Genomic DNA, 72089 nt, shown 5'->3' with positions numbered 1-72089 from the left:
CTGCTCCATGATTTTGCTGGGGACCGAAGTGAGGCTGACCGGTCTGTAGTTCCCCGGGTTCTCTTTCTTCCCTTTTTTCACAACATACATGCATTTAAGTGCCTTGTTGAAATGGATCCTCTATGGGGAGCACATAGCTGTTGATAAAAGGTCTAGACATTAGGAGGTTCCTGAGAGGAGGTGGGGACATGTAATGCTTTGTCTACACATCTTGGACAAAGATGCTTTGCCCCTATGGGAACATGGAGAACTACTGTGTACTCTAGCTGTCTTCCCCTGGACTCAGCTATAAGAGCCTAAGTAGAACAGAAAATTATACTGTCATGTTGCTGCCTGATTCCTTCACATGTGTGGTGGGTATGGAAACAGCATCCCCGTATATGCTCCCAGGGAAACCCAGCATTTCCCTAGCAGCTACATTCAGTCAAGAGGTAATCACCAAAGTTTTAATTGCCCCTCTATAATAAGTGACATTATATTATACATAACATGCAGCTGACATAAAGAATATTATACATGTTTTGTAAATTTACATCTAAACTCTGCTAATGCCAGTGTGATAGACCAACATGAGATAATTCTCACCCTCTTTTGTGAAAGTTTATTTCCTGATGTCTTTTGGTTATTTTCAAGAAGGTCAAAATCATTTGCAAGGGCACGGTCCAAAATAACATGCACACAAAAACAGCTAGATATTTTTAGGTCAGATCAAAAAGCCAATGTAACCTTAAATGTCTTTAATTATCGTTTTACATCCAGTGCCCCTGATTAACATCCTACCATGCAAGCCGTACTCATGAATATATTTTAAAAGAATTTTCACAGTCTCAAGTTTTCTCAAATAAGCCTTACAACAGTTGATAGTTGCAAGGAACTTGATAGGGGTTGCAAAGAGAAAGAGGTGTTAATTACTGTATAAGGTATAGCCATTAATCTAAAAAGTGAATTTCTTTGCTGTAACTCCTATAGCATCTGAAATGTGTGTTTGATTTACATTTAATAGGAGGTTGAAGAAGTTTGGGTAAATTAGTATGTGGGTTTAATATTCTATAGAGATATTGTATGGAATAATTTATTGGTTATGTCTAGGACCCTACCAAATTCATGGCCATGATAAACGTGTCACGGACAGTGAAATCTGGTCTTTTGTGTGCTTTTACTTTATACTATACAGATTTCATGGGGAAGACCAGCGTTTCTCAAATTTGGGGTCCTGATCCAAAAAGGAGTTGCAGAGAGTCACAAGGTTATTTTAGGTGGATCGTGGTATTGCCACTCTCACTTCTGCATGCCTTCAGAGCTGGGTGGCCGGAGAGCGGCGTCTCTTGGCTGGACACCCAGCTCTGAAGGCAGCACCCTGCCAGCAGCAGCGCAGAAGTGAGGGTGCCAACACCATACCATGCCTCCTTACTTCTACGCTGCTGCCTTCAGAGCTGGGTGGCTAGAGGGTGGCGGCTGCTGACTGAGGGCCCAGTTCTGCAGGCAGTAGCGCAGAAGTAAGGGTGACAAATACCATATCATGCCATCCTTACTTCTGTGCTGTTGCTGGTGGTGGCTCTGCCTTCAGAGCTGGGCTCCAGGCCAGCAGTTGCCACTCTCCAGCTGCCCAGCTCTGAAGGCAACACCACCACCACCAGCAGCGCAGAAGTAAGGGTAGCAGTACCATAAGCCACCCTAGAATAACCTTGTGACCCCCACACAGCTCCTTTTTGGGTCAGGACCCCTACAATTACAACACTTTGAAATTTCAGATTTAAAGAGCTGAAATCATGAAATTTATGATTTTTAAAATCCTATGACCATGAAATTTACCAAAATGGACAATGAATTTGGTAGGACCTTGGTTACATCAAATATGGCCTTTGCAATTTTGCCATCGGGGACCTTTATAGAAATAGTCAGTTACCATGGGCAAAATTTTCAGAAGCTTGAGTGGCCACTGATACCCTTATGTGCAAATATTCCACGCACACAGGCTAAATGTGCACATAATATTTTCAAAAGGGAAGACTGAGCTTGAGCAGACCATATGAGTGCTGAAGGGCTTGCAAATGGGCTGGGTAGCAGGCATGAACTCTGTGAGCAGGCATGGACTCTGGACAAATGCAAGCTAGGAGGCACTTTGGGTGGAATAAGTTTGTATCTCGACATCCATTGGCTGCCAGGCCGGCTTTGCTCATGAACAAAAAAGAAAATGGGGTGAGGGCTGGTGGAAGAGGCAGCTAGTAGGGAGCTCAGGAAAGGAACAGGCAGCAGCATTGTATCTGTTTGTTTTGCGGCGGCTGAGGGAAAAGAGTGTTTTAATAATTGGGACCTAGTAGGCCTAGACTTAATTGTTAGCTCAACTGGTAAAAAGCAGGTAGAGGTTCATGAATTATTACAATGATCCATTGTATAAAATTCTTTAAGAAAAGATGTAAGAAGGAGACAGAAAGACTGGATTAATTTAAATGGAAAGGGTTTATTGATATCTCTCAAGGACTGTATATGATCATGACTGGAAACAAGAGGAGTAGAAGACTTGAATTTAGTGGACTACAATTGGTGCTTTGGAAATTAGGCGTAATTGATGGACAAAATAATGAGAGGATGGACCATTCCATCAATAGCTTTTTCTGGTGCCCTTAAAAGAGACTTGTGGGAAGGAAAGGGGAACTGTTTTGCCATCTCAGTGGCTGCTGCAGAAGGATCATTGCCATGACACCAGACATTGATGCACCAGTGTGGCACCTGACCATCATCACTGCCCCAGTGAGGATCACAGCCTGATTACATGTGTTCACCTCCCTTTTTGGCTCCTTTCCATCTCCCATTATTTTTCTCTTGTCCTATCTCTCTCTTTTGGCTTTACACCTGATTCTGAAGTCAACTGCACTGCACAGCACCAGCACAGTGAGATGAGATGGCTCATCCAGCTCTGCTTGGCCTGAGAAGGACCAGTGAAGAGAGGGATGTGACCAGGCAAACCAGATGATGTCCCTGACTGGGTAGGTGAGATGGGAGTTACAGCTGTCATGGGCAACCTGCGAGCCAATAGCATTCCTCGGTCTAAAGCAGTAAAGTGACTATCATTCCTGACGCAGAATTGAACAACAGAATTAAATTGTACTTCCCCACCAAAAGACCTGTTGACTGAATAAGAAACATCAACCAATATCCTCTGTTTCTCAACTTGGATAGGTTTTGGGTTTTTTGCATAATCACTCAATTTCACTTTCAATGCTCTTTGCCTCATTTTGATTCTTTCCCTTTTGTGTGTTTCAATCAAGAAAGAAAGAAATAACTTCCTAATCTTAGGTCTCAATGTCCTAATATGTTTGCCATGATACTGAGGTATCTGCATACCAAACCCTAAATCTTGTTTAACACTGTTTATGTTGGACAGTTTCAGGGGCCCACTCTGGGCCCATGTAAGTTAACACAACTGGTCCCAGGAAAGATAGGAGGAGGAAGAATCTCTGGAGACATATTGTACGCTCATGTGCTAGCAACATATAATAATGACCTATTAGCACATGGTACTATGACAGGCAGGGCCATGACCTTGCAGGTTTCTGTGTACAGCTTAAGTAGGGTGCAGTTTTAGAAAATAGACCATAGTTAAGCTCTGCAGGTCACAGCACAAGAGAAACACCAGCGGAAAGCAGGTGCTTGTTCATAGAATCATAGAATATCAGGATTGGAAGGGACCTCAGGAGGTCATCTAGTCCAACCACCTGCTCAAAGCAGGACCAACACCAACTAAATCATCCCAGCCAGGGCTTTGTCAAGCCTGACCTTAAAAACTTCTAAGGAAGGAGATTCCACCACCTTCCTAGGTAACACATTCCAGTGCTTCACCACCCTCCTAATGAAAAAGTTTTTTCCTAATATCCAACCTAAACCTCCCACACTGCAACTTGAGACCATTACTCCTTGTTCTGTCATCTGGTACCACTGAGAACAGTACAGTCTAGATCCATCCTCTTTGGAAACCCCTTTCAGGTAGTTGAAAGCAGCTATCAAATCCCCCCTCATTCTTCTCTTTGGCAGACTAAATAATCCCAGTTCCCTCAGCCTCTCCTCATAAATCATGTGCTCCAGCCCCCTAATCATTTTTGTTGCCCTTCACTGGACTCTTTCCAATTTTTCCTCATCCTTCTTGTAGTGTGGGGCCCAAAAATGGACACAGTACTCCAGGTGAGGCCTCATCAATGCCGAATAGAGGGGAATGATCACGTCCCTCGATCTGCTGGCAATGCTCCTGCTTATACAGCCCAAAATGCTGTTAACCTTCTTGACAACAAGGGCACACTGTTGACTCAGATCCAGGTTCCCGGCCACTGTAACCTCTAGGTCCTTTTCTGCAGAACTGCTGCCTAGCCGCTCGGTCCCTAGTCTTTAGCAGTGCATGTGCAGGACTCTGCACTTGTCCTTGTTGAACCTCATCAGATTTCTTTTGGCCCAATCCTCTAATTTGTCTAGGGCCCTCCGCCCTCTGTATCCTATCCCTACCTTCCAGCATATCTACCACTCCTCCCAGTTTAGTGTCATCTGCAAACTTGCTGAGGGTGCAATCCACGCCACCCTCCAGATTGTTGATGAAGATGTTGAACAAAACTGGCCCCAGGCCCCGCTTGATACTGCCTGCCAACTAGACATGGAGCCGTTGATCACTACGTATTGAGACCAATGATCTAGCTAACTTTCTATCCACCTTATAGTCCATTCATCCAGCCCACACTTCTTTAACTTGCTGGCAAGAATACTGTGGGAGACCGTATCAAAAGCTTTGCTAAAGTCAAGGAATAACATGTCCACTGCTTTCCCCTCATTGACAGAGCCAGTTATCTCATCATAGAAGGCATTTAAGTTAGTCAGGCATGACCATGCTGACTGTTCCTGATCACTTTCCTCTCCTCTAAGTGCTTCAGAATTGATTCCTTGAGGATCTGCTCCATGATTTTTCCAGGGACCGTCTGGTACATGTAAAACCATGTTATGCTAGGACATGTTATTCTAAGATTTCCTCCAGTGATTGGTTCTTCCCTGCCTTTGGAACTTGGTCTGAGGTGCACACCGCTCAGAATGTCAGACCACCATGATGGCAGAAATTGGATGGCCAGATAATCTACTCCACACCCCGACAACCTATGGGCCTGGCTGCCAGATTTATGGCATGATGCTCCAGTGGTAAAGAAATTGTTTTTTAATAGAAAATGCTTTATTCTTAGATACTGTTGGCCAGAGCTTATGGGACACATTCAAGCTCCTCATGGCTCAGTGAGAGCTGTAAAATCAGCCACCAGTTTATAAGATTATATCCTTTCTCCTTCCTGAAATTACTTCTCTTCTTCTATGTTATCATGACAGTGAAGATTACCTGAGGAACTTGAGTTGAAAGTTTCTTCTGCGTTGTGGACAGGGTGTCCTTTAAGAGGCACCTTCACCTCCTTCCTCATTTCACTGAAGATATGATTTTGTGAGTTTAAAGACATGCTGTGAGGCCCATCTGTTTGCTAAGACTTTCCCTGGACAGGGAGAGGTTTGACTGGCAGGACAGTGTCAAGAGTTCATTAAAGGAATCTGGGAGCCTGAGTTAGGACTTGTTGTTATAGCTAGGAAGATATTTCACAAGATATATAGGAAGGAGGGTATATAATTTATAGGCCTTGAATACCCTGTGTTCATTTTTTAAAATTGTTGTATATAATTTTTGCAATGTTCCGACAGCCTTGGATATGATCAATGAACAAATCTGAATAAATAAATAAATACTTAAAAAAATTTTAATAACTCTGCCAACATCAGATGGCACCAACTTATGGTCAATGTCCCAGTACTTTCTTTTATCCAATAGTTTTTATTATTTTGGAAATTCCAAATTGACATCCCTCAACTCTGGAAATGTGTGATCTGACCCAGCAGGCCATCAGTTTTCTGATACAAACCCCAGGAGCGTGTAGATACTAGCCCTGTAGCAAGCTAACCGACTCAGATGGCCTGCTCCAGAAGGGCCAGCTCTAGAGTTTCATATTGAAAAGTAACAGGGAGAGGAGATTATAATTGTCTGGGAGGAGATATCATGCAGATAAGTTCCCCTTCTGTTTACAACTTCCTACGATATATCAATTCCTTTTTCTCTCCTAGGACCATGTAGCCCTTGTGAAGTTTTACACCCCTAAGTGGGGAGAAGACTATCACACTGCATGTTCTTCATACAATGCAAGTGGCTGTGAGTGAAGCAAATGTGACCTTCATCCCCTTTCCTTCAGTGATCTGTTGCACTCATGGGACTCCTCAACCAGTAGTTAGCTTCATCACAAGTTTGGTGGGGACTTTAATCCCCCTCCATCTATTATTGTTTTTTGGTGATAGTTACAGTTTTGGTGCAGAGTGCACTTCCAGACCACATGACCCTTCTTCTCTGCCCAGATGACAGTTCCAATTTAACACTCAGCCAAGGAAAGCCTGCCTTAGACAGACATAATTAATTTTTTTCTTTTTTTTTTTACTACGTCTAGGGAAGAACCCATCCTATATGTTAGGTTGCCGGAGGGGGAGGGGGAAAACATTGAGCCATCTTGCCTTTATTATTAAACAAGTAAGAACAACATCTTAAATATTTATAGCCATGGTGAATTTTTCCAATAAGTTGGTAACATTATATCAGTACTTTGCAGATTTATTTTTCAAAGCTAAAATCAATGTCAGTCATTCCCAACTGTCTATCCATTGTTCCTCTAAAAATTTGTGTTTAGATGAAGCCCCTTGATCGCATCTGTTCATCTGAGAAATTCTATTCACTGTAATTATTTTTTTCACGATTTTTTATTGAATTCAGAGCACTGAATAAAACATAGAGCACTAGGATTACATAGATAATGTGCAGCAACTATTAAGTGTCACAAGTTACACACGTCTCATTTATATGGAATAAACAGAGTTGAAGTTCAGCGATCCATCCGTCTAAAATGGGTTTCTATTTCCTTCTCAGTCTTTAATTTTTCCACAATATTCTCCTACAAATAAAGTGGACATGAAAGAAAAGGTCTTCAGACAGGCAGATAACATTGGCCTATGGATCAAACCTCTTCTGTATGCAGATAGTTATAAGATTCCCATTGACATTGGTAGGAGCAAGATCAAGCATTACATGTAGTCCAGTGCTGTGCAAGCTTCCCCTCAAAGCTTTATCAAGCAACATCATTTCTCACTTTCCAGTTCCGGGGCAGATGTAATTTGTCTTGAGCAGATCCTGCAAATCATGTCAAATTATGCCAAAAATGTGTAGCGCTTTCATAATGTAAGCACTTGTATCAGACCACAAAGGAAGATAATGGCATCTAGCAGTTAGAGAGGGGAACAGATGATTGGGACTCTTGGGGTCATGTCCTCAGCTGCAGTTAGTTGGTGTAACTGCACTGGAAGTCAATGGAGTCATGGCAATCTATATCAGCTGAGGATCTTGTCTCTGAGTGCTATTTCTAGCTCTGTCACAATCTGTGATCTTTGGGATGTAATTTACCTTCTCTCTGCCTTTGAAAGAGGGTATGTAGTATTTGTTTCATAGAAGTATTGGGAAGCTTAATTAAATAATGTTAGTAAAGCACTCTGAGATCTTACAGTGAAATGTGCTACGGGTGTGTATGTTAGGATATAGATATTCAGGCCTGTCTGTAAAGGCCTATACTCTAAGAATTTAGGTGTATTCTTATCACTTGGCTAGTTATAGAGGTACAAAAGAAAGAATCAAAATCACTGTCTGCTGGTGTAAGGGCCTTCTCTTACTGTGACAATTTGTGGCCCTGTGCTTAGGCTAAGGCCTTTGGCTAAGCAGCAGAGGCAGCCATAAGCTGGGAAACGAACGGTCACATCCTCACATTCCAAACTAGTCACACTGAAATAAGGTGCTATTCGGCTGTTAGGAATGCAATCCTGTCCTGATAGTGCCTATCACCTCCAGAGAAAGGGAAGTGCCTAGAAAATGTAAAAGAAAACTTAGTTTGATAGCATCCTGTCTGGCAAGAACTCACTTTTCAATAGCTGGGATGTGAAATCCTCACTTCTGTATTGTTTTGTCATTATAGTTCCCACTTTGCTATTGTTTATTGGCATGGTCTCTGTCTGGTTCTGTGATTGTTTCTGTCTGCTGTATAATTAATTTTGCTGGGTCTAAACTAATTAAGGTGGTGGGATATAATTGGTTAGCTAATCATGTTACAATATGTTAGGATTGGTTAGTTAAATTTCAGTAGAATGATTGGTTAAGGTATAGCTAAGAATATTACTATATAAATTAGGGGCAAACAGGAAGTAAGTTGGGATTCGAAAATAAGGAAAAAGGAACTTGTATTCAAGCTTGCTGGAAGTTCACCCCAATAAACATCAAATTGTTTGCATCTTCGGACTTTGGGTATTGTTGCTCTCTGTTCATGCGAGAAGGACCAGGGAAGTGGGAGAGTGAAGGAATAAGCTCTCTAACAGTGTAAGCCATTCTTCTTCATATTATCCAATAATCTTTATCCATGGATGAGAGGCCAGTTCTATGGTATGTTGCATGAGTGCCTTAAAGACAATAATTCTTTGCTTCTTTTATATTTCGTAGAGGGGGTGGTTCTATGCAGATTCAATATAATGGACACTCTCTCGAAAATCACAGCAGTATAATACATTTGTCCATTTCCAATGGACAACATTATAAAGCCATATACTCAAGAGTATTCATCAGTATTAGGGAAAAAAAGATTAAATGGGTCTCACTGCCTATTTTGCGAGTAGAATGGGTCTGCACCCAGAAAATGTAAAGTTGCTGATGTCTGAGTATAAGGACAGTCTGTTGTAAGAGATAACTTGATGTCAAAAGGCAATAAGTAGAATGCATCTAACAATCTATTTTGTTGTTAGCACTGGCTTTTTTTTTTATCCTAACATTCCCATGGCAACAAGATTTCTAATGTCTCCCGGAGGTCTCAAATAGTTCTGGTTTTATGCAATACTGCAGTGATTACCTCATTATTTAAATAAAAATAATAACCCATAAAAGAATTTTCCAATTAACATTTTATAGCAAACCTTCCTTTTCTGGCAAAGATTCTAAAAAGGATCATTAGTGGACAGCTGTTGTCCTGCCACTGCCATATCTAGTTATTTGAAAAATTCCAGAGCTTGATCATTGCACCAACACTGCTAAATAAGGCTTGTAATGAGTTATTGCTCCTTGCTGACTTTGGTCCTCTGATGGTTTAGAATTTCTTGATCTATATGTAGCACTTGTCCCTACTGATCATAAGTACAATTTTACTGTCTTCAGCAGTTATTGCTAGTTATTTTTTAGGTATTGTGCATAGCTGGTTTATTTCTCCCCCACCCTCAAGTCTTTTCCTTTTGTTGTGATCAACAGTATTATTTCCTATCCTATCCCCATCATTGTGAAATCGCATAGGGTGGCTTGTATCTGGGACCTTCAGTTCCTAAGGTGATAGTGTATACAACAGCCACCACTATCGTTAGTTGCTTTTGAATTGACTAACTTAGGAACCTTTTAAAAACATATAAAGCCCGCTCCAAAGCTCGCGGAAGTCAACACAGGCTGCACTGTGATCGGGCCTGACTGAGCATGCAGAGCAGGCTTTTTCTCTAAATGCTTACATGCATAATAAAGGAAGGATGTTATGCAGGTGCACAGCTAACTTACCTACACTGTGCTGTCCAGTCAAAGGCACTACAGTAAATCAGGGGAGACAGCTGAGTGAAGGCAAATGCTGACTATTTAAGTATGAAGGAGCCAAGGAAGGGTCACTGGAAACCTGTACAGTATGCAGCAGGGAGTGCCAGTCTCATGCATTTAGGAACTCCATAGCCAGGGCACGTGCAAAGAAAAGTGCTTTCCTTCCTTATTGCCGAGCAGCTCAGGTTTCCAGGAGAAACTAGACAATATATAGAAAAATCAAGGTCACACAAAGCCAGAACCAAGGTTGCCCTTTTTCCACCCCCCATCATATGCATTATGATATATTTTTAATTATATGGTCAAATGCTATTCATTTTACAATATATCATTTACCCTCTAGATCTTTAAGTGCATAGTTATAGTATCCTGCAGTTTTCTATATGTCACACAGGCCTGGTAAAGCTCCCTCTGCTGGACAATCATCAGGCTGATGTGTTTGCATCTCACACACTGGGCCCCTGTGCTCTTAACCTTCCCTTAGTCTCAGTAGGTTGCAGTACTGTCTCTTTCCTTGGCATCTCTGGTACACTTCCTGGGCACAGGCTCTCTCTCTGTCCCTAAGGTTCACAGAAATGGACCCCATGCCTCAGCTGCCCAGCCCCGAGGACCAAAGCTGAGGCCCCAGACCCCACATTAACTTAAACACACACTTTCCCAGAGCTCTAAGTTCCTGGGCATTCTGGGTTTATCGTTCATATCTTCAGGGACACATGGTAGCAGAAACAAACCAGCACACAGGCTTTTAAAGAGTTGCCAAAAATAATCACTCTTTACTTTAGCTAGCACAAGAAATATACAGACTGAGATAAAAAAAAAAATAACACAGTTCCTTGCTTCAGTTTCCTTACCATTCTAGAGCACTCTCTGGAATTAGGGCATAGTCCTTTAGGGAGTTCAGGTCGCCTTCTTGCCCATGGCCTCTTCAAATTATGGAATCAAAGTCTGAGTTTCAGTGTCTTTCTCTTTTTCTCTTTCCTTCTTTCCTTGCAGCCAGTTTCCTTCTTCCTTAACTGGTCCTTCAGTTAACAACACTCCTCCAACTTTGATATTTACTGACTTTAGAGTACTTAATTGTGCAAACTTGACATTCTATAGTTTTTCTAAAGATTATATACAATCCATCAAATACTACTAATATTATTATGTGCTGAAGAATAATTATTATTACTACTATTTATTTATTTATTCATTTATTTAATACCTCTTTGTAATGTTGTAGCCATGTTGGTCCCAGGATATGAGAGAGAAAGTAACACTCTGGTTACTTTTTCCAGACCTCAGCCATGCCGACTACATACACACTGGTTTCAAGCAGGTTTGTTCTTGGCATGGCCCAGCCATGCTCTGCTGCCACTGTCACGCCCCAAGGCCCCCTCCCTCAGGGAGTTCCCTGGGAAGGCAGATCAGCAATGTATATTGCTAACGCTGTTGCTTGCATTGCAAAGCATTTTGGGGAGGGTCAGAGGTGTATGAATGGAGAGTGGAAGTTTCCTTTGCAGGTACAGGAGGCTGGGTGGCGGGGAGAGAAAGAAGAAAGCAGAGAATGGGTTAATTCAACACTGCAGCTAGCAAGCTCAGTCTGAAGATAAGAAGCTGATTCTAGCCCAAGGCCAGCTGCTACCTGCCAAGACAGAAAAGGGGGAAGTCCAACCCCCCGACCAGCCATGAGAAGGGAGAGTTGTTGAACAAAATGCAGGGGTCGGGAAAAGGAGCAAGATGGCGAAGGCCAGCCAGGAACAAACAGAACTGTCTCATAGCCCTGAAACCAGGTGCTTTGGGAAAGGGAAAGAGACCACATAAAGCTGGTTTGGACTGGCACAAAGAGCACCAGGAACAGAGGTTGCGGAATGGAACACCCCCAAAGGAGCCCAGGACTTAAAACCCTCCTGAGAGCTGGAACAACCCGGAGAGCACAGCAGATCCTTGGACGGCCTGGGCCCAGGACAGCACTCCCGTCCACCTTCCCTCCTCTCCTCTTCTTCTGAAGTTACACTCAGACTTGGCCAGTCTGGGTCGTGCATGTGTGAGTATGAAAGTGGGTTAGGGCTTGGGACATTAACGCTTTCTTTCTTCCCCTGAGTGATGTGGGAGCATTCCCAACACTCTGCTGTTATTTTATCAATAAAGCTTTAAAATTTAGACACTTGGTGGGCCTCGTCATCTCCTCCCAAAAAAGATCCTGTGGCCCCAGTCTGATCAACTGTGGCCCCAGGCAGATTGGTAACAAAAATCTGTCACACCATTACCTGTGTTACTTCAGCTACTCTGCTATTCATACTCACATTAGTTAGACAAGAAATAGCACGAGTATGTGTACACAAGCAGGGGAATCATACACCTATCTCACAGTGTAGACGTAGCTGTAGTGTTGTATTAACTCTGGGCCCAATCCTCAGCTGATACAAATCTGCATAATACCATTGAAATCAAAATTTATTTCAATTTCAACCAGTTGAGAATCTGGCTTTCTCATTTTTTTCATTGAATATAAACAGCATGATACTCCCTAACTAACATTTGCAATATTATTGGCTGAGTTAGCAATATCATGAAGATTATATACAGATATCCATAAACTCTTGATATACAAGCTTTTTCTACTTTCATCCTCCTTGCTATAGATCCACGAATGAAACTCTGAAGAGTTTCTCAAGCTTATTTATAGTTTTCCACCCTAACCAAAACTATTTTTTTGTATTTCCTATTTTAAATCACATTTTTACCTTAGCAGTAAAGCTCTGGGAAGCTAGTTTAGATGCCTTCATTTTCTGATCTCTTCAGAAACATCTAAGCTTCTGGGTATGTTATCATCCTACTACTTAAAAAACTTTTGCTATGTTGCAGCAATGGCTTTCACAGTCAGACCTTGAAATGGTCATTCACGCTTTTGTTATTTCAAGATTAGATTATTGCAATTCCCTACTGGCTGCTTGCCCAGTAGGATGCTACATAAACTCCAGCTGGTGCAGAAGTCTGCTGCCAGGATTCTCTTGAAAAGGGGACAATCCAAACATATTTCACCCCTTGTGCAATCTTTGCCCAGATTGCTGGCTAAACAACATATTGATTATAAAATGACCCTTCTTATTTGTACGACAATAAAATGACTTTGGTCTAATGAACCTTATCAATATTTTATTTTAAGTCCCTGTCCATGCAACAAGATATGATAAGGAAAACATTTAGGTTGTCCCAAGATTAACTCGCAAACTGCAGTGTGACTATATGCTGTATCATTTGTACGGTTCTTTCCACTAGAAGTCAGTAGCACTGAATCTCAGTACCTGTTTTTATCATAAAGTTACATCAATGGAAGTTTGCTGATTTTCACAATCTGAGAATCTGTCCCTTGTTTTTTATACCTTTTTCTATACCTTTTATACCTTTTTCTACCTTATACCTTTTCTGTTTGATGGAAGTGGTTGCAAGGTCATTGTTGTTTTCTCATGTTTATGTTCTAAAAGATTCCTGTGGACTGGTATGTTACTGTCAAAATGGAATAGTGTGAGACGTATGTTTGGGTTCAGTGTGTTACAAATGCTAACAGGTAAAAATGAATTAGAAAGAAAAAAGTTGACCTTTTTCTCTTCCTGACTATTCTGTTTGACAAAACTGACATGCTTCTCAGCCTTTTCAAATGGGGAGAAAAACTCATTTCAGATAGTAAGAGACATATGGAAAAATTAAATTCACTACATAAATTATATTTGAAAATATACAAAAACTGGAGATAGGGACAATCAGTAAATAGGAAACAAATTCTTCTAATAATGTGTGGTGTTTTTTAAATGGATGGGATATTATTAAACTACTGGTCAATATCTACTAAAATTAATAAATTGTTGTTTTCTTAAACTATCAGTCTTACAAATAAAATAATTAAATACTAACTGATCATTATTATGGCTTTTTCATTTTCTTTCATGGATCCATGGACGAATTTCTGGGCTCCTGAAGAGTTAAAGACAAGCAATAATTAAATGTAAGGCTGCAGTGCAAAGTCTGGGGCTGGTATACACTACAGGTTTAGGTCGAATTTAGCAGCATTATCTCGATTTAACCCTGCACCCGTCCACATGATGAAGCCTTTTTTTCGACTTAGAGGGCTCTTAAAATTGGTTTCTTTACTCCCCCCCGATGAGGGAATTAGCACTGAAATCGATCTTGCCAGGTCGAATTTGGGGTGCTGTTCATTCAATTCGATGGTATTGGCCTCCGGGAGCTATCCCAGAGTGCTCAATTGTGACTGCTCTGGACGGCGCTCTCAAAAAGGCCCGCAAGGCGAGCTCACCTGCACAGGTCACCATGCAGAGCTCATCATCACAGGAGACCATGCAGTCCCAGAATTGCCGAAGAGCTCCAGCATGGACCGAACGAGAGGTACAGGATCTGATTGCTGTATGGGAAGACGAATCCGTGCTGGCAGAACTCCGTTCAAAAAGGTGAAATGCCAAAGTATTTGAAAAAATCTCCAATGTCATGAAGGACAGAGGCTATAACAGGGATCTGCAGCAGTGCCGCTTGAAAATTAAGGAGCTCAGGCAAGCCTACCAAAAAACCAGAGAGGCAAACAGCCACTCTGGTTCAGAGCCCCAGACATGCCGCTTCTATGAGGAGGTGCATGCCATTCTAGGGGGTGCAGCCACCACTACCCCAACCCTGTGCTTCGACTCCATCCAAGGAATGGGAGGCAACATGGAAGTGGGTTTTGGAGGCAAAGAAGATGAGGAGGACGAGGAGGTTGTAGATAGCTCACAGCAAGGAAGCGGAGAAACTCGTTTCCCCAACAGCCAGGATCTGTTTATCACCCTAGACCTGGACCCAGTACCCGCCGAACCCACCAAGGCAGGCTCCCAGACCCTGAAGGCAGAGAAGGGACCTCTGGTGTGTGTATCTTTGTAAATATTATACATGGTTTAAAAGCAAGCATGTTTAATGATGAATTTGCCCTGGCTTTTGCGGCCAGTACTGGAAAAGTCTGTTAACGTGTCTGGAGATAGAACGGAAATCCTCCAGGGACATCTCCATAAAGCTCTTCTGGATGTACTGCCAAAGCCTTTGCAAAAGGTTTCACCCTCCAGGGTAGGAAACTTTACCACACCAGGCCAGTAGCACGTAGTCGGGAATCATTGCAGAACAAATCATTGCAGCATATGGTCCCGGTGTTTGCTGGCATTCAAATAACATCCATTCTTTATCTCTCTGTGTTACCCTCAGGAGAGTGATATCATTCATGGTCACCTGGTTGAAATAGGGTGGTTTTAGTAAACGGACATTCAGAGGTACCCGTTCCTGCTGGGCTGTTTGCGTGTGGCTGAACAGAAATCTTCCCCGCTGTTAGCCACACGGTGGGGGGAGGGGTGAAACCATCATCCCAGAGAATTGTGTATGTGTGTGGGGGGTGTTAGTTGGGTTTCTGCTGCACGTGAACCCGGAAACCACAGCCCCTCCTTTTAAATTGCCACCCATTTTTAATGGCCAACCCAACGGCTACTTCGTATGGGAAATGAGGGCACTGCTGTTTGAAACCATTCCCACATGTTATGACAGTTAAAGAAGCCAAAAGACTGTGGCTTACCATGGCTGCCTGCAAGCCGAATTCTGTTGCCCGGCCCTGCGTGAGTTATCTCTCACACCAAACAGGCATACCCTCAATAAGAGGCAAAATGCGAGCTTATAATGAAATCACATGTGCTACGTAATGTTAACAGAAAGGTTTACAATGAGTGTACCCATTGTTCTATAAAATATGTCTTTTTAACTACCAATCTCCCTTTTTTTTCTCCACCAGCTGCATATGTTTCTCCTTCCCAGAGACTAGCGAAGATTAGAAGGCAAAAAAACCGCACTCGTGATGAAATGTTCTCTGAACTTATGCTGTCCTCCCACACTGACAGAGCACAGCAAAATAGGTGGAGGCAGACAATCTCAGAGTTCAGGAAAACACAATATGACCGTGAAGAGAGGTGGCAGGCTGAAGGTGGCAGATGGCGTCAGCTTGCTGAAAGAAGCTCAGGCTGCTGGAGGATCAAACTCATATGCTTCAGCATATGGTTGAGCTGCAGGAAAGGCAAAAGGAGCACAGACCACCGCTACAGCCCCTGTGTAACCAACCGACTTCCTCCCCAAGTTCCATAGCCTCCTCACCCAGACGCCCAAGAACACAATGCGGGTGCCTCCGGCCACCCAGCCACTCCACCCCAGAGGATTGCCCAAGCAACAGAAGGGTGGCATTCAAAAAGTTTTAAAGCGTGGTGTGGCCTTGACCTTCCCTCCTCCACCACCTCACTCGGTGCTTCCCTCCTCCACCCCCCCTCCCATGCTACCTTGGCAGTTATCCCCCTATTTGTGTGATGAAAAAATAAAGAATGCATGAATGTGAAGCAACAATGACTTTATTGCCTATGCAGGCAGTGATCAAAGGGGGGATGGGAGGGTGGTTAGCTTACAGCAAAGTAGAGTGAACCCGGGAGGGTGGAGTTTCCATCAAAGAGAAACAAACAGAACTTTCACACCATAGCCTGGCCATTCCTGAAGCTGGTTTTCAAAGCTTCTCTGATGCACACCACACCCTCCTGTACTCTTCTAACCGCCCTGGTGTCTGGCTGCACATAATCAGCAGCCAGGTGATTTGCCTCAACTTTCCACCCCGCCATAAATGTCTCCCCCTTACTCTCACAGATATTGTGGAGCGCACAGCAAGAGGTAATAACAATGGGAATATTGGTTTCACGGAAGTCTAACTGAGTCAGTAAACTGCACCAGCACGCTTTTGAACAACTTCTGACTACTGTCCAGGGTGCTTGTGTATGGCTTCATGAGCCATGGCATTAAGGGGTAGGCTGGGTCCCCAAGGATAAATATAGGCATTTCAACATCCCCAACAGTTATTTTATGGTCTGGAAAATAAGTCCCTTGCTGCAGCTGTTGAAACAGACCAGAATTCCTGAAGATGCAAACGTCATGTACCTTTCCTGGCCATCCCACGTTGATGTTGGTGAAATGTCCCTGGTGATCCACCAGTGCTCGCAGCACCATTGAAAAGTACCCCTTTCGGTTTATGTACTCGCTGCCTTGGTTCTCCGGTGCCAAGATCGGGATATGGGTTCTGTCTATCGCCGCATCACAGTTAGAGAATCCCATTGCAGCAAAGCCATCCACTATGACCTGCACATTTCCCAGAGTCACTACCCTTGATAGCATCAGCTCAGTGATTGTGTTGTCTACTTGCATCACAGCAGCCCCCACAGTAGATTTGCCCACTCCAAATTGATTCCTGACTGACCAGTAGCTGTCTGGCATTGCAAGCTTTCACAGGGCTATCACCACTTGCTTCTCAACTGTGAGGGCTGCTCTCATCTTGGTATACTTGCGCTTCAGGGCATGGGAAAGCAAGTCACAAAGTTCCATGAAAGTGCCCTTACGCATGCGAAAGTTTCGCAGCCACTGGGAATTGTCCCAGACCTGCAACACTATGCGGTCCCACCAGTCTGTGCTTGTTTCCATGAACCTGCCCAACTGACACCATGATGTGCACATTGCAGGGGCCCGTACTTTGTGAGAAGTCTATGTCCATGTCTTCATCACTCTCATCACTGCGCTGCAGTCACCTCCTCCCCGCCTGGTTTCACTTTTCTTGCAGGTTATGGTTCTGCATATCTTGCTGGATAATGCGTGCGGTGTTTATAGTGCTCATCATTGCCATGGTGATCTGAGCGGGCTCCATGTTCCCAGTGCTATGGCATCTGCGCTGAAAAAAGGCGCAAAACGATTGTCTGATGTTGCTCTGACCGAGAGAGGGGCGACTGACAACATGACTTACAGGGAACTAAAATCAACAATGGCTTTGCATCAAGGAGAAACAGAATGGCCCCCTCAAGGATAGAGTTCAAAACTCTGGGTTTAGCAGGCCGTTGATTTCACAGAGGGAGTGGGGAGAAAATGAATACAAAACAGATCTGGTCTATTTCTTGTTTTGATCCACTTAATCTATCTTTATACATCTTGCTGGCAGCGGACGGTGCAGTACGACTGCTAGACATCGTCATGTCCTGGGTGCTCATTAGAACATGGTGCAGTACGACTGCTGGCAGGACTGAATCACCATGAGACGAAACTTAAAAGGGAAATGACCTGGCTGAGGCACTCCCATGTTTGCCCAGGCGCCCCGACCGACCTCACCAAGGTCGGCTAAAAGAGCATCCTGGAGTACAGCGACAATGGCTACCAGTCATACTGCACTGTCTGCTGCCAAAAAGCAATGAGCTGCTGCTGTGTAGCAATGCAGTACCACGTCTGCCAGCACCCAGGAGACATACGGTGATGGTGAGCTGAGCAGGCTCTATGCTTGCCATGGTATGGCATCTGCACGGGTAACCCAGGAAAAAAGGCACAAAATGATTGTCTGCCATTTTTTTCACTGAGGGAGGGAGAGAAGGGGGGGTCTGACGATATGTACCCAGAACCACCCGCTACAACGTTTTTGCCCCATCAAGCACTGGGATTTCTACCCAGAATTCAAATGAGCGGTGAAGACTGCGGGAACTGTGGGATAGCTACCCACAGTGCAACGCTCCGGAAGTCGACAGTTGCCTCGGTACTGTGGACGCACTCCGCTGACTAAATGCACTTAGAGCATTTGTGTGGGGACACACACAATCGACTATAAAAACACTTTCTACAAAACCGACTTCTATAAATTCAATCTAATTTCGTAGTGTAGACATACCCTTACATGCACATGGAGCCCATTGACTTCAATGGACTCTACACAGGGGCAAGGCTGTGGCTACAAGGCGCATCAGCTTGCGAGACTGAAGCCTTACATTTCAGTTTCTACTAGTCTTTAATGGCCAGATTCTCAAATGTATTTTGGCACCTGAAGAGGTGCCTGGTGGCATTTTCAAAAGCAGATTAGGAGCAACTTGCAAAATGTTGGCCTAAGTTTTTACTTGACGGATATGAGAGAATTTTCCACTGAATTGAATTCTCCCCTTTAGAACCAGACTCTATAGCAGTGAGGGGGAACTAAGGCTTTGTGTATGCTCAGTCTCAGACCTCTCATATGCAGAGATTTTTTGATTTACACCAAAATCGTGTGCTTTGTTTTTTTTAATTCTTGTTGATGATTTGGTTATATAGATTCCCGTCCATTAGGGATATGAACCAAGACCACCAACCTCTTTGGACCACAATATGGACTTCAACCATGGTCCTGATGTGTAAACATTTTACTCATTGAGCAACCCAAATACTTCACTGTGGCTTTCCCCACTACCCCGTTGCATTTACCTAATATGCAAGTTTGATCTTGATCTTGCTATTTTGACTCTAATGTTCTACATCTCCCTAAGGCTATGCTTTTGACATGATGGTCTGCCTTTTCTCCAGTCAGAAGTGGAGAAAGGAATAAAAGAGGGTTCCCTGTGAGCACTTCATTTTGTTTGTGCTGTGATTAGCCAAGAAGTCTATTCAGGAGAAAATTATACCTTTTTGTTTCAAAGCAGATTTTTACGGACAAAGCCTCAGCAATAAATTAAAATGACATTGTTATACAGTTGTTATGCATTGTTATACAGTTCAATGCACAATTTTACAATATCTTTCACTACAGGTTTATGGAACCTCAAATACTAAATACACATTCACAAAAGGACAAAAGAAGATTGTTGATTCTGGTCAACAAGGCAAGACAAATAAGAAAATATGCATAAGAAAGGACACATATTGCTAATAGAACTCATTTCACTAGGTAAATTACCAGCATCACACAGTTTTATTTACATCCCATGTAACTCCCATTGCATTTAATATTCCACAATAAATTACACCGTGTTAGTCTACAGGATTATTATAGTGAATTTGAATTACAGAGATAGGCAGGCTTTGTCACCAGTTCCTGCATATTGGCAATAGAGAATCTGTCATGTTTTTGCACCCCGCTGGCAACAAAGATGACATTTGTCTCTGTTTCTTTTTTAAAGGATACATAATTTTCCATATATTTTTCAGTTGTTTAAAGAAAATGCATTTCACTTCTGGTGTAACAGACAAGAAAAATGGGATTTTTGCTAAATACAAATTAAATAATGGTTATTTCATTATGAAAGGAATACTGATCTATTGTATGCACGAACCAGCATTGTAATACAGCATTGCTGTGACATGCTATGATTACTGTAAACAAAAAAGATAATAACTGCATTGCCAGTTTTTAAAGTACAGTACAACAACTATACAGCATATTACAAATTCATGATTTTCTTTGCAACATTCCGTAACTGTTTCCTTTAGCCTGAAAATATAGAAGTTAATCAGAGATCAGACATTAGCGATAAAACCACATGATGGTGTCAGCAAAAAATGTCCAAGTGTGTGGCATATCTCTGATTGAAGTAATGTCACTCTTACTCTATAAATGCAGAGGCACATAACTTGCAAGTTTTAATTTCTGGGAATACAGGTTGGCAGACAGCATAAATCTAGATGTGTTATGTCAGTCAGACAATCCTGAGAATGTACTCTTCCTATATTTGCAGTCCTACTCAGATAATGTGCAAGATGCCTTTGAAAGGAGTGTGTAGATATTTAGAGATGTAATTACATGAGTATATCCATAATATTTAAATTAAAATGTAGAAAGGCTCGTTTCTATCTGAAATTGAAAGAAACAGAAGCTTACTGTTTCTTTCAGTAAATTTAGATATTACTATAAAGAATTAGGAAATATCAACTTTAGGGTCATTAACAAATCTGTTTGCTCCCAGCCTCAAAACAACATTTATTCCAAAAATGGGGAGTATACGGTTCTTTCTAAAATACATCATCTAGTTCAACTAAAGTTATTGGGCTTCATGCAGGAATTTCTAGGTGAGATTCAATGTCTTGCGTTATACAGAAGTTGAGACCACATGATCACAAATGCCCCATTAAGCTCAAAGGGAATGTCTAAACTGCTATGAGACACCCATGACTGAGCCATGCCAGGTGATTCGTGGTCATGGGGCTCAGGCTCACAGAGATATTTAAAAAGAAAAGGAGTAATTGTGGCACCTTAGAGACTAACAAATTTATTTGAGCATAAGCTTTCGTGAGCTACAGCTCACTTCATTGGATGCATTCAGTGGAGAATACAGTGGGGAGATTTATATACACAGAGAACATGAAAAAAATGATTGTTACCATACACACTGTAAGGCGAGTGATAAGGTAAGGTGAGCTATTACCAGCAGGAGAGTGGGGGGTGGCGGGAAAGAAACCTTTTGCAGTGGTAATCAAGGTGGGCCATTTCCAGCAGTTGACAAGAACTTTTTACTCAAGCCTTATTCAAGCAATCTGACTTCATCAAGGTTACACCTGTACATGGAAATATTCAGGAGCTAAGAATGTCTGCAAGTCTACTCTCCCAGACCTTACTCTGAATTCTGAATTTATTTTATCAGTGATATATATATATAAACATACCAAAAATTAATGTGTTTCAGGAATGCATTTATCAAGATGCATCCAATATTGACATAAAGTATTTGTCTTGTATCGATATCTCATGTGCAATTACAAATGCTGTTCATGAGGTAATCCTATGGACTCTGTAACACAAAATTCATGCACCAGTTTAATGGCTCAATCACACAAATGTTTCTCATGTATGTAGTCCTTACTTGTATGAGTACTCCTTTTTACTTCACTGAAGTCACCTTTTGGTTTCAGCTTACAGTTTCCAGAATCATGACCTTATTATATAGTAAATTATAATTATAGTAAAATGTGAAGAAATTCAAAAACATTGATTCTTTCCTTGGTACGTAATAAATAAGAAAAAATCATTGCCTTTCTTTCACAAGGCAGATTATGACCAATTTCAGGGCCAATCAGACACACTTTATTATTCATACTTTCAATCTCTAAGCTGATCAGTTTCAGGAAGAAAAGTGAAATTCATTAAGATTTTACACATTCACTGATGATGGCAGTGCAAGATGCATTACTGACCCATTTTTGTTGGCACATAACATGATACCTCTCATCCCATTCAGTGGCACTTAAATGGTTAATGTTATATCATTTGTTTCCAATTTATCATTTCATGGTAATTACAACATTAATTCATAACATATGACAAATCATTCCAGAAAAAGATTACAAAAGGCAATATCAACAGTTCATACCATTTTTTTGGCTAGAAAGCTCAGTCTTCAAAGACATATGTTACCCACAACTCATCTCATAGTATTAATTTTATACAGTAATTATCATTGTTCATAATAGCATGAAAATAATCATTAAATAGATATTAAATTACAGTCAGTCATCTCATAACTCTAATAAAGAATCTTCTGGATCAATATCAGAACTATTAGCCATATTCAGAATGTAATCTTCTTTATTTTCACTATGAAAACCAACATAGGTTTTTGCATCATCATAATTAAAAATAGAATAATGGTTTTGGTCTTTAATTAACTACAGTTTGCAGGAAATGAGAGAAATAGAAGAACCAAAAGCTTCAAATATTGCCATAAGCAAGAACAACATTTTATATCAACAAAGAGTAATTCTAGAACTATTTATAAGTATATTAATACATTTCTTATTCCCTAATATGGCCATATGAGATGGAATCCTGTCTCCTGGTGTGCATCATACAAGGATGTAAAGGTAGCAATTATGCACCAGTAGAAGAAATATATGTACTGTAATGAAGCAATGAAGCTGTGCCTATTCACACCAACTGAAAATCTGGCCTATTGTATGTGATGAGTATGAATATACAGATATATGCACCTAAAATAAGTAAACTAATCATACGTGAGCTATAATGTTGCTCTCATCCAGAAAACACACAAGATGGGAAATATCAGATTTTTTTTTGTGTGGAGGAGGGGGTAGATAGAAAACAAGGAACAACCAAACTGAACAGAAAACAAGTGTCAACCTGCAGAGCACAGATATTTTCTATAGGAATCTAGAAAGTGGTTGCTTCTCTGTGCAACAAAATACTTTCTTGTCATTCACAGAAAGTAAATCTCTAATACTCACATAACTAAAAGCTGATTTAGTAGAAAATATATTTTTCATTAAACAACCAGGAGATTTAAAGGTTTTTTTTTTAAGTTGTTAGTGAATTAAAAGTGAGTTTTACAGTGTTCAGTTCAGCATTGGGTTATTGACTATTTTCCATTTGCAATTAAATAATGTATAGGACTATAACTGAAATGTTGCCAGATGCTTGTCACCTTGCACTAGGCAACCTAATTCCATATTTACCTTTAATTGCTCTCTGAAACCTATTATTTTCAACACTCTAAACCAGGGCTTTTCTGCCCAAGGTAGCTAATTAAATAGTATCTAGATACTGCGCACACAGAGAAGAGTATTGAATAATACATGAAGATTGACTGAAGTCAATTTCTTTACATTTTTATCTTTTATTCATTAGGATATTTTAGAAAACCAGAGGTTGTTTTTTTTAAAGGCAAAATTAAATGCCACCATACTCATAGGCCTTCACTCTAAAGAGCTGTGAAGTACCAACAACTGGTGCCAAACATCATTATTAGTTATACAAATTAATGAAGCCATGTTGTATGAGTTTTACTGCACAGACTTATCACCATACCTTAAGAGTCAACACTGTGATGTGTTCCTTCACAATGCAAATCTCTTGTCAGAAAGAAAGAAAGAAAGAAAGAAAGAAAGAAAGAAAGAAAGAAAGAAAGAAAAAGACACACTGTAGCTGATTTCAGCTTAATTTGAAGAATTTACAGATGAAGGATAACTGCCTTGGCTAGAGAAATCTTATCTGCTGAATTAGTTCTCTATGTGTCCTTGCACAATTAGGATTTTTAAGATATAAATTGTCAACATTAGGGTTTTTTTCACATTACAGAGTTGTATTTAGCCAAGAAGTAAAGAGTTTCAGTTATTTCCAAATAACTTTTGAAAGGCTCAAAATTCAAACACATCTCACATTTCTGAAACGTGTTCAAATTATGGATCTGAGTCGGGTTCATATTTTAGCATTATGGACGAAAGATAAAACTGAAGAGTTTCTACCTCCCAAAAGGCCAATTCTGGCATCCTATGTCTCCACCTGAAGGGTACTGTCTGTGCACAGGTCTCAGCCCTTCTGCATCAAATGAAAGAGTCAGCCACCTCCAAGGCAGCATGCCTCTACCTCAAAAGACCATGGGTGGGGTAGGGTGGTGAATGCTTATTGTCCTCCCAACAGATCTGCAGAGCTTACGTGGAAAAGGTAATCTGTATCACCTGTTACACAGAGCTCAGTACGTGGTGGGGATCCTCCGTTAAGGGACCCTACTGCTTGGGAACCTGGAAAGGAACAACAGGGCACAAAACCAGCAAGGGGTCACAGGGCACAGAATGGCAGGAAGAAACCTTTGTGAGTAAAATCTTGTGGTAATGTTATCCACCTTTCAAAGTCATTTATTAATAAAGTCTATTTATTGTTGCAAGCATAGTTTTAAACACTGAGTCACAGCAAGCTATCAACATTTAGGGAAACACTGATTTTAATGCAGACTCCTTTAAAAACTGATGACATAGACTCATCGATTCCAAGGCAGAAGGGACCACTGTGCTCATTTTAGCATGGCATAATGTGTCCCATAATGTACATAGGGCCTTATATAACTGAGACCCAATGGGGTGAGTTATGAAAAGGGTTAAGGCCTTATTTGAATTTTTGGTGATGTTACTTGTAGTATCACAAAACTACTCTACCTAGAGTGCTTCTCAAACTCTAACTCTATGATGTGTTAGTCAGGATCAATTTGGAGAAATAAAAAATACCCTTGTTTCCACTTATACTGAAAGAGTCTAAAAAGCATGGAATTCTAATTTATGTTTGAGTCTCTGTTGTTGTTGTTGTTTTTGTTTTGTTTTAATACAGTTCAAAATATATATTTCTATATCACTTACAGGAATTTCCACATTTTCAGAGTTGTAAACACATTGCTTAATGACCCACATTTATGCAAACAAACATACAAACATGCAAACAAAAAACCCCATACATTGCTTTTCCGTGCATAAAAAATACAGTGGTTTCAAGAGATAAGACCATAAGCTCGTGGAGTGTTACTGTTTGTCAAGTTCTGGCAGGAGAACTGGATACCCAAAAATGCATCTGAATTTGATTCAGCAGGAGCAAAGAGGGCAAAACATCTTCTGTGCATCAGTGATTCCTGCTTTACATGATTATAATGAAGGCCAGGACTACAATTAGTCAAAAAACTGTTTCTCACATGACAGAGTCATTTCTCACAGCCGTTTAATTTTTACCTACCCACTGCTTCATAACTTTGCAATCATTTGACCAATCTTAATGAAGTAATTATCTGCTATTACTATTCGAGTGGTGTTTAACATTTTTCACTAAAATACAGCATTAAAATTAGCACAGTGCAATGCATTGACAAAGGTTAAGATTAAAACGGTGTGTGTATTAGTTTTCTCTGGGCTGCGTGATTGTGCCTAAAAAGTTAAGTTGCTGTATAAGTATTGCTTTAGTCATTTATAAACTTTTCTTTAGTAAAATATGAAGGTTATTATACGGTCAACCAGCTGTTTTCATAGAACCATAGAAGTTCTGCATGGAAAAGCTCCATTAAATCATCTAATCCATTATTTTATTTCTTGAATATGTTTATTATAGAACCATAGAATCATTGAAGATTAGGGTTGGAAGAGACCTCAGGAGGCCATCTAGTCCAACCCCCTGTTCAAAACAGGACCAAACCCAACTAAATCATCCTAGACAGGGCTTTGTCAAGCCAGGCCTTAAAAACCTCTAAAGATGGAGATTCCACCACCTCCCTAGGTAACACATCCCAATGCTTCACCACCCTCCTAGTGAAATCATTTTTCCTAATATCCAAACTAGACCTCCCCCGCTGCAACTTGAGACCACTGCTTCTTGTTCTGTCATTTGCCACCACTGAGAACAGCTGAGCTCCATCCTCTTTGGAACCCCCCTTCAGATAGTTGAAGACTGCTATCAAATCCCCCCTCACTCGTCTCTTCTGCAGACTAAAATAAGCCCAGTTCCCTCAGCCTCTCCTCGTAAGTCATGTGCCCCAGCCCCCTAATCATTTTGATTGCCCTCTCCAATTTGTCCACATCTTTTCTGTAGTGGAGGGCCCAAAACTGGACACAATACTCCAGATGTGGCCTCACCAGTGCCAAATAGAGGGGAATAATCACTTCCCTCGAACTGCTGGCAATGCTCCTACTATTTGAGCCCAATATGCTGTTACCTTTCTTGGCAACAGGGGTACACTGTTGACTCATATCCAGCTTCTTCTCCACTGTAATCCCCAGGTGCTTTTCTGCAGAACTGTCACTTAGCCAGTCGGTTTGCAGCCTGTAGCAGTGCATGTGATTCTTCCTTCCTAAGTGCAGAACTCTGCACTTGTCCTTACTGAACTTCATCTTTGGCCCAATTCTCCAATTTATCTAGGTGATTGAAGTCTCCCATGAGAACCAGGGTCTGTGATCTGGAAAGTAGTATAGTAGTGCCTAAGAGCCAACCAAGAATGGGACCCATTGCATTAGGCACTGTACAAAAAATCATGAAAGCCCATGACCTGTCCCTAACTTTTATTAAAAATAACTGTGACAAAATGGGGTTGAGCCCAAGCCCTGGTGCAGGGGGGTCCAGCAGAAAGTCCTTTGCGATTTGATATACATTACATATTCATCACATAGTAACTATAATATGGCATCTTTAGTCTTTCCTGCGGAGAGGTTGTCACACACAGAGCCAGTCTTAAAATTACTTTACCCACAGCAAACAGGAGGAATTATAGAATCTCAGGGTTGGAAGGGACCTCAGAAGATCATCTAGTCTAACCCCCTGATTAAAGCAGGACCAGTTCCCAATTTTTGACTCAGATCCCTAAATGCCCCCCTCAAGGATTGAACTCACAACCCTGGGTTTAGGAGGCCAGTGCTCAAACCCCTGAGCTCTCTCTCCCCCTGCACTGAGCTAGCCCTCCTGAACAGCCTGTTATACTATTAGAGAGAACTCATGACTAAGACTATGGCACGGAAGTCACTGATTTTGTAACTTCTGTGACCTGCATGATATTTTCCGCTTCAGCCCTGGGGCATCAGGGCTGGAGCTGTCAGCAGATGGGTGCCCTGGGGCTCTGAGCCACTGTAGTCAGTAGGTGCCCTTATAGCTCCCAGCCACCAGTGGGGTGGGGAACACCTGGAGCTCCCTACCACTGCAGGGGCCCCTGCAGCTCACATCCACCATGGGTTGAGGGGATCTCGCAGTTCTGAGCTGCTGCAGGAGGCAGGAGCCCCTGCAGCTCTCAGCAGCCACAGGCAGCAGGAGGACTCAGAGCTCCCAATGCCAGCCCCACAGATCCAAGTCACCACAGGCAGCTGGGAACCCAAGAGCTCCGAACCACAGCTGGTGCCCAGAGGACCCCAGAGCTTTCAGCCACAGTGGCAGTGGGAACTGGAGCCCCCGGCACCAGGGCTCAGGCTCAACCCCATTTTGTCACAGTTACTTTTAGTAAAAGTTAGGCACAGATCATGGGCTTTCATGATTTTTTCTTTATTGCCCGTAACCTGTCTGTGACTTTTACTAAAAATAACCATGACAAACTTTTAACCTTACTCATTATTTATCCAATTATGCTACACTTCCATTCCCTGAAATTTACAAATTTATTTTCTTTACCCTTAAGTACTATAGAAAAATGGATACGATACTTTGTAATATTACATCACTCTGTATGAAAAGATGAGGTTCACCGGTTTCTTTTCATGAGTGCACTTTTAAAAAAAAAACAGTAGTCTTCTTTTTATCATTTAAACAATCTATTCAGCCAAACTATTTGAGGGAGAGTGGATGATATAAAGTTCTGGTTAGATGTGTGATCCTAGTTAATCCCCACAAATTCTGAGGAAGAAAGTTATGGATTATTATCTGTAGTAGGAAGAGAGCCTGAAACATAAGGCCTTGTATCAGAAGCCTGGTATGAGGCCTGAGGCCTGGGCAAAAGTAGTGATCAAAACTTTATTAAGCAAAAGTAAGTTGTGAGCAAGAGGCAGACCCTGCTCACAGAATCCGTCAGAACAGGGCGGATATTGCAGAAACAAAAAGAAAAGGAGTACTTGTGGCACCTTAGAGACTAACCAATTTATTTGAGCATGAGCTTTCGTGAGCTACAGCTCACTTCATCAGATGTTTACCGTGGAAACTGCAGCAGACTTTATATACACACAGAGAATATGAAACAATACCTCCTCCCACCCCACTGTCCTGCTGGTAATAGCTTATCTAAAGTGATCAACAGGTGGGCCATTTCCAGCACAAACCCAGGTTTTCTCACCCTCCACCCCCCCACACAAATTCACTCTCCTGCTGGTGCTAGCCCATCCAAAGTGACAACTCTTTACATAGTCAAGTCGGGCTATTTCCTGCATAGATCCAGGTTTTCTCACATCCCCCCCACCCCCATACACACACAAACTCACTCTCCTGCTGGTAATAGCTCATCTAAACTGACCACTCTCCAAGTTTAAATCCAAGTTAAACCAGAACATCGGGGGGGGGGGGGGGAGGAAAAAACAAGAGGAAACAGGCTACCTTGCATAATGACTTAGCCACTCCCAGTCTCTAGCATGAAAAAACTTGTACAGATACAGACAGACATCATCTTCCTTTCCAAATGCAAACAGATGGACATCGTACCAAAAGGACTGAAGGTCAAAAATCCATTACAATCTACATACCACACAGACTATGCTGACAGCTTGTGCCTCACGCTCTCAAAGAAACTGCGGAATCACCTGATCAAGATCCTCTACAGCAAACAGGGAAAGATTAAGAATGAGCTCTCAAAAATGGATACTCTCATAAAGAACCAACCTTCCACACAAACTTCCTCGTGGCTGGATTTTACTAAAACTAGACAAGCCATTTACAACGCACACTTTGCTTCTCTACAAAAGAAAAAAGACACTAAACTTTCTAAACTACTACATGCTACAAGGGGCCACAGCAATGGTTCCCTCACCCCACCTAGCAATATTGTTAACCTATCCAACTATACTCTCAGCCCAGCAGAAGCAGCTGTTCTATCTCGGGGCCTCTCCTTCTGCCCCTCCACCCCCACGAACATGATACAGTTCTGTGGTGACCTAGAATCCTATTTTCGACGTCTCCGTCTCAAGGAATATTTCCAAAATACCTCTGAACAACATACTAATCCACAGAGGTCTCCCTACCAACACTACAGAAAGAGGGATTCTAGATGGACTCCTCCTGAAGGTCGAAACAGCAGACTGGACTTCTACATAGAGTGCTTCCGCCGACGTGCACGGGCTGAAATTGTGGAAAAGCAGCATCACTTGCCCCATAACCTCAGCCATGCGGAACGCAATGCCATCCACAGCCTCAGAAACAACTCTGACATCATAATCAAAAAGGCTGACAAAGGAGGTGCTGTTGTCATCATGAATAGGTCGGAATATGAACAAGAGGCTGCTCGGCAGCTCTCCAACACGAGTTTCTACAAGCCATTACCCTATGATCCCACTGAGAGTTACCAAAAGCAACTACAGCATTTGCTCAAGAAACTTCCTGAAAAAGCACAAGATCAAATCCGCACAGACACACCCCTGGAACCCCGACCTGGGATATTCTATCTACTACCCAAGATCCATAAACCTGGAAATCCTGGGCGCCCCATCATCTCAGGCATTGGCACCCTGACAGCAGGATTGTCTGGCTATGTAGACTCCCTCCTCAGGCCCTACGCTACCAGCACTCCCAGCTACCTTCGAGACACCACTGACTTCCTGAGGAAACTTCAATCCATCGGTGATCTTCCTGATAACACCATCCTGGCCACTATGGATGTAGAAGCCCTCTACACCAACATTCCACACAAAGATGGACTACAAGCCGTCAAGAACACTATCCCCGATAATGTCACGGCTAACCTGGTGGCTGAACTTTGTGACTTTGTCCTTACCCATAACTATTTCACATTTGGGGACAATGTATACCTTCAGATCAGCGGCACTGCTATGGGTACCCGCATGGCCCCACAGTATGCCAACATTTTTATGGCTGATTTAGAACAACGCTTCCTCAGCTCTCGTCCCCTAAAGCCCCTACTCTACTTGCGCTATATTGATGACATCTTCATCATCTGGACCCATGGAAAAGAAGCCCTTGAGGAATTCCACCATGATTTCAACAATTTCCATCCCACCACCAACCTCAGCCTGGTCCAGTCCACACAAGAGATCCACTTCCTGGACACTACAGTGCTAATAAACAATGGCCACATAAACACCACCCTATACCGGAAACCTACTGACCGCTATTCCTACCTGCATACCTCCAGCTTTCACCCTGACCACACCACACGATCCATCGTCTACAGCCAAGCTCTGCGATACAACCGCATTTGCTCCAACCCCTCAGACAGAGACAAACACCTACAAGATCTCTGTCAAGCTTTCTTACAACTACAATACCCACCTGCAGAAGTAAAGAAACAGATTGATAGAGCCAGAAGAGTTCCCAGAAGTTACCTACTACAGGACAGGCCTAACAAAGAAAATAACAGAACGCCACTAGCGGTCACCTTCAGCCCCCAACTAAAACCCCTCCAACGCATTATTAAGGATCTACAACCTATCCTAAAGGATGACCCAACACTCTCACAAGTCTTGGGAGACAGGCCAGTCCTTGCCTACAGACAACCCCGCAACCTGAAGCAAATACTCACCAACAACCACATACCACACAACAGAACCGCTAACCCAGGAACTTATCCTTGCAACAAAGCCCGTTGCCAATTGTGCCCACATATCTATTCAGGGGACACCATCACAGGGCCTAATAACATCAGCCACACTATCAGAGGCTCGTTCACCTGCACATCCACCAATGTGATATATGCCATCATGTGCCAGCAATGCCCCTCTGCCATGTACATTGGTCAAACTGGACAGTCTCTACGTAAAAGAATAAATGGACACAAATCAGATGTCAAGAATTATAACATTCATAAACCAGTCGGAGAACACTTCAATCTCTCTGGTCACGCAATCACAGACATGAAGGTCGCTATCTTAAAACAAAAAAACTTCAAATCCAGACTCCAGCGAGAAACTGCTGAATTGGAATTCATTTGCAAATTGGATACTATTAATTTAGGCTTAAATAGAGACTGGGAGTGGCTAAGTCATTATGCAAGGTAGCCTGTTTCCTCTTGTTTTTTCCTACCCCCCCCCCCCCGATGTTCTGGTTTAACTTGGATTTAAACTTGGAGAGTGGTCAGTTTAGATGAGCTATTACCAGCAGGAGAGTGAGTTTGTGTGTGTATGGGGGTGGGGGGGGGGATGTGAGAAAACCTGGATTTGTGCAGGAAATAGCCCGACTTGATTATGTAAAGAGTTGTCACTTTGGATGGGCTAGCACCAGCAGGAGAGTGAATTTGTGTGGGGGGGGTGGAGGGTGAGAAAACCTGGGTTTGTGCTGGAAATGGCCCACCTGTTGATCACTTTAGATAAGCTATTACCAGCAGGACAGTGGGGTGGGAGGAGGTATTGTTTCATATTCTCTGTGTGTATATAAAGTCTGCTGCAGTTTCCACGGTAAACATCTGATGAAGTGAGCTGTAGCTCACGAAAGCTCATGCTCAAATAAATTGGTTAGTCTCTAAGGTGCCACAAGTACTCCTTTTCTTTTTGCGAATACAGACTAACACGGCTGTTCCTCTGAAACCTGTCATATTGCAGAAACACACATTCATAAGAAAGTGCTAGGCACAAAACACATACTCAATCCAAAGACATGGTACCAGAATACCTCAATACCAACACATTCCCCAAAGATAACAGGAAAATGCTGACCCATCCTAAAGATAAGGTCAGAATGACAGCATGATGGATTGAGATGTTTTGATCAAACCAACAAATACAAGATAATGGGTGGCTCTCAGATACATCAGAGGGTGGCACCTACATACTCCAGAAAGTGGCACCCAGACACATCAGAGGGCAATACATAACTTGTTTGTATGGGGTATAAAATGGAGTCTCAGAGAGAGTGTCATTGGTTGGCTTCAGGCATAATGGAAAGTCCCGCCATTAACTGAGCTAGTGCATTGCAATGGGCATACATATGTTAGTGTACCTCTAACCATTGACCAGGACATTAGGACCGTGCTTCATTGACAATAAACTTGACTGAGTTCCTTCACTACAAACAGCTGTGTGGTTACTGGGAAGTGCAATCGAGTTCTGCTCTGCCAACTATCTGTGCAGAGCTGGGACAGCATACAGAGAGAGCACACACAGTCAAACATCTAACAACACGTAGCAACATTATCCATAATCAGAGTAATTTACCACTTGCAATAGGAGCAGCACTCATAACTATGTAATAAGGCACATTTTTAAGAGTGGGGATAATTAACAATTGCACAAGTTATCAAGGGAATTGGTATATTGTCAATCACTTGAATTCTTTAAATCAATTGAATATCTTTCTTAAAGATATGTTTTAGCTCATCTAGAAGTTATGGGCTTGCTACAGGAAATCACTGGGTGAAATTTTGTGGCCTGTATTATGAAGGAAGTCAGACTAGATCAGTAGTGGGAAACTTGTGGCCTGCAAGTCGCAGGCGGCCCATAAGGGTAATCCACTGGCGGGCCACGAGACTCTTTGTTTACATTAAGCATCCACATGCACGGCCTTCCACAGCTCCCAGTGGCTGCAGTTCACCATTCCTGGCCAATGGGAGCTGCGGGACTAAATGATCACAATGGTACCTTCTGATGTTAAAGTCTGTGAATCTATGTCTATCATCTATGGGTACCAAAACCTTCTTGTAATATTTTAGAGAAAGTCCTAATTAAAATGAATAAAAGTGAGAGATGCACATTTTGTCAAGCCTCTAAAACTATTGGTTGCAAGTGGTAGAGATGATGCAGTACCTGAGTAGGAGTGCAAAACTGGAAGGGGTTCTCTTTCTGCCGTAGTACAACTTGTGCAAGGGGACTGAAAATACATTTTGCATGATGGGTAAACATCTGTAAAACAGGTATTATAACACTTCTCTACTCCAGAAGGGAGTCGCGAGGTTCAGTTAATGAGTATTTGTAAAGTGATTTAGGATTCTTGAATGAAAGTGTTTATATTCTTATTTATCGCCTATATTTAAACTTTCAAAAAGCCTTTGAAAATGTAGAGATTTGTAGGATCAGGGATACTGGTGAGGAGAAATACTATAAATCTTACTTTTAATCATATTATGTGCATTTCATATTAACTTTTCCATGTTTTTTATTTTATAAATATATTTTGCATATATTTTATTTAATAATGAATTTTATATCGTAGATGGATTTTGTTAGTTAATGATGTACAGTGTTCAGTTGTTAGCATAATTGCATTTTATGAAATATTGATGCATTGTTGTTTATAGAATATATTGTATGCAAGCAGGAAAAAAAAGTTTAATTAAGCACTAAATATATTTTGAACTAATACCTGTTGTTACTTTCAGATTCCATTAACAGATACAGCAATTATACTTTTTATTCACAGAACAGCATATTATTATTCCATAAATTACAGTGCACTACTCAAGGAGAAGTTGACTGCAAGGCACAGCTGATATATTTGTATTACTAACATCTAAGAAAAAGGAATTATTCAAGTGAACTCCCTGGTTTTCACCAAGTTACTTTGTTTCCCAGCCTTTGCATCAGTGTCATAATCTCACATTTACAAGTCCACAGAAGAAGAATGAACCACAGTTAAAATAGCACATATATGACAAGTGTAACTGACATAAGAGAACCAAAAGTTGATCCCATATCTGCAAGATTTTTGCATCTCAGATGAATCACTAGTAACAAAGTAAAAGGGTTGGGTTTGATGCAGATAAGCATCCAAAAGTTCATGGATAATCCCTTCTGGGTTCCCAGCCCTATACCTCCCTTCATGGTGTTAGTTTCCATACAACGACCTTACTTCTAATCTATCAGGCTGCAGATTCATTTTATCTATGTATCATGCTGCACTGATCATCATGGTACCTGATCAACTTATGCATTTAATTATGTTATACGTATACCACATAAACAGAGGGTTTAATTGTTGTGAGTATACTTAAATAAGTATGATGTGCTGTTTGTTTTGAATCTGTTGAGATTCAGGGTCATTCTATTGTGTTACAGGAGTGAGTTCTATAATCTTGTGCCACCTGCCAAGAAGACTCGCTCTGGTGGATGATAGTTCCATTGTTTGAGTGGAACATGAGCTGGGAGTGAGCCAGGTAAACAGCTGCACTAGCGGGGCTCAGGTTAGTGCACTCATACAGCAGGGCGGCTGTTGCAGCTCAGGCAGTGGTAACCTGACCCCCTGAGTCTGAACTCGCTTGGCTGGTTGAGTGTCCACTGGAGCCACATCATCCACAATGCTATTTTTAGTCTGCTAGCTCAAGTCAAGCTAGTGTGAGCCCGTCTACTTTTGCTGGGAGGCTTGGCCCCAACTGCAGTGTAGACATACCCTCACAGACTTCAGTGGGGATTGAGTCAGGCCTATGCACACTCTCTTGGTTCATGAACTCCATGAAATAACAGCAGATTCTTTTATTTTCTTTAAAAAGCCAACAAACTTAATGCTACAAAGTGTGGGTCCAACAGACCACTCATGGTAAACCGTACAAGAAAAGGACTTCAGCGAGGACAAAAACTCTGTCAGGTTCCTGTCACAGAGATTTCTCCCAATAATTTGTGGTTTGCCACAGCAAAATCATTTGTTGTGAAACATGAACCACAAAACATAAACAGGAATTGCACAGTTAACATTGCTGGGGGAAGTTTCAGAATGTTCTCTCTCCCTCTCCATGTTTTTAAAACACCCAATCACCAGGGTACCCAGTTTCTAAAATGTTAATTTTTGTGCATGATTTATAATATTGCACTTTTCATTCCTTCCCACCATAACATGGAGACTCCTGTATCATGACCTCCACCTGAGCCCTGGCAGGAGCATGGGAAGTTGGATTTTAGACATTACTGTAGGCTGTCGGTCATTGTGACTGGTGGAGCAGCAACAAGTATCGTGACAGGTGGGGCATTTTTGGCAGTAGCAGCAGTTCAGAGGAGGAAGTGGGGAGGAAACAATTCTTTATTCCTCCTGGATATTTAGTAGATGACTGCTGTAGATGTAGCTGTGTTTAGTCAGGGGAGGATATCATTTGTTCATACCATGCACTCACTTTGCAAAGAGCACATTTGTTTGCAGAGGCTGTGAGAACTTACTTGGGAATTCTTCTCTGAGGAGTTTTACCATCCAACAGCAAAACAGGATTTGCTGTTTCCCATTTGTTTTCTCTGAATTATGACAGTTGAAAGCCTAAACTTTAATTTGATTCTATAATCTATCAGATGTAAATGTTGAGAGAACAGAATTGAGGCATTTTTAAAGGGCCTCAACCAACTGTGGATGTAAAATTGAGGTGCATTTGATGTGTATGCACATGATATGATTTAGAAGCTAGGGTAGCTGTGTGATGTCTAATATGACATGCTTGACTATATAATTGCTAGCATTTGCACCTCTGAGTTATTGTAGCTGTAAAAATTCAGATACAAAATGAAAAGCCATCATTAAAAATATAGCACAGTGAGAGGAAAACTTCTCTCTTTATTCTTTGTAAGATAATGAAATTTATACAAATGACAGAGACATTAAGAGAGGGTGAGATCAGTTGAAAGAAAGTTTTCTTGGTTTTTGTTTTCTCTGTGTCTCTAGAATGTTTCAGAGTTGTTTCATTTTTATGTCAGGATAGTTTCTTCTCTTGTGTTTGAGATAAAGGTTCAGAGTTTTGGTTTGGTTTTGTTTTGTAGCAAGTGCATAATAATGGGTCCCAATAAAAGAAATTCACACCTGTGCTGATGATGTCTCTCTTGCTCACATCAAGTGATATGCTTTACTCACAAGTAGTTCCACTCTTTTCAATGAGATTACTCAAGAAGCAAGACACTACCCAAGTTAAGTATGAGTGTCAGGATCTGCCTCATAGGAGAAGTTTCGTTAGCCAACTTTTTCATAGACTCACTGTGAGCCATGGCTATGTCACTTAGGGTGGGGATTTTTAACAGCAAGTAAGGGCATGTCTACACTTACAGTGCTGGTACAGCAACCCTGCTGCAGCGTGTGAGGTGAGGATGCTCTATGCTGATGGAAGAGAGTTCTCCCATCGCAATAAAAAAACCACCACTGCCAGCGACATAAGCTATGTTGGCAGGAGAAGCTCTCCCACCAACATAGCATTGTGTATACTAGCATTTATGTCAGTGTAACTTATGACAGGTTTCAGAGTAGCAGCCATGTTGGTCTGTATTCGCAAAAAGAAAAGGAGTACTTGTGGCACCTTAGAGACTAACCAATTTATTTGAGCGTAAGCTTTCGTGAGCTAGAGCTCATTTCATCGGATGCATACTGTGGAAAATACAGAAGATGATCTTATACATACAAACCATGAAAAAATGGGTGTTTACAACTACAAAAGGTTTTCTCTCCCCCCACCCCACTCTCCTGCTGGTAATAGCTTATCAAAAGTGATCACTCTCCTTACAATGTGTATGATAATCAAGTTGGGCCATTTCCAGCACAAATCCAGGTTTTCTCCCCACACCCCCTCCCCACAAACGCACTCTCCTGTTGGTAATAGCTTATCTAAAGTGATCACTCTCCTTAGAATGTGTATGATAATCAAGGTGGGCCATTTCCAGCACAAATCCAGGTTTTCTCGCCCCCCACTTTTTTTTTTTTGTGCTGGAAATAGCCCACCTTGATTATCATACACATTGTAAGGAGAGTGATCACTTTTGATAAGCTATTACCAGCAGGAGAATGGGTTGGGGGGAGAGAAAACCTTTTGTAGTGGTAAACACCCATTTTTTCATGGTTTGTATGTATAAGAACATCTTCTGTATTTTCCACAGTATGCATCCGATGAAGTGAGCTGTAGCTCATGAAAGCTTATGCTCAAATAAATTGGTTAGTCTCTAAGTTGCCACAGTACTCCTTTTCTTTCTGTGTCTCTAAGGTGCCACAAGTACTCCTTTACTTTTAGTGTAACTTACGTCACTCAGGGAGGTGGAATTTTCACACCCTTGAGCGACATAAGTTTTACTGACATAGGCGTAGTGTATACATAGCCTTGGTGGAGTTACGGACTAACTCTCATTAGTAGTTAGTTAGGCACCTAACTTGTTAGTAGTTAGGCACCTAAATTGTTTACTCAGCTTTTGAAAATCTCTCCTTTAAGTATTTCTCTCTGTGCCTTAGGCTGCAGATGTGGACAATAGGAGGTTTACAGCAGATAATAAATCCCCTACCTCGCAGGAGTATTTTTAGGATAAACACATTAATTATTATGCTCAGATACTACAGTAATAGAAGCCAGAGAGGCTGCATTTATGTCTTGTGACAGAACATTGTTGTGCTATAACCCCCATATTGACCACATCTGAAGTCCTGTGGCATGTTCCTGAGAGACAGTCTAGTGCATGAAAAGTAGCATGTGTGAGGGGTGTTGCTATGTACACACCTCCACGGTGGCATGGTCCTGTACCCATTCTACTGTGCAGTGTGGATGGGGACAAGGGGCATGTACCAGACCACATATATCAATATTCTTCCAGGGCCATTCCCACAATGCACTGATCCTTTTGCTGCCTGAACCATACCCAAAGGTCCTTGACTCCCATTCACCACTGGTAATAGCAACCTGCTCTGAGCATTTCACAACAGTTTTCTGCTAACTTTATTGATCAGTACAGGTGCTCATGGTCCAAGACTAGTGTCCTGGTCTCTGGAGCACACTTGGGTGCGGATTAATGTGTGGTCAGTGTACACCGTCCTCCATGACTTTGACCAGATTGGCAGTCCTCTCCTGGAAGGAAGCAGGCATTCACCGGGCTCCATTACAGTGCCAGGAGTGCACGAACCACCTCAGGCTCCCGTACCAAACTGCAATAATCGTGGCAAGAGAGGACCTAGTGTGGCGGTTCAGTGATGAGACAGAACACAGCTTTATGCAAGCAAGCAGGCTGGTCAGCTGAGATGGGCTGTTTTCTGCCCCCCCGCCTTCCACCTTCTCCTTTTATTATATTTCTCCCCCTAAGCATTACACACTGCTACACAAAGGAATGTGTGACGTTAATTCATATACTTAGTTACCATCCCCTATCTACTACAATCCTGGTTCTCAGGCCTTGAGCCCAGGCTAAGAAAGCCTCCCACAATTGCTGTCCAAACAATCAAGTTCTCATGGTTCATATCTAGCCCTTGTCCTTGGATAGAGCAATGTGTGCATTGCTTCTACGAAACAGTCAGGGTGTGCCCCGCCTGCTTCCAGGTGGACTAGCTAAACATTAACCCTTCATCTCCCCGTTTTTTATTTATTGATATTTGGCCATCTCATGGTAGCCGTCAATTTGTTTTGTCATGCTATTTAACTCCCAGACAGACAAGGACATAACCTGGGGAGCTTTCCAGGGCAAAATTTTACAAAATCTTAACAAGGAAAGAATACATTGTACACAGCAGCAGCAAAAAATAAGCCCAATGATTACAAACACAAAATAACCAAAAGCTCAACATCTGCAATATAATCATCTAAAAGGGGTACACTTCTTTTAGGAAATAGCAGGCACAAAAGGCACACAATCATCACAGAATTAGCAGTGATTTGGGCGAGAATCACCACAAACAAAGTCTCAGGAGTCTCTGGCTGTTGATCTGCTGCCAGTCTTCGTTGAGCCGCGGCGACCAATGCTTTTACTGCTCCCCATGTCACGGGCTGGCTTGGGACGCTACGCCTCCTCCGTTTCCGTCCCGTCGTTGTCGACTCGGGGGGCAACGCGGTCTCCTCCAAGGTCAGCTGAAACTCCGGTATGGGATTCGACAGTCCCTGGTGCCATGCCATGTTGTTTAAGTGCCGGTCGCACACACCGAGCTGGAACCCACAACGGTCCTGCAGGGAGAGACACAGCAGCATATCCCCGACCCCAAGTGATTAGAGGTACTGGGCCCAGCCACTGTGGATCGGGCAGCTGACAGTAATAGACACGTGGTCTTTCCAGTACCTCAGATTTGTGAAAATGCCGATCCGCAGGGGTCTGCTGATCTGCATTCAGTGTTAAATTATTTAAAGTAAACAAGAGGATATGCATTTGTTGTTAAATGTCTCCTAAGGTTCGGAGACGCAGCTCCCCTTGTTTTAATTGTTTATCTAGCAAGGTTTTGAGTGTGCGATTGGCACGTTCAACAATGGCTTGGCCCGTGAAATTATAAGGGATTCCGTGTGTAAGACGGACGTCCCAGCGGGCACAAAAGGTGGAGAGGGCTGCAGAGCAGTAGGTTGGGTCATATCTGTTTTAATTTGGCAGGGGCGACCCATAACAAAAAGGCAGGCCAGCAATTGGTGAATAACTTTGTTAGTGGCTTCCCCACGTTGTGGGGAAGCCCAAAAAAAAACTTTAATAAATATCAACGGAAACATGTAAAAACAAATAGGGGCGGAATTGTGGCACATGAGTAACATCCATCTGCCACAGCTGATTTGCTGCGGTACCTCGGGGGTTAACGGCATAAGAAAAAGTAGGAGCAGCAGCAGCACAGTGGGGGCAGGAACGAACAATGGAACGTGCATGATCAGCAGGAATGTGAAACTGCCGGGCCAAAACAGAGGCAGACTGATGAAAAAAGGCATGGCTTTCAATGGGGTCAGAAAAAAGGGAATTTACCTGACCACGCAACGCGCGACCGGCGCATGCATTGCCCTCAGTGAGTGGCCCAGGCAGAGGGGTATGACTGCAAATATGAGCAACAAAATAAGGGAAATGACAAGTGGCAAAAAGGTGCTGCAAAAACAAAAACAGGCGAAGGAGGTCTGCATCAACCTGAGGGGTAATGAGGGCAAGGGGTAAATGATCAATTACCTAATAAACATAATAGGTATCCACAATTAAATTAAAGGGACAATCAGCAAAAGGTTGAAAGGCCAAAATAACAGCAGCAAATTCTGAGGGCAAAGGGGGATGGTAAAAAAAACAATCTTTTAAATCTAACACACAAAGTTGATCAGTTTGAGGAATTAAATTTGGATTTGGCAAGCCAAATTGCAAGGGGCCCATAGGTTGGATGCGTTTATTTATTTCCCTTAAATCATGTAACAGTCGCCAAGCACCCGATTTTTTCTTAATAACAAACACCGGGGTGTTCCAGGGACTAGTGGAGCTCTCCAGTCGCTGTGCTTGCAAATGCTGCTGCACAAGCGAATGAAGTGCTTTTAGCTTTTTTAGAGGGAGGGGCCACTGATCAATCCATACGGGCTCTAAGGATTGCCATACCAAGGGTAAGGCGGAGGGCACGGTGGGTGAGGGAGGGTTTTGGGCCATCAGATGTTAATATCGAGGGTGGTGTCTAACTTTGTAAGTAAATCACGGCCCCAAATATTGAGGTGGACAGGGAGCACAAAAGGGCGGATAGTAGCAAGGGTACGGCCTCCCGGTTTAGAGACCGTGACCCAAGACAAACTTTGGCGCCCGGGTTTACTACCCCCGATCCCCCACAATTCTTTAGAAGGAACCGTAGGCCAACTAACCGGCCACTCCAGATCACGAATCACCGTAACGTCAGCTCCAGTGTCCACCAGCCCTGTAAAAGGAACATCATCTAAGAGAAGGGTTAACTGAGGCTTCGAGGGGCGGACTGACATTGTCAGAGCAACAAGTGGAGAAGACGCGCTGTCAGACGGCGAGTGAGACAACATCGATCCAAAGCCGCCTCCGCCCCGAGTTCGATCCTCGGCAGCTGGCACCTGATAGGGGACTAAAATCAATTGTGCAATTGACCGTCCACGCGGGAGCGACTGTGGAAGATGAGTCCACACCTGAACCTTAATAATGCCAGTGTAATCAGCATCAATGACCCCTGGCATGACAAAAAAGCCCTGTTTCCCAGCATGTGAGCGAGGGAGAACAAGACCTACAAAGCCGGCAGGGAGAGGTCCCGTCACCTGTGTAGGTATGGCACAGACCTCCCCTGGCAGCCGAAAGTCAGTGTCCTCCTGCATGATCAAATCAAGCCCTGCACTTCCAGCAGTCGCCGCCCTCATAGAGTCTACGGATTCCAAGGCAGAGGAGCGATTGCCTGAGTAGGAAACACCCCCGTTTGGCCCTGGGTTCCGGGGGGACCCGTCGCGCGGTTTCCCGACCCGCTACGACACTGATTAGCCCAGTGATAACCTTTCCCACACTTGGGGCACTTCTTTGAGGGTCGGGCTGGTGCCTTAGATGAGCGGCACTCCCGCTGAAAATGACCCTCCTTACCACAGCGGTAACAACGCTTCCCCTCCTTCCCAGTTTTTCTGAGGGCGGCAGCCAGAACTCCAGCCTTGTGGGCTTGTGTGCCGATGTTCTGGCACGCCCGCAGCATGTCTGAGAGCTCTAAAATACCAGAGGCTTGTGCTGCCTGGAGAGCACGGCGGCAATCCTCGTTTGCATTTTCAACTGCCAATTTTAACAGGAGCTCGTGAGCTGCCTCAGTGTTATCCACCTGCCGGAGGATAGCCTCATGCAATCTGTTGGTAAAATCCAAAAAGGACTCTGAGGCACCCTGACGGATACTGACAAAGCTTTTGGTAGGCTTGCCTGAATCCGGGACCTTCTTGAAAGCATGCTGGGCACAGGTGGAAATAATGGGGAAGACAGCCTGAGGGAGTTGAGACTGCATCTGAATAGTAGCAAACGGGCCCTCCCCTGCCAATTGCTCATAAATGATACCGTGCGCTGCATGTACCTGAGCTTGGCGTTCTGCCATCTGCCGATACTCACTAAGCCAAATAACATACTGACTAGGTGATAACATCATGCGCAGCAGCGTTTTCCAATCCTCAGGGATTAGGGAGTACCCAGTACCCATCCCTTCAATGAGACCACGCACAAAGGTGCTAGTCAGGCCAAATTCACGAATTGCTTTCCTCACCTCTCTAACCACCGAGTATGACAAAGTGGTCCAGGTGCCCACGGGGTTGCCCTGGTCATCATTCTGCCAGGTCACCGGGCAAACGGAGACCAGATCAGCCAGCTCCTCCGCTGTAAGATCTGATCGAGCTTTCGCTGCGTGAACCATTTGTTGCACCAGCGAAAGCTTCTGAGCAGATGCAGATGACCCTCCGGGGGGCCCCACGGGGGGAGGGTGATCACACACCGGCTCCGGTGGGGAAGGCCAGGGAGGCGGTGGTAATAGAGGCACTGGGGGCGAAGCAGGGGGAGGGATGGCTGCAGGAGCGAACGGGGGCGGCGGGATCGGCAGCCCCTCTGTTGGTGCTGGAGAGGGCCTTTCCGAGGCAACACGCTGTGTCGCATCGCCAGGAGGGGGGATGGCTGCAGGAGCAGACGGGGGCGGCGGGATCGGGAGCCCCTCTGTTGGTGCTGGAGAGGGCCTTTCTGAGGCGACACTCTGTGTCGCATCGCCAGGAGGGGGGATGGCTGCAGGAGCAGACGGGCGTGGTGAGATCACCAGCCTCGCGAGGGAGGGCCTGTCGGAGGCGACACGCTGTACCACATCGCGGCAGAGGTGCCAGGCATGTAAAGCCTGCACGGGCGCCCGAAGCTCTTTGTGCAATGTCTGGCCCAATCGCTCCCAGTCTGCTAGCTTAAGGCTTCCGGCTTCAGGATACCACGGGCACTTGGCACGCACCTCCTGTAGCAGGAGAGTAAGTGCTCGAGCCGGGCAGTCATGCTGAGCCTTACGCAGCAAATACTGCAGCTCATTGCGGTGTTGCACTTGCAAAGCAGAGAGGGAGCTTCCCATACTTACCACAATGAAAAATACTCACCGGGATCCGCGAAGCGGATGAGTGACGCGTCTGAAACCCTTGCCGGGCGAGGTGAGTGCTGAGGGCCCCACGTTTGGGCGCCAGTTGTGGCGGTTCAGTGATGAGACAGAACACAGCTTTATGCAAGCAAGCAGGCTGGTCAGCTGAGATGGGCTGTTTTCTGCCCCCCCGCCTTCCACCTTCTCCTTTTATTATATTTCTCCCCCTAAGCATTACACACTGCTACACAAAGGAATGTGTGACGTTAATTCATATACTTAGTTACCATCCCCTATCTACTACAATCCTGGTTCTCAGGCCTTGAGCCCAGGCTAAGAAAGCCTCCCACAATTGCTGTCCAAACAATCAAGTTCTCATGGTTCATATCTAGCCCTTGTCCTTGGATAGAGCAATGTGTGCATTGCTTCTACGAAACAGTCAGGGTGTGCCCCGCCTGCTTCCAGGTGGACTAGCTAAACATTAACCCTTCAACCTAGCACATGCCCTCGCTAAAATGAACTGGGGAGGGGGGGGCTCTCCAGGGCTGCCAGTGCAGAGCCTGAAATGACTCATGACTTTCCCTTCTTGGCCCCACTGGCCTCATCGTATGAAGGATGCGAATGAGGGGCAAGGTGAGGGAGGCAGCAGAGACATTGCAGGAAGTACTGAAGGAAGCTCTGGGAGACATGGAGCTTTTATGATCCCTTCTCCACTACCCTACCAAACAGTCACCACTGGAAACCATGTGAGTACTCATGTCATGGGAGTAATCATGCATAGCACCTGGTAAGTGCTTTCAGCAAAACAGTCAGAAAACATTGGGAGGAAGGAATGTGGGAAGTCCTTGACAGAACTTTTTTTTTAATTACTTAACAATGCTTAAGTGCTTCCCATAAAACCACCTGAAACATAGCAGTTAACAAATAACAAAAACATCCCTCAGCAATGCCCTTAAAGTGCATTAAAACTCTCCTCAGTATAAAACCATGTGTGCCCAGTGTTCCGGGGAGCCACACGGAGATTACTCGATCAGGGCAAACTGCAAAGAATGAGGCAGACAATCCCCAAACCCGGTGGTTATTTCTAATACTTAGATTTATCAAGCCAGCAACAAAACAGCTTCTACAAGAGCTTACTGGTTACCCAGAAGCCAGAAATACAGTTCCCTTAAAGCAACCTAGCCTTGAGCTCCCACCCAGATGGCCAAGTGAAATATGATGAGGATTACTGAAAATCTTGTTCATCATATAAAAAGTTCTACCAATCCCAAAGGATCAGGCACATTACTCACCAGGTTAATTAATATTTCAGATCTTAACCACATATATACTTACAGCCAATTCTCATTCTTATTCTTATTCACCTTTGTCTGCTTTAAGTTAGCACATTAATGTCAGCTGCAGGGGATCACAACCCACCAAGGTATGTCACAATGGAAGTATGTGACAATGCCCTATTGAGTTTTTCCATATGCGCCATAGCATCACAATAGCAACCTTCAGCACAGTCCCAAGTCACCTTCTGGCTCCCCGCTGTTTGTTAATATATGAGCACAAAGCATCATGAATTTCCCGGGCCTCCTGGGAACTAGGAGCTGTGTACACATGGATGGGATCTGACTGCCTGTACAGGCTTTGAGAAATAGATCTGTCCTGTGCCCACTGACTATAGAAGTATTCCCTTTAGCCTCACATATGTTGTGCAAGGCACAGCATGACATGATAATCCAAACAGTGTTGGCCACAATGGAAGCCAGACAGGTTTGGAGAATTGCCAGTGGGCTTTCAGATGCCCAAAGACACACTCTACCACCATTCTGCAACTACTCAGTGTGTAGCTTTAATTCACTTTCTCTTGGGATGGTGATGTCAGTATACAGTCTCATGAGCCAAGGTAGGAATGGGTATGTGGGCTCCCCCAAAATAAATGTAATCACAGAAACACAGTATATAATCACATCATTTTAAGAGAACAAAATCCCTTCTTCCCTCCTTTTGTACAACCCCATGTGTCCAATATTTCTGTTCATGAAACAACCCCTGTGGACCACTAAGCCTTGAAGAACCAATTAATAGTAACCTTTTTGGTTCACATATTCACTAGCTTGTTTTGGCAGGCAAAATATAGGGATGTGTGCTCTGTTGATGGCCATCACACAGTTTGGAAACCCCATCTTCTGAAATCCCACAGTCATTTCAGGGATATGGTTTATGGCAACCATGCTTGGGTACATCACAATATAGATAGCCTGACAAACCTGAACAACCATTGCCCTGACAGCTGATTTCCCCACTCTAAACTGGATTGCAATTGACCAGTAACTGTCAAGTGTTGCCAGTTTCCAAAGGGTGATAGCCACCTGCTTCTGCACTTGTATGGGTTTCTGAAATGATGCTGGAGGATTTGTGTAGATTCCTTGAACAACTGATGAAGATCTGCTTCCTCATTCTGAACTTCTCCAGCTACTAGTTGCCATCCCCTGTTTCCAAGACGATGTGGTCCCACCACATTCTCCTGCTTTTCTGGGACCAGAAGCAGTGGTCCTGTGTTACAATCCCAGCCAGAGAATGGCATACCATTGTAATCCTGGCACTCAATACATTTTGAGTTCTTGTGGTTCTTTGGGACCACAGTGGATTTTCATTCCCGCTCTGAGTCAGTTGTCTTTGCAATTTCAATGTTTTCTGGACCATATCCATCCAGTACCTAGTACTGCACCACATGAACATTTGTACAGTGATCAGTAATAGGAGTAGAACCACATCATCATATGCTTCCTCCATGTCTCCAACACAGTTTGGCAGATGACTGGGAGCTGCCATCACCAAATGTGTGATGGCAGTGTACAGTACCAGCAACATGCAACAAGGCAGTACCTAAAGCATCTCCTGTGATACACAGGACTCTGGGGTACTATCCCTGAAATGATAGCACTACTATTACATACTGAGAAGGGGTAGTGTGGACATTGGTATATACTTGTGCACAGTCTGTGCCCATGCCTAGCTCAGCATATGTGGACATTCATTATGGGTACAGGGTATATGTGCTAACAGTACACTAAAAAGTACCCAGGGAAGCAGCAAACCCTGGATAGATAGATAGATAGATAGATAGATAGATAGATAGATAGATAGATAGATAGATAGATAGATAGATAGATAGATAGATAGATCCAGCAGAACTCCCTAGAACAATATATCCAGTCAGCAATGGGTAGAATGAGGGAAGAAACTGCAGGTTTCTTTCCCCAAACATTGAATTAGTTTGACTGGAGAATGTGTTTGAAGAGGGAGGAGGTTCAGTGTCTCTTTGGAGCTTATATTAAATGACATAAAAGATAATGAGGGATGGGTAAAGGCTTTTTAAAAAAGCTGTAAAAATTGAAGGATGTGTTGAACAATTTCAAAGTGAATTATAATTTGTTACTAAAGATCAAGAAACTATTAAAACTGAGTTCGACATTCTAAAATCAGCCTCTGGGTCTTTAATTAAAGAGAATACACAGGAGAGAGATTCAAAAGTGTAGTTTCTGTTAAAGGTCCCAGAGTTTTTGGAGAAAATTTTGGATGAACAATCTGATCCACAAATTGGAGTGGATTTTTTTTTAAATATCACATCTATTTATAAATAATAAGGATTGCTTTCAGGATGGAGATGAAAGAAAGCAACTCTCTGATCTGTCTCATTGTCTGTCACTTCTTCATTTTCCTTTTCACTGTATTTGATAAAGAATGGATTCTGCAGGCTCTGAAAGCAAAGAAAAGGCTGGTGCATTTAAGTGATATACATATGTTATCCCAAAGATGCAAGGACAACTTTGAATATCAAGCGTCCATATTTTACTTTCCAAAGTTCCAGGCTATTTTCAAGGGTAATCTTTTATTTTTCATTGACTTTGAGGCTAAAAGATTTTTAGAGGTTAAGATCTTAACACCCAAAGGCCAAAAGGAAGTGGAAGAAGGATAACAGATTTTGAATTTTGTGGATAAATATATCTCAAAAATTCTTATTTATCAGATTTTTAATAAAGCTTTTTCTCTCTAATGTTATTGTGTGATCGCCTTTTCATATGGATTGTGAAAAAGCTAGTGTTGTGGGATCTATTGTTTAATTTATATTATATATAAAATATATATTCTTTAGTGTTCCACTTATTAATTGTGGTTTATAACTGAACTTTCATTGTACTTGTTTCTCAGTTTAGAGCCAGATTCTGATAAACTGACTCATGTGGGCTAGCCTCCTTTCTCCACAAATAAAATCAATGGGGCTATTTGTAAAATGAGATACCTGTCAACGTGTATGAAGGTATCAGCATCTGGCTCTCAATGACGTTCTATTGAATAAACTGTTCTTTGTATTACATGTTCAAATAAATAACAAAAAGGAAAAGTATTTATTTTGCATTTGAGGCAAAGAGTGAGGATCTTATCTTTTTCTGAATTAGTTCATCCCACCATGTGTACAATTTAGAGTTATCTAACAGCCCAAAAGAACTGTCTTGAAACCCTTTTTCTGTTTCTCACTCTGTCTAACTTTTCTTTTATAAAGGCCATGGCCCAGATCATGAGCTGTGCCAGGGTTAAGAATGGTTGGTGGTACTCAAGTGGGGAACGCGAGGCCTATGGGAGGCCAGTATCTGGCCCCAAGGCCTCTGGCCTCTGTCCTTTTCTCTCACATTATGAGCAAACACATTTAAGTGGGATTTTTGCCAAAAATAGGTGTTTTCAATATTTTTGAGTTTCAAAGTGTGCAAGAACCCCCCAGAATTCCTGATATTTGAAATGATATACACATGATATACACATGGTTGTTGATAATGAATGCCAGGAGGATATTACTGATCAAAGACGACATGAGAGTACCGGGGAAGTCAGAGGATGCGGGAGGTGAATGTTTAGAGTGGTCGAGGTTGAGATACGTCATTACGGCTTTGCTCTGACCAGTTAGTGTTAATGACTCTAATTAAATGAACAATTAGAATAGCTTGTCTGGAGGTTCACACCTCCATAATTTATTTTTAAAACTGGAAAAATCACATACTTCATATTAAAAATACAGGAATATCCTACAGCTCATCATTTCACTGCTTCTAAACTAAATTTCGTCGAACATATTACACGTTCAACATCTCATTGAGCAGAAATTGACCATTACATTTTATTTAGGCACTAAGGCCCAATCCTGCACAATGCTCCCACTTACTAGAAGATTTGCCTGAATAAGGACTACAAGGTCAGATCATAAGTTAGGTGGTGAGCTGTCATTGGCAAATTTGACAATGAAGGACCTTATTTTCAGGCAACGATTGTACATAAACTTGCACAAGTACATCTCTATTTAGAACACAAATCAGGTTTTACACATGCACATGGCAAGATAGATGCTTGCATAGACATAGGTACATAGAAGCTCATTACATGCAATAATGCAGATACAATGCAGGTATGCTATTGTGTGCTCAATTTGTTTCTAAAAATTAGGCTTCTAAACACTGCTATTTTTTTCATAGCCACGTGTAAAGATCAAACCAAAGAAACAAACAATAAAGTAAGTCCCAAAATATCATTCTTTCATACCACTACATGTCCAAAACAGCCAAACAAAATTTTAGCAAACTTTCCAAATCTTTCTTCTGAGCCTATGTGTGTGAAATTTCAATCCACAGTGTAATTTTATCCCATAATATATGAATGCACCTAGAAATGGGGACATAATTGAAGTAGCTTCTAAAAAGAAACTGTAGCACTAATAGTTTGACACAGTCATAACAAGAAAAGGAGGACTTGTGGCACTTTAGAGACTAACCAATTTATTTGAGCATAAGCTTTCGTGAGCTACAGCTCACTTCATCGGATGCATACTGTGGAAAGTGTAGACGATCTTTTTATATACACACAAAGCATGAAAAAATACCTCCTCCCGCCCCACTCTCCTGCTGGTAATAGCTTATCTAAAGTGACCACTCTCCTTACAATGTGTATGATAATCAAGGTGGGCCATTTCCAGCACAAATCCAGGGTTTAACAAGAATGTCTGAGGGGGGGGTAGGAAAAAACAAGGGGAAATAGGTTACCTTGCATAATGACTTAGCCACTCCCAGTCTCTATTCAAGCCTAAGTTAATTGTAACCAATTTGCAAATGAATTCCAATTCAACAGTTTCTCGCTGGAGTCTGAATTTGAAGTTTTTTTTGTTGTAATATAGCAACTTTCATGTCTGTAATCGCGTGACCAGAGAGATTGAAGTGTTCTCCGACTGGTTTATGAATGTTATCTGATTTGTGTCCATTAATTCTTTTACGTAGAGACTGTCCAGTTTGACCAATGTACATGGCAGAGGGGCATTGCTGGCACATGATGGCATATATCACATTGGTGGATGTACAGGTGAACAAGCCTCAGATAGTGTGGCTGATGTTATTAGGCCCTGTGATTGTGTCCCCTGAATAGATATGTGGGCACAGTTGGCAACGGGCTTTGTTGCAAGGATAGGTTCCTGGGTTAGTGGTTCTGTTGTGTGGTATGTGGTTGCTGGTGAGTATTTGCTTCAGGTTGGGGGGCTGTCTGTAGGCAAGGACTAGCCTGTCTCCCAAGATTTGTGAGAGTGTTGGGTCATCCTTCAGGATAGGTTGTAGATCCTTAATAATGCGTTGGAGGGGTTTTAGTTGGGGGCTGAAGGTGACAGCTAGTGGCAGGCCTAACAAAGAAAATAACAGAACAGAATAACAGAATATATATAACATGGATTACAGGCAAGATTTTTGTCTGACTTGTTCATCCTCAGATATTTATTATTGTTGAGGTGCAAATGACCCTTTGTGCATAATTACCACAAAGGTCCACGCACAAACAAATTAACTTTCTGCTTAAGTTAAGTGCATATCATTTTGAAAATATGAGTCTTCTTGTTACCCATTTGAATGATAAACTATGGAATGAAATCAGGAAAGGAGAATGGCATCACTAATTACTAGATTAATGCAAGATTTTTTTTTAAAGTTCAGGGACCATTTGTAAGAGGAGCTCTGTCCAACTCCTAAGGTATATTAAAAAGGGTTTCAAATCCAAGGGTCGTTATTTAGACTTATTGCCTTTTAATCTAATTACCTAAACACACAAAAAGCCATTTGTAAAGTACTGTAATTAAATTGCTGATGTGATAACAGAGAATTGTGTTAGGGGGAAGGGAGGCAAGTGAACACAAAGCAAGCAGTAAGTGAAATTGAAAAGGGTTTGGATTTGCTCTGTAAATGGGCTGACAAAGAGAATGAAATTTAATGTTGACAAATATAAATTAATGCACCCAGGATTCAAAATGCATAAAGTCAAGCACGGAATGAATGCAACTGAACTAGAGCAAGAGAACTTTGAAAGTGACCTTGGAGCTATTGGAGACTTCTCCCTCAGCATGTCTGGACACTGCAAAGAAGCACATAAAAATGCCAAGAGAAAGCGAGGATATACACAGCTGGTGGTAGAATATGGGGTCTATTTTTCTATCACATTCACAACATGTCACTCAGTGTATTTTATATAAGGGTGGTAGTCTACCTATTGTAGAAGTAACATTCAACCATATCAAAAATGGGTGTTCTTAAAAACTTGAGAGTTACAACATAAAGACGGGATGGATGTGAATTTTGTAATAGGTACTGGGATAGTACAATTCTTAAAACAATTAATCTGGGAATAAATGATCCTCCCCTTCTCCATCCATACCAGTATCTCTTCCAAGGACATTTTCTTATTCTGGCTTTCTCATTCTGGCCAGTGTAAAGGAAAAGAAAGTTATAAATGTTAAAACTGATTACCAAAATTGTATTGACAATGACATCATCAAACTTGATTAGGAGACTGAAAGGCCAGGAGCCAGAGAACTGCCAAGGGAAGTACAAGACTTCACCAGAGCAGGGAAAATGAGGCAGTGGCAAAGTCATTGCCACACCACAATTCATTATTGTCCATGAGTCGCTCATGTTCTATGGCAATAAGCACTTCAGAAAACCAAATAGACAAACTACATGACTGCATATTTATGTCAATTTCATAAATTTTTGAGGCCAGAAGGAACCATTGTGATAATCTAGTCTGAACTCCATTGGCCCTATAAAACATCCCTGAGGACCCTAGAGGACATCCCTGAATTAATTCCTGTTTAAACTACAGCATATCTTTTAGAAAAAAAATCCAACCCTGATTTTAAAATTTCCATGAATAAGAATCCACCACAACCTTTGCTAAATTGTTCCAATGGTAAATTACTCTGACTGTTAAAACAATTCCACCATTTTTCTTGTTTCCCAGGGAAGCCACAATAGGAACATGTTGTAATACAGGTATGGTTAAATCATCCAGTGACCTAAAAATTGCTAAGCTTGAAGAGATTTCACTATTTACAAAGTTGGCCTATTAAAGCTCTCAGAACTAAACTCAATACCTAAAATCCATAAATAATTGATCAATACATGCAGACAAATGAATGAAAGACAAATGGGATGGATTTAAGTGACAGACCACAACTTTCTTTATTCTATATTGGGAATGTCATTATACACCCCACCTTCCTAAATTAACAGGCATTTAATTGGGTCCAGTGCCATATTCAGGACTCTCTCACAATACAATCAATAACTCAGAGTAGACCTGCCTGGGCCCACCCCTACAACTCAGCTCCCTTCTGAATCCTCTCCACCTTCTGGGTGGGGATAAAAGTTCCCAAGGGAAGACCTCAGTCCATAAAGACTTCAGGTCTCCTTTTTCCCATAAGCAAAACGATGACAAGCATACTCCTTGGTCTTATTTACTTTTGAGAACTATACCAATTTCTCCTTATACTCTCTGGCCACTAGGGGCACCATCAATTAGTATCTTTGCACCCTCACCAATACTGCCCAGTAGCTATTTCCTGCTGATCCATTCCTTAAGGTCACAGAGTCCTATGTCAGGCCCCTTCACTTGACTGATGGTCTCCATCATCCCTAAAAAGCTTGTGCTTAGTATATTGTATGTCCTTGTGCCCCATCACTAAACTATCTACCCCCAGAATTATCCTGGCTGTTTCACAGGTCACATGTTTTTCCACCCCATTGATATGAGTTGGGCCAATAGCTCCTCAACAAACTTGTCTTGAGATCATCTAACAAGAGGCTTAAGCTCTAAAAAAGCCAGGACTAACATAAGTAGCCAAGTGGTGTCTTGACTCACAAGAGCCAGTCTCCTAGCCCACACCTAGAATCATAGAATCATAGAATCATAGAATATAAGGGTTGGAAGGGACCCCTGAAGGTCATCTAGTCCAACCCCCTGCTCGAAGCAGGACCAATTCCCAGTTAAATCATCCCAGCCAGGGTTTTGTCAAGCCTGACCTTAAAAACCTCTAAGGAAGGAGATTCTACCACCTCCCTAGGTAACGCATTCCAGTGTTTCACCACCCTCTTAGTGAAAAAGTTTTTCCTAATATCCAATCTAAACCTCCCCCACTGCAACTTGAGACCATTACTCCTCGTTCTGTCATCTGCTACCATTGAGAACAGTCTAGAGCCATCCTCTTTGGAACCCCCTTTCAGGTAGTTGAAAGCAGCTATCAAATCCCCCCTCATTCTTCTCTTCCGCAGACTAAACAATCCCAGTTCTCTCAGCCTCTCCTCATAAGTCATGTGTTCTAGACCCCTAATCATTTTTGTTGCCCTTCGCTGGACTCTCTCCAATTTATCCACATCCTTCTTGAAGTGTGGGGCCCAAAACTGGACACAGTACTCCAGATGAGGCCTCACCAATGTCGAATAGAGGGGAACGATCACATCCCTCGATCTGCTCGCTATGTCCCTACTTATACATCCCAAAATGCCATTGGCCTTCTTGGCAACAAGGGCACACTGCTGACTCATATCCAGCTTCTCGGCCACTGTCACCCCTAGGTCCTTTTCTGCAGAACTGCTGCCTAGCCATTCGGTCCCTAGTCTGTAGCTGTGCATTGGGTTCTTCCGTCCTAAGTGCAGGACCCTGCACTTATCCTTATTGAACCTCATCAGATTTATTTTGGCCCAATCCTCCAATTTGTCTAGGTCCTTCTGTATCCTATCCCTCCCCTCCAGCGTATCTACCACTCCTCCCAGTTTAGTATCATCCGCAAATTTGCTGAGAGTGCAATCCACACCATCCTCCAGATCATTTATGAAGATATTGAACAAAACGGGCCCCAGGACCGACCCTTGGGGCACTCCACTTGATACCGGCTGCCAACTAGACATGGAGCCATTGATAACTACCCGTTGAGCCCGACAATCTAGCCAGCTTTCTACCCACCTTGTAGTGCATTCATCCAGTCCATACTTCCTTAACTTGCTGACAAGAATACTGTGGGAGACCATGTCAAAAGCTTTGCTAAAGTCAAGAAACAATACATCCACTGCTTTCCCTTCATCCACAGAACCAGTAATCTCATCATAGAAGGCGATTAGATTAGTCAGGCATGACCTTCCCTTGGTGAATCCATGCTGGCTGTTCCTGATCACTTTCCTCTCATGCAAGTGCTTCAGGATTGATTCTTTGAGGACCTGCTCCATGATTTTTCCAGGGACTGAAGTGAGGCTGACTGGCCTGTAGTTCCCAGGATCCTCCTTCTTCCCTTTTTTAAAGATTGGCACTACATTAGCCTTTTTCCAGTCATCCGGGACTTCCCCGGTTCGCCACGAGTTTTCAAAGATAATGGCCAATGGCTCTGCAATCACAGCCGCCAGTTCCTTCAGCACTCTCGGATGCAACTCGTCCGGCCCCATGGACTTGTGCACGTCCAGCTTTTCTAAATAGTCCCTAACCACCTCTATCTCCACAGAGGGCTGTCCATCTCTTCCCCATTTTGTGATGCCCAGCGTAGCAGTCTGGGAGCTGACCTTGTTAGTGAAAACAGAGGCAAAAAAAGCATTGGAAGGAAGGCTGCGGACCTGATAGAGGGTGGCAAACCCCCAGCCCAGCAATGCACACTCTCATTTCACCCTCCCCCCACCTTCCTGCTGTGTCTTTATCCTTACCCTGCAATCAATCAAAATTTCTTCCCAATAACTATGGGGGAGGGGCATTTTCTTGGTGAGAAAGAAATGATCAGACAAAAAAAAAGTTTTAACTTACCATGTGCACACAGTTCCTTTTATTGATTTCAGCAACAATGGATAAAAATTGCAAAAGCAGTGACCAAGTTTCCATAGACATAATACCATTCTCACATCTCCAGCTAAAACCCGCCCCCCAAAACAACTTTGGATGAATGTCAAAACTTCCACTGACTTCAGTGGAGCCAGAAGTTCTCCTTCTGTGTTTATATTGTTCTGCCAAACTATATCTAACCATTGACCCTCGGCTGCTGCATAATTCTCAACTCTGAGCCATCTATACCCATCACATGATGATTTATTTGTCCTAAATCCTGAGCATGCTTTGGCTATTTGAGTTCGGTGAGCATAAGGACTTGAGTGTCAACTGCTAACAACCCATTAGTAGTTGTCATCTGTTTTTCTGTTTTCCCATCAGTGAGTGTATCTGCAATGACCATTAATGGTTTCTGTTGGTTACCAGCTCAAATATTTTATTCTAATAATATAATTGGCTCCATACCTTTAGCAATCTGGCCATCATATTATACAACTTTAGGAATGTTGGTTGAATTGTAATAAATGAGTGAAAGTTCTAAAATCATTATCAGAGATAATGCTATGTTTCAACAAAAGATGGAAATTCTGGAAAAGAACCTTAACAATTGCAATCTTTAAGTAGTGGATTTTTGTGAAGGTTTGGTGTGAGAGGATGCTTGCAATCTTTTACCTCCTATGATAGAATCTTTTCTTCGGAAAAAATCCACGTTTGCAGATAGCTACAGCTTGCAGTGCTCCATTTAAATGTGTAGCTTCGAAGTACCAGAGGAGTCATCACCAAAATTGGCTTTATGTCACATTCTTATAAAAACTTTCACCTCATTTCACTATAAAGGCTGCATTATGTCTGCGGTTTGGAAGTGTCATGGCACTGCTGCCTAACTTTCTAGAGAAAAAAGACACATCTTCCCTAATGTAGACCAAGCAATAAAATCTTAGATAAAAAAAAATCGATGAAATTGAAATCTGAGATTGTTTCATTATGAATTAATGTTAATATTTTGTTCCCTGCTAAGCTTCATTTTGTTACAGATTGGCAAAAATGTGTTTAATGAGCATGAGACACAGCTACTCTTCAGAAAGGTGACTGTGTGTGATACACACTCTGTGAAGACAAATGACAGGTCAAATATTCATGTAAAATTTTGTGAGCATCTTATTTAGGTTTTAGCTCTGCTTAGTCCATTTAGGGCAATATTGGAGTTCGCAAGATTTTATTCTGAATTTTGTATGGATTTCTATTTTATTATGCATTACATTAATTGATAGTCTCAGTCTTTAAATATATGCATATATATACATATATGAATATATAAGTGTGTGTATGTGTTGTATAAATAAAATGTTAAAACTCAAATCTAGATAAAATGATGAAAAATAGCTAAATACCAAGTTACTTTAAAAAAACATTAACTGGGGGGTGGGGATTTAAATTCACAATTCGATCTCCTACTCATTTATTTTTTATAATCTGAAAGAGGGACGATTTCTCAAATTGTATTTATGTGCACTTTCTTTCATCTTTCATCCAAAATATAGATGCTTTGCTATTAACGAAACTTGTATTTCCCTGTCTGTCATTACACAAAGTTTGTTTCAGGGATATTTAAAACCTAATGCAAAAGATCTCCTGATTCATTTGTGGAAGAAATGGGGCAGTCAGTGCATATATGGAGCCTTTTCCATTGATCAAATGGCCTCAACCCAGCTAAACAGTGAGATGTATATGAAGCTTATAAAAAGGAACTATCAGTGACTATTGCAAGCATAAAACAAAACAAAATTAGATTTCTCTCCAGGAATCTTTCAATCTAATGGACTGTTTAGATGTCATTTTACTGTAGTTTGCATACTTTGGTGATGGCAACTCTCCAGTTGTTGTATGTACAACATGAACCGCTTTTCTTAATTTAGGCCATGAAAAACCTGTTAATGAAATAAAGCAATTTCAGTAGTTGTAATGTATTTTAATGCTATTAGAAAAACATAAATCAGATTAAATTGTACTCAGGAGCAGCCCTAGCCATTTTGCCAGCCAATGTGAAAAATCTTTTGGGCGCCCCCTCCACAACTCCACAAGCTGCCAAGCTAAATAAAAACAAAAAAGAAAACAAAAACCACACATAAAGAAAGAAAGAAAGAAAGAAAGAAAGAAAGAAAGAAAGAAAGAAAGAAAAGCTTGCCAGTTAGTTGTGTAAAAATGGACCACCAATAAGAGCAGAGCGGAAAAACAAAACAAAACAAACACAAAAAACCAAGCAGCACAATGATACAGAACTTCCTGGAAGTTGGTGTCCAGGGCATCCTCCCTGCTTTCCTGCCTCTATAACTAGCCCTGACTGTACTCTAATCTGCACTGTTTAGTTAAAGACACTGAAAACATTAAAGTGTATATTAAAGCATCAGAATACCCTTAAAATGCATATAATTTAACAAAATAGAACCAAGATTTATATCACTGTGATATTGTAACAGGGCCTTCATTCTGTGAATGCCTGGGAACATCCCAGTTCTCCTGTTAAGGACCTTTGCCTTTTAAGGAGAAGAATTTTGGGAAATATAGTGGTTCTTCAAGAAGGCCTAATGGGAAATGTAGTCCTGGATCACATGTAGACAGAGAAGATGCTTTCTTCCAGCAACTCACGGAAGTTACTAGACCGCAGACCCTGGTTCTCATGGGAGACTTCAATCACCCTGATATCTGCTGGGAGAGCAATACAGCAGTGCACAGACAATCCAGAAAGTTTTTGGAAAGGGTATGGGACAATTTCCTAATGCAAGTGCTGGAGGAACCAATTAGGGGCAGAGCTCTTCTTGACCTGCTGATCACAAACTGGGAAGAATTAGTAGGGGAAGCAAAAGTGGATGGGAACCTGGGAGGCAGCGACCATGAGATGGTTGAGTTCAGGATCCTGACTCAGGGAAGAAAGGAGAGCAGCAGAATACAGACCCTGGACTTCAGAAAAGCAGACTTTGACTCTCTCAGGGAACTGATGGGCAGGATCCCCTGGGAGAATAACATGAGCGGGAAAAGAAAAGGAGTACTTGTGGCACCTTAGAGACTAACCAATTTATTTGAGCATGAGCTTTCGTGAGCTACAGCTCACTTCATCGGATGCATACCGTGGAAACTGCAGCAGACTTTATATGCACCCAGAGAATATGAAACAATACCTCCTCCCACCCCACTGTCCTGCTGGTAATAGCTTATCTAAAGTGATCATCAAGTTGGGCCATTTCCAGCACAAATCCAGGTTTTCTCACCCTCCACCCCCCCACACAAATTCACTCTCCTGCTGGTGATAGCCCATCCAAAGTGACAACTCTCTACACAATGTGCATGATAATCAAGTTGGGCCATTTCCTGCAAAAATCCAGGTTCTCTCACCCCCTCACCTCCCTCCCAAAAACCACACACACAAACTCACTATCCTGCTGGTAATAGCTCATCCAAAGTGACCACTCTCCCTACAATGTGCATGATAATCAAGGTGGGCCATTTCCAGCACAAATCCAGGTTTTCTCACCCCCCCACCCCCATACACACACAAACTCACTCTCCTGCTGGTAATAGCTCATCCAAACTGACCACTCTCCAAGTTTAAATCCAGGAGAGCTGGCTGTATTTTAAAGAATCCTTATTGAGGTTACAGGGACAAACCATCCCGATGTCTAGAAAGAATAGTAAATATGGCAGGCGACTAGCCTGGCTTAACAGTGAAATCGTTACTGATCTTAAACACAAAAAAGAAGTGGAAATACAAGAAGTGGATGATTGGACAAATGACGAAGGAAGAGTATAAAAATATTGCTCGGGTATGCAGGAGTGAAATCAGGAAGGCCAAATCACACCTGGAGTTGCAGCTAGCAAGAGATGTTAAGAGTAACAAGAAGGGTTTCTTCAGGCAACAAGAAGAAAGTCAAGGAAAGTGTGGGCCCCTTACTGAATGAGGGAGGCAACCTAGTGACAGAGGATGTGGAAAAAGCTAATGTACTCAATGCTTTTTTTTGCCTCTCTCTTCACGAACAAGGTCAGCTCCTAGACTGCTGCACTGGGCAGCACAGCATGGGGAGGACGTGACCAGCCCTCTGTGGAGAAAGAAGTGGTTCGGGACTATTTAGAAAAGCTGGACGAGCACAAGTCCATGGGGCCAGATGCACTGCATCTGAGAGTGCTAAAGGAGTTGGCGGATGTGATTGCAGAGCCATTGGCCATTATCTTTGAAAACTCATGGTGATCGGGGGAAGTCCCAGACGACTGGAAAAAAGCTAATGTAGTGCCCATCTTTAAAAAAGGGAAGAAGGAGGATCCGGGGAACTACGGGCCAGTCAGCCTCACCTCAGTCCCTGGAAAAATCATGGAGCAGGTCCTCAAGGAATCAATTCTGAAGCACTTAGAGGAGAGGAAAGTGATCAGGAACAGTCAGCATGGATTCACCAAGGGCAAGCCATGCCTGACTAATCTAATTGCCTTCTATGATGAGATAACTGGCTCTGTGGATGAGGGGAAAGCAGTGGATGTGTTGTTCCTTGACTTTAGCAAAGCTTTTGATACGGTCTCCCACAGTATTCTTGCCAGCAAGTTAAAGAAGTATGGGCTAGATGAATGGACTATAAGGTGGATAGAAAGTTGGCTAGATTGTCGGGCTCAACGGGTAGTGATCAATGGCTCCATGTCTAGTTGGCAGCCGATATTAAGTGGAGTGCCCCAAGGATTACACCCTCAGCAAGTTTGCAGATGACACTAAACTGGGAGGAGAGGTAGATACACTGGAAGGTAGGGATAGGATACAGAGGGCCCTAGACAAATTAGAGAATTGGGCCAAAAGAAATCTGATGAGGTTCAACAAAGACAAGTGCAGGGTCCTGCACTTAGGATGGAAGAATCCCATGCACCGCTACAGACTAGGGACCGAATGGCTCGGCAGCAGTTCTGCAGAAAAGGACCTAGGGGTTACAGTGGACGAAAAGCTGGATATGAGTCAATAGTGTGCCCTTGTTGCCAAGAAGGCCAATGGCATTTTGGGATGTATAAGTAGGGACATAGCGAGCAGATCGAGGGATGTGATCGTTCCCCTCTATTCGACATTGGTGAGGCCTCATCTGGAGTACTGTGTCCAGTTTTGGACCCCACACTACACAAAGGATGTGGAAAAATTGGAAAGAGTCCAGCGGACGGCAACAAAAATGAGTAGGGGACTGGAACACATGACTTATGAGGAGAGGCTGAGAGAACTGGGATTGTTTAGTCTGCGGAAGAGAAGAATGAGGGGGGATTTGATAGCTGCTTTCAACTATCTGAAAGGGGTTCCAAAGAGGATGGATCTAGACTGTTCTCAGTGGTAGCTGATGACAGAACAAGGAGTAATAGTCTCAAGTTTCAGTGGAGGAGGTTTAGGTTGGATATTAGGAAAACCTTTTTCACTAGGAGGGTGGTGAAACACTGGAATGCGTTACCTAGGGAGGTGGTGGAATCTCCTTCCTTAGATATTTTTAAGGTCAGGCTTTACAAAGCCCTGGCTGGGATGATTTAGTTGGGGATTGGTCCTGCTTTGAGCAGGGGGTTGGACTAGATGACCTCCTGAGGTTCCTTCCAACCTTGATATTCTATGATTCTATGATTCTGTGATTAAGGAACCATATGCATATATAAAGAGCTGGCTGCAGCCCAAAAAAGTGACAGTCCTTCCAGGAGCAGAAGTTGCTGGTGAGTCTCTCCAATAAGGGAACCCTGGAAGGTGATATGGCAGCTGGAGTTGGAGAAGGAAGACCCCTGGAGGCCCAGTGACAGTACTACTTGTTGTTTGGGGTTCATGCTGGGGATTTTAACAAGAGAAGATGGGAGGAGGGGGGTAGTCCTGCTTCAGACCTTACATAATAGGGTAAGTGTAAGCTGAGCCTGAGGAAGGGTTGCAGGAACTGTATTTTGGGGGTTAGATTTTTGCTTTTCTGTGGAGAAGACTCTTGTGAAGGTGTGAAATTTGTATCTCATAAATCTCCTTACCAATCTTCTAACTTGGGTAGAGGCACCCAAGGAGCAAGGTAGTGGGGAAACTGAGATGGTGGAACACCCAGCAAAGAGATTAAATGGCTCCCTAATACAGATACTATCTTTTCTCAATGCTCTCACTCAGGAGAGATAAAATGGTGAGAATTCTTCCATCCACACAAGACAAAAAAACCTAATGGTTTCCACTAGGGAATCCCTGCACCCCAAACGAAGTATTCCAATGTGGGTTGTGATGGGAACAGCCCCCATAAGTGATGAATGGGTCTATATAGCGAAAACCTCTCTCCAGAGCCCACGGCACAACTGAGAGGCAGAACCATTAATAATGTCCTGGAGAGCAGGACAACACTGGTACTGAGACGATGATTTATCTGTGTGAAACAGGAGTAGTGGAGAAACACCTCTATGTGAAAGTCTGGGCCCATTGTTCTATGGAAACCATATAAATCCTACAAATGAAACACAGCATTTCTCATACTGAAAAGCAGCATTTCCTCACAGCAATTGTACTGCATAAATTAGAAAACAGAGTACTCACTACAGAGGCCTGAATTATGTCTGGGTTATTCCAGTTTTATGCTGGTAGCACTCCATTGAAATGAATGGAGTAACAGCTGTGCAAAACTAAAGTGACACAGTGCTGAATTAGTCTCCTGACTGTTATTTAATATCTATGAGTCTCACTTTCATTTTCATCTTACAAAAAGTATAAAGTAGATTTTAATTAGATGATTTTGGCATTTTTTAATATGGAAAGCAAAAGGTGATTGAAAATAAGGAATGTTAGTGGTTTCCTAGTTATGAGGCACTTTTATTAAGGAAAATGTAAGTACTAAGTATTGTGGCATATAAATACTAGAGCAGGGTGGAAAACATAACCTCTGTCCTGGGGATATTCTGAGTGCTTGAGATTTTGTTTTGTTCTGAATTGGAATGAAACATTGACCCTTGGAATTTCCTGGAAAAGCAAATGTTCCAATTTGGGAATGTACCATTGCCACCCTCACCATCTGTCCCAAGTCCCTGTGTTCCTCCTTCCACCCTGAGAAAGCCCTGGGCTGGTGGCAGAAGGGAGGTGGCAATGTGGGGAAATCCCCTGGCAGATGATGGGAGGAGTTGTTGGTGAGGGAAACCCTGGGCTGGTGACAGAAAGAAAAGCACAAACCACAGCAGGAAGGAATATAACAACCACCACCACTCTCTCCATTGAAACATTTTGTCAGAATCAAAATGTTCCTGTGAAACATCACTATTTTGACAAAACAGCATATTTTTACAAAAAAAACAACAACAAAAAAACGGTTCAAGTGGAAATCTTTCAATCACCTGTAACTACTTCTATATAAGAGTATAGTAGTGGGTCGGCTTCTGCTATCTGAACTTGGAACAATATTTAGTGATTTTAAAAAATATATATCTAAGATTAATATTTTATAACAGCCTACTTGGGATACACACCCTTAGCAACAGAATTAGACTGCTCCAAATTCAGTGTCTTTGTATTCCATAAACCGTAAAAGGATCAATGGAAAACTCTACTGTCTAACTGGCTGCCTGCCAATCTCTGCAAAAGAGAAATATTACTCTGGGGCACTATGTTATATCCCTTACTCTGTTTAGGAATTGTAAATGCTGTACTACATCATCATGCAGTGGGTTAGACATTTGCCAGCACCAACTCCTTTGTTTTGTAAAAGGCTTCAGATGACAATGGCATATTCGATGAAAAAGAACAATCCTGAGTGTGTTTACAAGTGAACACAGGCCTCAAAGCAGTAGCATTTTCTACCCTTGGCCTCTTGCATATCTGTGTGATACTAGAGTATCTTATGCTAACCATGGATTATATTTCCCCAGTCCCAGCTTGCTAACCATGTCTTGCTGATTTCCTGTGTTTCTTTGAAAGGAACCTTACTTTGAAAGAGTCTCACTGAAGTGGCTCCATGGATCTGCACAGCAGCATAGTAATGACAAAAATCACAAAGTTTTGCTTTATTTCTAATCAAATTATAGACAGGAAGACTCATGATCCCAGTTGTTTTGTGTGGGAGATGATCACTGCCTTCATCACAGTACTACAATCAGGGCAGTGTAGCCAGCTGTGCTTAGTCCTGCACAATAAAACCAGGTTCAGTGGCAACCCCACCAAAGGAAATGCAAACCATTTGACAGTCTATGTATTAGGGGAATGGGTGGTTTAGAAATGCTCAAATGGAAATGTAACCTCTGTGACACTCTGCATGTCAAAATAGCACTCTGAAACCCCCATATTCACCACTGTGATATGTTTTGTACAAAATATGCCTTGTGAGGTATTATTTAATAAGTCTTGATTTGTTGAACGTTAGTAGCCTGTTATATGTACCATCATTGTATGTGAAGTTAGGAGGTATTACTATATGTGTTACTGAAATATGTTGTATGGTTGGAAGACTCCCACAGCTGGTCTTTCAGAAGCAACAAAGGAACAACTATCCCTGGCCAGACAGGTGTTGATGATCCATCAAGAAAAATCCACTCTCAGAGAGACTTCTCAGAGAGAGCACGCACGCCCTGAGGATTGCTTAACCCGCTCCTCACAGCAAGGATCTTTCTAGCAGCTGGAAGAAAGTATAAAAGAGGGACAGTGACAACATCACTTGGCCTCTCTTCTTCCCCATCTCAACAACTAGAAGATCATCTGGAAGACAGATCCTGGGGAGATCAGTCCCAGGCTGAGAAAGGAATCCAGTCTGTGTATTAAGAATGGTAACATCCCTGTAACATCAAGGGGATGAGAAACTACTTGATCAAAATCCTACTTAGTTTGTAGAATTTAGACCGCAAATTGATTTTTTATTTCCTATCAAACCAACTTTGATCTCTATGCTTGATACTTATAATCATTTAAAATTAGGGATGTTGATTAATCGCAGTTAACTCATGTGATTAACTCAAAAAAGTAATCATGATTAATGGCAGTTTTAATCGCACTGTTAAACAATAGAGTACCAATTGAAATGTATTAAATATTTTGGATGTTTTTCTAGATTTTCAAATATATTGATTTCAGTTTCAACACAGAATACAAAATGTACAGTACTCACTTTATATTATTGTTTTTATTGCTTTAATTGCTAAGACAAACAAGTTTCTTTACATTTACGGGAGATAATGCTGCTCACCTCCTATTTACAATGTCACCTGAAAGTGAGAATAGGCATTAGCATGGCACTTTTGTAGCTGCTATTGCAAGGTATTTACATGCCAGATATGATAAACATTTGTATGCCCCTTCGTGCTTCAGCCACCATTCCAGAGGACATGCTTCCTTGCTGATGACTTTCATTAAAAAAATAATGCATTAATTAAATTTGTGACTGAACTCCCTGTGGGGAAAATTGTATGTCTCTTGCTTTGTTCTACTTGCATTCTGCCATATATTTCATGTTATAGCAGTCTTGGATGATGGCCCAGTACATGTTGTTTATTTTAAGAACACTTTCACAGCAGATTTGACAAAACACAAAGAAAGAATCAATGTAAGATTTCTAAAAATAGCTACAGCACTCAACCCAAGGTTTAAGAATCTGAAGTGCCTTCCAAAATCTGAGAGGGATGAGGTGTGGAGCATGCTTTCAGAAGTCTTAAAAGAGCAACACTCAGATGTGAAAACTACAGAACCTGAACCACCAAAAAAGAAAATCAACCTTCTGCAGGTGGCATCTAACTCAGATGATGAAAATGAACATGCATCAGTCTGCCCTGCTTTGGATTGTTATGGATCAGAACCCCTCATTAGCTTGGACGCATGTCCTTGGGAATGGTGGTTGAAGCATGAAGGGACATATGAATCTTTAACAAATATTGCATGTAAATATCTTGTGACGCCGGCTACAACAGTGCCATGTGAACACCTGTTCTCACTTACAGGTAACATTGTAAACAAAAAGCAGGCAGCATTATCTTCTGCAAATGTAAACAGACTTGTTTGAGTGACTGACTGAACAAGAAGTAGGACTGAGTGGACATGTAGGCTCTAAAGTTTTACATGTTTTATTTTTGAATGCAATTATTTTTTGTACATAATTCTACATTTGTAAGTTCAACTTTCATGACAAAGAGATTGTATTACAGTATTTGTATGAAGTGAATTGAAAAATACTATTTCTTTTGTTTTTTTAGCACAAATATTTGTAATCAAAAATAAATATAAAGTGAGCACCGTACACTTTGTGTCCTGTATTGTAACTGAAATCAATATATTTGAAAATGTAGAAAACACCCAAAAATATAAAAATAAATGGCATTCTATTATTATTGAACAGTGTGATTAATCACACGATTAATCACATTTAGCTTTTTAATCATGCGATTAATCATGATAAATGTTTTTAATTGCTTGACAGCCCTACTTAAAAATCTCTCTTTCTGTAGTTAATAAATCTGTTTTATATTTTACTTTATAAAACAGGTTAACAAGGCTGTTGCATGTTCATTATTCTTTGTTGGAGTGGAGAACCAATTAATGAGCTTGCACTGTCCAAGGGAGTCTTGAGCTGTGTAAGAGAGCATATTTCTTGGGTGCAAGGCTGGGGTGTGATTGGCTGGTGCCTCTCTTGTTATGATTCACAAGTTGCTTAGAGAGCATTCATGCAATTTCACTGGGTATGAGTCTCCACATGCTGAGTGATCACACCATCTGAAGGGACTGGCTGCCTGTCACTGGCATAGCATTGTGAGAGACTACCCAGGCTGGAGAAATAAGGAGGCACAGAAGTCCTACAGTTTCGGGTTATATCCTGGGGACTCCGTCACAACCCCCTCTTGGAGTTTGCCAGATCCTGGAATGCTGAGACCGAGCCTCTAGTGTGTCCTATTCTATGAACTATTACAATAATGGCTACCAGAGCCCTCTGACACCATTTCCCAGCATGCTTGGAGTCAGGACTGGGGACAGAATGGACTAGAAGAACTCTTGAATTGCTATGGTATCTGGTGCATGGGTCAGGCAGTTCCAGCCCTGTTGAGTCCAGCTTTCAAAGTGGCAGAGATCTGATGCAGTGCTAGCTACCAAGAACCATCCGAGGCCTCCCAGACTCCAGACGCTTTTTGTTTAAATCAGTCAACATTAAGAGTGCTGCAACATTTATCTCAGGACTCATCCTTGGCATTCCATCTGCCTGGGAAGGTGCCAGGGAGTGAGTTGGGGGATGGGAAGTGGGTGGGAGGGGTGGAAAATTTGTTGATATTTAGTACTTATTAGTTAACACCCTGTTCCTTTCCTTCCCCAGATCCTATTTTTCTGTTCCCAGTAAAATCCCCTTTTGGTATATTGTTATTTTGGGTGTGTCATTTCTTTGCTGGGAATTATACAGAGGTATTTTATTGTTTCTTGTGTCCTGGATTTCATATTCCTTGCCAGCAGTTACTCACTTTCCCAAGGTATGCATCCCTTGTGTCTCAGTCACAGTGAGGTGTCACCTTAGGTGGAAGCACCAGGCATTCTAAAAGGAACCCAACACCCAATCCATGAGAGGAAAGAGGCAAAGTCACTCTAAGTAGCTAGAACTGGAAAGCAGGTTTAAGCCACAACTTGGGGGAAGGGACTACAGAAATATAATATCTTTTAATTGACAGAGGCATGACCCAGCTAGTAAGATAAAATGTTTTAAAAAGAGATTTTGTTTCCACTAGGTCATAGAAACAATGCAAAATTCATTTCTACTGATCTTTGCAGTGCTTGAAATATTTATTAGTCATCTAATTCTTTGAATATTGTACTCATGTTGTACTCTCACATAACTCAGTGTCAAACTGGAGTAATGCTACTGATGGGTTTAACTAACTATAGAATTTGTCCTTAATAAGATGTCCTCTTCAAGAATTTTCTTCCTTTTTGTATTTCTTCTACCTTTTTTTTCTTATAAATGATTTTATCTTGGCCTGCTACCTCCAGCTAGAATCACTGGCACATAACAAACTTGTTTCACATTTCACTCCTTGTATCTTTTAGACATACATCCTCTGCCATACAACATCTATATGGCCCTGAGAAAAAAAGTTAAAATGGCTTCTGCTGACTTTCCTGAGTATGTGAGGTAGCTACAGCCAATTGCAGAGTATGACTTCATGTGACTTCAAACAAAGGAAAAATCATAACTAACCTTGCTCTATGAAGAAAAGGTGAATTAAAAATATTTGTAATGTAAAAATATGTACCCAATTTTGATGAAGTTTTCACTGGATGTGAAAATTTTTGCACCAAGTTCTGCATTTTCATGGCAGATCAGTGAAGATGAAGAGAGTCAAATCTTAAGTCTTTTCAATATCTCAATGAATATTTTGAACAACTCTGATTATAAATTGGCAATATTCTGGTTTGCTTCTTAATTACTGTGCTTCCCTATTTTGTTTATCTTTCTGGTTGCCTTGCACAAACTTACTGCAAACCATGTATTTCAGAGAAATACTCAGGAAGAATAAGACTGCTGTGAGGGATCAAGTGGTACACCGGTCAGGATATGGAGACCCTCACCTCTAGGACATCACCAGATAGAGTCCAGCTGAGAGTGGCAATGACTGAAAATTTTTCCCACCTGACAGCTGTTTGGCAGCCTACCGTAGGTGAAATATAAATTGGTAGTATTAGCCAAATCCCTGTGGACAAGTACACACATCACACACACACACAAAAACCCAAAACACAACAACAGCCACTAGTTAGCAGTCGACTAAGATGATAAAGACGAACATGAAATCTTAACTACCCTCTCACTATTAGCTGTAACCCATCTGGGTTGGAGTTAAGATACATGGGTGGGATGCTATCATGGGGGAAGTTACTCTGCAGATGTGTGTGCTTGTGTTGATAAGTGAAGAATTTTAGTCTTCAGGCACATTTTATAACACTACATTCCCTTTAAAAAACAACAACAACAACCCAGAATATTCCTTTAAAAAGGATAAGGAACTCTTTCATTCCATTCATTTCATTCTTTCATTCTGTAGGAATATGAGAGGGCCTTTTTGTAATTCAACAACACTTTATTTCTCCAAAGTAGGCCCTCGAAACAATTTTCCTCCGGGAATTTTCTTTAAATATATTTGACAGCTTGGTCCTGAATCATGGGCATGAATCCATCTTGCTCTGGCTTGTTCTTGGTTTGCTTCTTGTTGCTCTCTCCAGCTAGTTGGTTGCTCTTCTGGTCATGTACATCTGCCTGTCTCATTTGTTTTCTCAGCCGTCACTGTTTCCTCTGATCATTTCATTCTGCACAGCCTGAATGTATATAGTTTTCCTTCGCCTTTATGTATTAGTTGTCAGCATGTAAATAGAGCAAGTTAACAATAGGTAAGAGAACACAGAAAAGCCTCTGCAATATTCCCACAGAACTGAGAACGTAGTCCTTACAGATTTCTTTGGCTCTGCTGATGTCATGCCTGTCCTGAGGCTGCCTTTTGGATGGTGGAATCAATTACAGAGAGACCCCCAAGTCAGTCCAGGTCTTCTGTGGTTTTATTCTATCCAGAGTTCCTGAAAATAGTCACGTCAGTGGGAAACTCCTTGAAGGCATGAATCAGAGTGTCAAAAGCATCTGAGAAAGGAAATCCTCTGTTGCTGCCACTCCTCACAACTCCAGGTTCTCTCCATGTGTAGTAGAGTGGGATTTTGAAGTAAGATGAACCAGACATTGCTTTTTCAAGGTTCATTATTTATTAAAGAGAGGCTGTTGCTCAGCTTATATGAATATCTCCTATCCAATATTAGACTATATACAAACAGTATAACCGGATACCACACAGACAATACTGGAGAATGCACACATTCGAGCAGATCTGAGACCTATTGTTGAAAGGTCTGTGGTCTTCTAACACTCATAGCTAAGCATACTGTCATAAATATAAAGGGAAGGGTAAACCCCTTTGAAATCCCTCCTGGCCAGGGGAAAGCTCCTCTCACCTGTAAAGGGTTAAGAAGCTAAAGGTAACCTCGCTGGCACCTGACCAAAATGACCAATGAGGAGACAAGATACTTTCAAAAGCTGGGAGGAGGGAGAGAAACAAAGGGTCTGTGTCTGTCTGTATGCTGCTTTTGCCAGGGACAGAACAGGAATGGAGTCTTAGAACTTTTAGTAAGTAATCTAGCTAGGTATGTGTTAGATTATGATTTCTTTAAATGGCTGAGAAAAGAATTGTGCTGAATAGAATAACTATTTCTGTCTATGTATCTTTTTTGTAACTTAAGGTTTTGCCTAGAGGGGTTCTCTATGTTTTTGAATCTAATTACCCTGTAAGATATCTACCATCCTGATTTTACAGGGGGGATTTCTTTATTTCTATTTACTTCTATTTTTTATTAAGTCTTCTTGTAAAAAACTGAATGCTTTTTCATTGTTCTCAGATCCAAGGGTTTGGGTCTGTAGTCACCTAGGCAAATTGGTGAGGCTTTTTACCAAACCTTGTCCAGGAAGTGGGGTGCAAGGTTTTGGGAAGTATTTTGGGGGGAAAGACGCGTCCAAACAGCTCTTCCCCAGTAACCAGTATTAGTTTGGTGGTGGTAGCGGCCATTCCAAGGATAACGGGTGTAATATTTTGTACCTTGGGGAAGTTTTGACCTAAGCTGGTAAAGATAAGCTTAGGAGGTTTTTCATGCAGGTCCCCACATCTGTACCCTAGAGTTCAGAGTGGGGGAGGAACCTTGACACATACACTGTACTTACTCCAAAATTTATCCCACTGGTTGGGAAAGGTCATATTTAGCATTCCATTCCAGTGCTTAAAGTAGAAGGTGGTACCTTTAGAAATGATATCTCTGCACAGCATGATTGGAATGGGAACAAAGTCAGAGCTATCTTTGGATAGAAATACATAATTAATAAATACTAGTAAAGTTGTGCAACATGCCTGCAGTAAAACCCCCAACCACATGAAACCTTCCTGTTTTGTGTTTTCCTACTACTTGACATTCGGACACATCACATGAACAATTAAACGTTTCAGATGGTTTTAACATAAAACCTGGTAAAATCCAGTGGTTTTAGTGGATTTTCACTTTCCGATTTTGGTTTTGCTCAAGCACAAAGCTCAGAGAAAAACTGTAAATGACACATTTTTGCACTGACCACCACCCTGATCTGGTCTGGAAATCATAAGATCCAAAAGGAACATAGGCTTTTCACCCTTATCCATCATTTCACTGGGAGACAGAGAAAAACAATCCCATCCACCCAGTGTAAATAGATCCCACTGAGGTTTGCACCGAAAGTTGCACAGTTCTTATTACTACCTACCCACCATTAAAAGCAAAAGGATTGCAAATCCCAGACTGGAAAAATCTGAATACAACCTACACATTTCCGCAAAGTGCAGGAAACTTCCAGCTAAAACTGATCCAGAAATACATTCAATGCAGTGAGAAGAGAATGCATGAAAAAAAAAAAGTAGTTACAATCCCTTTCCTTCATAGCATCAGGAGGAAGCAAAAAGGACAATACATTTGTAGGTACTCTGAATATAAAATGCTTCTGTCATCAGCATCTCTCCCCAGGCAGTGCATTTTGGGGTGTTAATTTTAATAAGCAACATCATTAGAGGGAAAGAATCTTTGCTATATTTCTAGTTGCTGCCTTGCTTTTGAATATTTAACTTCCAAATATTCAAACTCTCATCAGATATCAAAGTATATGAAATAGTTTAAGTTTTTAACTTTACTTTCTTTCAGAAGTCCATTAAATGAGAGGAAATGAAGGTGGAAGAGATCTAACAAGTCTGACATGAAACCGATAATTAGCATAAACTAGTATCACTGGCAAAGAAGACAGAAGAGTAATGGTCAGAAACTTGTAAAGCCACTGATATTACTCATTATGGTTATGGCACTTACAAAGAGGGTGACAAGACATGACTGTCCTGTGTAATTTTAATTTTCATCCTTTCATTGCTCTTTAATTTTCCTTTAACGTGATGAGGCCTGGCATGCTCACAGCACTTATGCTATTCTGGGAACAATCTGTAGGATTGATATACAGGAAACTAATTATCCACCCTGAATCAAATGTCTTCTGGGTAGGAAGGCAATTAGGGCTCAATGGCCCTTTAATGCCATCATTTCCCAAAAGAATAATGCTCTGCTTGTGGTCCCCTAAAGCATCAGGCTATGGGGGGCATTCTCTAGTATTTATGCTGATGAGCCTAATTTAAAAAGGTATGATGAGTTTTAAATGGATCTCTTCAGTGTACAACCAGGAGTCCATCCTGGCTTGCACCTGCTTATTGAGTGAGAATGTAGGCCTGAGAGACTAACTAGTGTCACAAGTGCACAGGTATTGCACTTGGCAGGTATTTCCCTTTTTCTCTTCAGTCAACACGGGGAACGGCCCATGGTAGTTGAACAAAAATGACTTTTTGAGAGCGACCCTCAAAATCATTTGTCCAAACACTTTGGAGGGCAGTATTTACTCCCTGACTGCAGCGGGACTTCCCATGGTAGGGAGTAAATTCTCATGTATGTTTGCAAGAAGACCGGGTCCCATATATGTAACAAATTCAGTCTTTCTTTGGGAAAGCCGAGGCTGATGTCCTATGCAGAGCTGGTTTAAAGAAAAGTCTATTTTGTGATTTGGAAAAAAAATCCAAACATTCAAAAAATGCCTGACCATTCTGCAAAACAAAAAAACAAAACATTTTTGAACATGTTTTAGGTTTCCAGTTTTTCATATTTCCCCTTCCTGTTTCCACTGCCAAAATGGAAAAAAAAAGGAAGAAAGGGAGAGAAGAGGGAAAAAGGGGGGAGAATCAAAACCTTTAAGGAAAAATCATTTAAAAAATCAATGGTTTTGATTTTTTGGGGAGACAGTGAGGGAGTCAAAAATCCGAATTTAAAAACACTGACATTTTTCTGCAGCAATGTTCAGTTTCAAAATAATAAGCCATTTTCACCAATGTTTGAAATAAAACATGTTGCCCAGTCTGTGTAGTCAGGTATAAATCTGGCTCAGAGTGAGGCAGTGCTGTGGGTCCTCTGTTGACATAACAAGTGAGGACAGGGTGAGTAAATGGTCAGACTTGTTGTTTTAAATGCTTTATATGTATGTTACTGATAGCTTCACATGCTGTTCATTGAACCTACCACTGAGGCCCTTCTGTGCCTCTTTTATCAGAGGTAGGACATCTGTCCTCTGCTCAAGAAATTGCATGCACTATCAGGAAGCAGGGTCACCTCCTCCATAAGAGAAGAAGCTGATAATGACTCAGACGGTAGTGACCTGAAGAAAATGAGGGTGTTGGTCCACTGGCATCATCCAGTGGCATTCTCTACCTCCTCCCGGTGTCTCTTATCTTCTGCTAGGAATGAAGGGAGTCAGGTGAAAGTGAGAGGTCATTAAAAATGAGTCCAGATGCACTTGAACAATCCTTTGACTGCATCCTATTTTGGTAGAATGCCATGCTGCAGTTCTAGAAGGCACATTGGCAAACAAAGCACCACATCTAGCTGTATTCTAAGTACAAGAACCAGCGAGCATAAAACATAAAACAAAACCTTCGTTGGAGCACTGCCCCAGCCTGGAGATCATACATAGTCTGTGACCAGGTTCAGAGTAGCAGCCGTGTTAGTCTGTATCCGCAAAAAGAAAAGGAGGACTTGTGGCACCTTAGAGACTAACCAATTGATTTGAGCATGAGCTTTCGTGAGCTACAGCTCACTTCATCGGATGCATCCTGTGGAAAGTATGCATCCGATGAAATGAGCTGTAGCTCATGAAAGCTTATGCTCAAATCAATTGGTTAGTCTCTAAGGTGCCACACTCGTCAATGGTAGTTGTGCACATATATCTGAGTCCAAAATTTAGCCTATTTAAACTAAATAATACTGCTGCTGTATAAAACCATGTAGTCCTCACTGAGGCAAAACACTGAATGGTTTCAAAAATTCCTTTGCCTGAGTGAGGACTGCAGGATTTGTCCTAGTGAACCTACAGTAGCCAGCTCATGTCAATAAGAACAAAAATAAGACTACTCCTGTTACCATGCATATTGCATTTGCAATGAGCAAATTCCTAATGGCTTGTTCTCTACCACAGCACTCACCTAATTCATACAATGGTTAATGGGTGTTGGCTTTCTGGTAAGAATTTCAAAGGGTGAATTCACACAAAAGCTTAATTTGATTAGTTTATTAAACTATAGGGTAATAAAATGTGTTTTAAATGGCTTATGAAAGATTGAGGAAATGTGCTGGTTATTCAAACACTCAGTCTATTAATGTTACTAGTGTTAGGTATCAAAAAGCTTTGGATCTATAATACTGTCCTTGATACCAACTGGGTT

The 72089-nt window shown here is 42.0% G+C and overlaps 1 protein-coding gene and 1 long non-coding RNA gene across 3 annotated transcripts; one reads left to right on the top strand and one right to left on the bottom strand.

Annotated features, from left to right (window-relative positions):
* Positions 1 to 11419: 11419 nt before the first annotated feature.
* LOC125627604 (uncharacterized) lies at positions 11420 to 16102 on the top strand. Of its 2 annotated transcripts, none has more exons than XR_007354073.2 (3): positions 11420 to 11735; positions 13670 to 14154; positions 15504 to 16102. It is a non-coding gene; the product is annotated as an uncharacterized LOC125627604 (long non-coding RNA). The 2 variants fall into 2 exon arrangements; XR_012668686.1 differs by having other exon boundaries at positions 13670 to 14596.
* A 21723-nt stretch (positions 16103 to 37825) lies between these two features.
* On the bottom strand, positions 37826 to 42644 carry LOC142072242 (uncharacterized). Its single transcript, XM_075128914.1, has 2 exons — positions 41784 to 42644; positions 37826 to 38769 (listed from the first exon to the last, which is right to left on the bottom strand). The coding sequence occupies exons 1-2, from the start codon at positions 42612 to 42614 to the stop codon at positions 38365 to 38367; spliced, it is 1236 nt and encodes a 411-aa protein (XP_074985015.1). The 5' UTR covers positions 42615 to 42644; the 3' UTR covers positions 37826 to 38364.
* Positions 42645 to 72089: the final 29445 nt, after the last annotated feature.

Source organism: Caretta caretta, chromosome 1 (assembly GCF_965140235.1).
Source record: "Caretta caretta isolate rCarCar2 chromosome 1, rCarCar1.hap1, whole genome shotgun sequence".
NCBI lineage: Eukaryota > Metazoa > Chordata > Testudines > Cheloniidae > Caretta > Caretta caretta.
Note: the sequence above shows the minus strand (reverse complement) of the source record. Positions and strands in the feature narration are given on the sequence as shown.

Excerpts from the sequence above, each read along its gene's own strand:
- LOC142072242 (XM_075128914.1), bottom strand. The coding sequence starts at position 42,614 with ATGGGAAGCTCCCTCTCTGCTTTGCAAGTGCAACACCGCAATGAGCTG. Across the intron at positions 38,770-41,783 it reads CATACTCGGTGGTTAGAGAG|GACCGTTGTGGGTTCCAGCT; the intron begins GTGAGGAAAGCA and ends CTCTCCCTGCAG.